The 70,677-nt window shown below is 45.4% G+C and overlaps 3 protein-coding genes across 3 annotated transcripts; all 3 read left to right on the forward strand.

The window, feature by feature from the left end:
• The first annotated feature begins 11,714 nt into the window (after positions 1 to 11,714).
• Positions 11,715 to 15,919, forward strand: LOC131721216 (zona pellucida sperm-binding protein 3-like). The gene is made up of 10 exons (XM_059014641.1): positions 11,715 to 11,804; positions 12,320 to 12,495; positions 12,849 to 12,955; positions 13,310 to 13,401; positions 13,629 to 13,809; positions 14,047 to 14,155; positions 14,365 to 14,456; positions 14,861 to 14,946; positions 15,232 to 15,345; positions 15,659 to 15,919. The coding sequence occupies exons 1-10, from the start codon at positions 11,738 to 11,740 to the stop codon at positions 15,817 to 15,819; spliced, it is 1,185 nt and encodes a 394-aa protein (XP_058870624.1). The 5' UTR covers positions 11,715 to 11,737; the 3' UTR covers positions 15,820 to 15,919.
• Positions 15,920 to 37,329: 21,410 nt separating this feature from the next.
• LOC117407825 (zona pellucida sperm-binding protein 3-like) lies at positions 37,330 to 41,577 on the forward strand. Its single transcript, XM_059014640.1, has 10 exons — positions 37,330 to 37,412; positions 37,928 to 38,103; positions 38,459 to 38,565; positions 38,925 to 39,016; positions 39,244 to 39,424; positions 39,664 to 39,772; positions 39,975 to 40,066; positions 40,469 to 40,554; positions 40,918 to 41,031; positions 41,345 to 41,577. Exons 1-10 carry the CDS (start codon positions 37,346 to 37,348, stop codon positions 41,503 to 41,505), a joined length of 1,185 nt encoding a protein of 394 aa, XP_058870623.1. The 5' UTR covers positions 37,330 to 37,345; the 3' UTR covers positions 41,506 to 41,577.
• Positions 41,578 to 55,518: 13,941 nt separating this feature from the next.
• Positions 55,519 to 59,782, forward strand: LOC131721215 (zona pellucida sperm-binding protein 3-like). Its single transcript, XM_059014639.1, has 10 exons — positions 55,519 to 55,611; positions 56,125 to 56,300; positions 56,654 to 56,760; positions 57,116 to 57,207; positions 57,435 to 57,615; positions 57,853 to 57,961; positions 58,161 to 58,252; positions 58,655 to 58,740; positions 59,091 to 59,204; positions 59,522 to 59,782. The coding sequence occupies exons 1-10, from the start codon at positions 55,545 to 55,547 to the stop codon at positions 59,680 to 59,682; spliced, it is 1,185 nt and encodes a 394-aa protein (XP_058870622.1). The 5' UTR covers positions 55,519 to 55,544; the 3' UTR covers positions 59,683 to 59,782.
• The last annotated feature ends 10,895 nt before the right edge of the window (positions 59,783 to 70,677 follow it).

The raw sequence follows: 70,677 nt of genomic DNA on the forward strand, positions 1-70,677 counted from the left end.
TTCCACATTTTGTAGTGTTACAACCTAGAATTTAAAACTTGATTTAATTGGGATTTTTACCATTTGATTTACACAATATAATTAACACTTTGAAGATTCAATTTTTTTTTTTTTTTTTTTATGGTGACACAAGTGAATTAAACAAAGGCATTTGTTACTTGAATAAGTATTCACCCCGAGTCAGTACTTGGTAGAAGCACCTTTGGCAGCAATTGCAGCTGTGAGTCTTTTTGGCTCTACCAGCTTTGCACATCTGGATCCTGCAATTTTTGCCCATTCTTCTTGGCAAAATTGCTCAAGCTCTGTCAAGATGGTTAGGGACCACTGGTGAACAGCAATTTTCAAGTCTTGCCACAGATTCACAATTGGATTTTGGTCTGGGCTTTCACTGGGCCATTCCAAGACATTCAGGTTCTTGTTTTTAAACCACTCCAGTGTAGCTTTGGCTGTGTGTTTAGGGTCATTGTCCTGATGGAAGGTGAACCTCCGTCCCAGGTCTCTTGCAGACTGAAACAGGTTTTCCTCTAGAATTTCCCTGTATTTGGCTCCATCCGTCTTGCCCTCAATCCTGACCAGTTTCCCACTCCCTGCCAGTGAAAAGCATCCCCATAACATGGTACTGCCACCACCATGCTTCACCATGGGGATGGTGTTCTCAGGGTGATGAGCAGTGTTGGCTTTGCACCATACATGGTGTTTTGCGCTAATGCGATTGTAATTGGCCCGGATAAGGGCGTCTGCTAAGAAATAAATAATAATAATAATAATGCTAAAAAGTTCAATTTTGGTTTTATCAGAACAGAGATCCTTTTTCCACATGTTTGCTGTGTCTCCCACATGCCTTTTGGCAATATCCAAACGGGATTTGATATGTTTTTTTTTCAGCAATGGCTTTCTTCTTGCCACACTTCCATAAAGCCCAGCTTTGTGGAGCGTCCGGATTATAGTTGTCCCATGAATGGTTTCTCCCATCTCAGCTGTGGATCTCTCCAGCTCATTCAGAGTTTTCCATTGGCCTCTTGGTTGCTTCTCTGACTAATGCCCTCCTTACCTGGTCACTGAGTTTTTTGGTGGACGCCCTACTCTAGGCAGAGTCGTGGTTGTGCTTTATTCTTTCTATTTTTTAATAATGGAGTTAGCGGTGCACTGGGGGATGTTCAAAGTTTGGGATATTTTTTTATAACCCAACCCTGATTGGTGCTTCTCCAGAACTTTATCCCGGACTTGTTTTGATAGCTCCTTGGTCTTCATGATGCTGTTTGTTTAGATATGCTCTCTAACAAACTCTGGGGCCTTCCAGAAACAGGTGTATTTAATCTGAGATCATGTGACACTTGAATTGCACACAGGTGGACTCCATTCAACTAATTATGTGACTTCTGAAGGCAATTGGTTGCACCAGAGCTTATTTAGGGGTGTCACAGCAAAGGGGGTGAATACTTATGCAATCAAGACTTTTCAGTTTTTTATTTGTAAATAATTTTGACATTACGGACTATTTTGCGTAGATCAGTGACAAAAAATCCTAATTAAATCCATTTTAATTCCAGGTTGTAACACTACAAAATGTGGAAAAGTCCAAGGGGGGTGAATACTATGCAAGGCACTGTAGTTCTATATTTCTCACAATTAAACTAAAGTAGTTTTGGAAGATCATTAAACCTAGGTTTATAAAACTCTGGTTTCTTGACAAGTTTTGGCTCCAGGTTTTTATTTTGGGATAATATTTAGTTTCTGGTTGCCAGAATGTAAAGGTCCTTCTAACTAAATGTTTGTTTCCTGCCCAGAAGATTTTGAACCTAAAACTTGGTATAAATCACCATGCTTAACTTGTGTTTTTGTGAAACTATAGCTTCAGAAAATAAACTTTAGTTACCTACAGATTAGGAAATTCCGTTTAGCATAACCAAGTCTAATCTTCAATTTCTTTTTAATTGCAGCTTGAGTTTGGAGTTATATTTTCATGTCTACAAATTATATATTTTCCCCATAATAAAGCATGGCTCTATTTATTTTGTAGCCTGAACTATTTTAACATAACTACTTTTGCAAACAGACAACAAATGGGGGTGCGGGGGGCGGGGGGCGGGGGGCGGGGGGGTGGGGGGGATTGTGTGAAATTTTCCCATCTTGAAAAGCATTCAATTGGATTTAGCTGTCCAGCACAGTAGAGCAGTCACACTGGCCAGCAATATCAGTGTTGATGCATTCGGCAAGTGTTGGGTGACCACGTTTGTAAGGAAATGTGATAGTCCATAGTAATACATTGTTATGTATGGTACATTCAATGGAGAGATATTGAGCACAGAGTTTAGGTGGGGTATTTTGGAATGCAGTCTGACTAGATTGAGAGCAGATATGACCATTTGTGGGCATTTGTGGAAAGGGTCTCTGTTCTGCTCTGTTTTGGTTGCTAGCATGGGGGGATGGGAGAATCTCAAAGAATCTACAGACGCAAAGGAATGTGGGAGAACGTACACAGGTTTAAGTGGGCAGGGTCTCAAATGATGCCATTATAGGGGAGGGTTCTATGTTATTAAAAAGTGATTGCAGCCATTATCTGGGGCACAGATTCCATCCGCTGTGACCCAGAGCATTTGTCTATGCTCTCTTCAAATATTTCTATTCTTGTATTACACCAATAAACATATTTTTGGCTTCACTGATATTGTTTTTCAGGTTTCATCAATTTTTCCCTACATGTTGGTAATGTGTTAGCAGCCCCTGTTCACATGATCTGCTGAAACAATGGATTGTGCAGGTAAGAACTGGGATTGTATGGATTGTATTCCATTGGTTATTGCATCACCATCATTCCATATGATGTCATAGCCTGTTTGTTCAAACTGCAAATATACGGTAAGTTTCAGCCTCTTAAGTTGACAGATTGTAGCTTACAGTCATTTTCCATAGTGTTGGTTCAAATCGGACCGGAGTGGACATGGATTCTTTAAACAACTCCAGTCTTCTGTCTACACCTCTGCTGGGTTCAAACAGCTGGAGTGTCAGCAGAGTGTTTGCTGTAGAGGAGCTGGGATTCAAACCCCATTTCAGCACTATTACCTCAGGAAGCACCTTGAATCTCTTTCTTCAGTGCTAGCAGCAGGGCTCATTTGTGCCGGATTCAACCGCATCACAGATCCCATACCTTTCTGTCTGACAGGCGAGAATTATACAGTTTGCAAATGATGAGCTGTATCAATTAATCTTTTTACAAGAAAAAAACTCTATATACTTAACAAAAAATAAATAAAACTTTTTCTGTTTCATGACAAGAATACTTTACTCACATTTTTACAACCCAGATGGTGAAACCCTTAACAAACAAACGCAGTGGACACAGATTTTTTTTAACAATCTTCAGTAGGTTGAGCTTTATCAAATGTAATCAATATTAGAACATTATCTTGTTTAAATAATCCTAGGGAAATGGCACAACTGGGCTTACAGGGGATTTGATACACATTGAAAAAAAAGACTCCACTTCCATAATAATAATAATAATAATAATAATAAACATTTATATAGTGCAATTCATGTACAATACAATTCAAAGCGCTTTACATACAGAAAAAAATACAATAATACAAATGTATTGTATTAAACAGATGTACACTATAAAGACTCTGTTTCAATGCAGTACATACACAACGAGACCAGTTACTATACCTTCCACCAAGAGGCACCCAGTAAAACACCAGTACAACACCGCTCCAGAAAGAAGCCATGACGCAAACAGGATGATACTCGCCGAGCCCCGTCCAGAGGCTTTTATTATCAATTCACTGGCTGCCTACGAGGGCTTGAGAGGAGGCACAATTGGGAGTGAGATATTGAGAGTGAGACAAGTTGAGAGGATTTCTTAGGTTGCTTACGAGGCTTGAGAGGGGGCAAGATTTTGAGAGTTGAAGAGTGAGACCAGTTTGAGAGGGATGGCGAGATTGAGGGATGGAGTTTGGGAATGGTGCTTAGTAACATTGAGGTTAGATATTGATAGCAGGACGAGAAGGGTAGACGAAGAGTTTTCCCTTCTCGTCGGGTCAGGCAGCATCCTCTGGCTGCTGGGTGACGTAGCGAGGGAGACACGAGAAGAGCAAAGGATTAGATATAAACACTTTCCGCCGGGTCAGGCAGCATCCTCCGACTGCTGGGTGACGTAAAAGTGAGAGAAAAGGTGCAAAGTTTAGACACATAACATACAACAAATCTGACTCTCACTCCCGACGGGTCAGGCAGCATCCTCCGACTGCTGGGTGACGTAAAAGTGAGAGAGAAAGAGCAAAGTTTAGACACATAACATACAACAAATCTGACTCTCACTCCCGACGGGTCAGGCAGCATCCTCCGACTGCTGTGTGACGTAAAAGTGAGAGAGAAAGAGCAAAGTTTAGACACATAACATACAACAAATCTGACTCTCACTCCCGACGGGTCAGACAGCATCCTCTGGCTGCTGGGCGTTTAGTGGAGCAAGAGACAGGAAGGGGACGAACAGGACAAAAGGACAGATCCTTCACAACTCAGTGCAGCATGCTCAGGCAGCTAAGCTGGCATCTGGGTGGCGTGGAGAGCTTTGGAAAAGTGGGACAGCAAGGTTGAGGCCTGGAAGGATTAGCGCATAAGCAGCAGAAGAATAGGATGTGGCCGTGGGGTCCCCTCAGGCCGGCGAGGAAAAGCCGGTTCGGCAGTGGTTGAGACGAGAGGCCGACCTGGACAGCCGGGGGAGTGAGACTCACTTCCCCCACAAAAGAGGACCCCCGGTTCCCCGCAAGAACCGCACCGTGGGATAGAAAAGAGATCGCAGAGCCACACACTTAGACAAAAGCTAGAAGAAAAGACAAGAGATGTTAGTAAACAACCTATGCCTATAAGCCAAGAGGAACCCCCCCCCCTCTGGTGGGCCTGGCGGAGAGGTTGCGGAACTTCTGGATCTGCAGGCGAGAGAGAGCATCGGCAGCGTTATTAAGAGACCCTGGGAAATGGCGCGCTTGAATGATGACATTATTGGATACTGATGTCCAAACTAGACGAAGGTGGAGCTGCATAATGATAGGAGAAGATGAACGGCCTTTGTTAATAATGTGAACTGTAGCGGAATTGTCGCTGTGGAAAAGAACGGATTTTCTTGGCCAGTCGTGGCTCCAGAGCAGGGCAGCTATCACAATGGGGTACAGTTCCAGCAAAGAGGAGGATTTTAGTTGCAGAGGAAGAGAACCGATTTCATTGGGCCAAGTGCTACAGAACCACTGGGACCCAAATATACTGCCAAAGGCTAGATGGGAGGCATTGGTGAATAGGTGTAAATCGGGGGCGGAGATGAGGTCATCATAGAAGAGGGAAAGGCCGTTCCAGTTGTTTAAGAGTAAACTTCACATCTCGATATCCTTACTAGCTTCATCTGGGATGAAGTTTGAGGCGTCCAGGGAGTTAGAGGTAGTAGACAAGGCAAGAAGACGAGAGATGAAGGTGCGCCATTGAGAGATGATGAGAACGGTGAAATTGAAATGGCCGAGGAGCGAAAGAAGGTTGCGCTTTGATATTGATTTTGAGACTTGGAATGAGGAGATCAGTTGGCGGATGCGATCGAGCTTTGAGAGAGGAAGGCGTGCTTCGAACTTGATGGTATCGAGAGTAATGTCTAAGAAATCGAGGCAGGTGGTGGGGCCAATGGTCTTTTCTGAAGAGAGAGGGACCCCGAGGGTGGTGAAAAGAGATCTGAGGCAGTTGATGCTCTGGGCAGGAGGATGAGACGGAGGAGATACGAGCAGGAAGTCGTCGAGGAGATAGAGAAGAAATGGAACTTGATATGAGTTTAGCAATATCCAGCAGACGGCCTCAGATAGAGAACCAAAGATTTATGGACTGCTACGTCATCCGAAAGTTAAAAGGGTTCCGAAAAAATAGGAACCTTGCCAGTAAATGCCGAACAGCTGTGTGGCAATGTGCCCCGCCCCGTGTGCATTTCTATGTTGTATGTTGCTTGTGGTGTGTTAATGTTGGTGTATAGATATGGCTGCATGGGATATAAATGGGTGTGTGCAGCACAAGTTATTTAAAATGTATAATTGTATTTAGTCACGGGATTGCACATCACTTCACGTGCATTTAAAGTATATAATATGTGAGCACGAGGTTGCACATAATTAATTCACGAGCTGGGATTCAAGTGAATAATTAATTAGTAATTTAATCCTGGCACAACAGTATATATAGGTGCACGTTTCACTCACTCGGGGTTGTGTGTTCAGTGAGTGGAGAACGAGTGTGGAGAGAAGGTAAAATAGATGAGAATAAAAAGAATAATAATAATAATAACTGTTTAGACTCACTGTGTTTGTTTGTCTATTTACTTTGGCCAACGCGCCGTTTTGTTTGTTCAGTCTGTGTTTTCTGTTTTGTACAGCCTTTTTATTTACAATAAACCGTCGCAGGCAAGCGCCTTCATCATTTCACCGTCCTGTGTGCGTTTCCTTTCCTGGGTCTGATGTAATCACTCAGCCAGCCATGTGACAAGCTGATGGAGTGATGGGTGGATTGGGATGACTTTGAATGCATCGGTAATTTCGGCTTTTGAAAGCCAAGCTCCTTTGCCTGCCGATTTGATACATTTAATGGCATCGCAGAGTGTAACGTAATGAAGCGAGAATAGGTCCACTGGGATGACTTTGTTGATGGTGCTAGTGGGGATGCCTCGAGGAGCTGAAAGATCAATTATAGGAAGTTTTTTCCCTGAAATCTTTTGATTAGCGATGCCAATCGGGTTAATCCTGAAGACTGGAAAAGGAGGAGCTGCGAAGGGGCCAGACATGAAACCTTTCTCCAGCTCCGCCTTAATTAGAGACGAAACAGCTTGAGGGTCCGAAGTAGCAGACCGAAGATTGCTGCAGGTGATAGAAGAAGTGAGACTTGATAATCCAGTAAAAAAACCGTGTTCGAGACCGTTGAGGAGATACTTGACAAATAACGGTCAGGATGAAGACTGAGGGCATGTGCCAGTGCTGGAATGTTGACAGGAGATGACACGGATAGGGTTGAATGTCATTTTTTTGGTTGAGAGGGCAGATAGACTTGCCGTGAGCATCTCCACAGAAGGAGCAGGTATGCAGAAAACGCCAATTGATGTTATTACAAAAGGATTCGTTGAAGTTATTACATATTTGTCGGTTACCAGAAAATTGAATGGACTGTCCAAGCTTGTCTGTAGAGGTGGATGGATCAGGAGGGGCTGAAGCATGAATAGGTCGAAGAGAGGAGGAAGGAGCATGATTAGCTGTTGAAGGAAACGACCGAGAAAAGCGTGCAGTGTTGGAGGAGCTAACTGCAGCCGCTTTTGGGCATAGATGGGTGTAGTGGCTTGTGGAAGCTACCTGATCGGGAGTAGTGGGATTGTAGCTTGATTGAAAGGTAGATCAATGGCGAGCAGCTGAGGAGGGATTGAAGCAGGAAAAACAGGAGTTGGAGATTGTGTTGTAGTATATTTTAAATAATTCTTCTCTATTTGCTCCAGTGGGTAGTGGAATCCCATTTTCAAAGAGGGTTTTAAGGAGCTTCAGTTGCGTCCAGCTGCTGTAGGAGAGCGTCTTAGGGGGTAGCGGAGTTGAACACTTAGGTCTTACTGATGAAAAGCTTGGTTCTGGCGACGGTGGGGGTTGGTGTCTGTGCTGAGAAGAGCGAGCCGAGCGCTGGGGCTGACTCGGTGAAAGCTCGTCACTGTCACCCGAGAAGAAGCCGAAAGCAGTTTCCATTTTGCTGGATCCTTCTGGCAGTGTGCCAGTTATTAAGCTCGAAACAAACAACAAAAGATTTTTTTTTACATACAAACTATAACGAAAAAACGAAAAGAAAATAAAGATCCTTTTTTACATACAAACTATAACGAGAAAACGAGAAAAGAAAATAAAGATCCGTTTTTTTTTGCTTTGGAATGGTAAGAGGGTTACCAGGTAAGCACGCAGTCTGGGAGTCTCCAAAAAAAAACTGGGTTAAAGTAGAAAAGAGAGAGATATAGACAGGATGGGCAGCCAACAACATACGTGGAGCAGCGCTGGCCATGCCCTAATAATTGACGAGGCGAGCGCTGCATTGTGTGGTTGGCTGGAAATGCTAAATAAGGCTGAACCGGGATTAGCTTCCACCCAGAAGAGATAGGCGGACGCTTCCCGGACAGGACGCCACGGAGGGAAGGTAAGACTAAAGAAAATGTTCAGAAAAAAGCAGCGCAAAGCGGGAGAGAGTCCTCTACTGCATCCCCCGATTTACGCCTAAAGGCTAACATATAAAATGAATAAACGGGATTCCACCACATTTTTTGTGTATCAGCTGCCACACAAAGCCGAGCAGTGTGGTATACTGTACTAATGATGCTCCGGTCAGTCTGCTTGGACTGCACCTGAAACATCTTAAAAATACAAAGCCTCTAGAAGGTCACTGGTAAAAGTTAGTAAAAAATTGTGCTATATAATACAACTAAGCTAAATCTGGGAGCACCAACTCTATATAGGTGAATAACAATTGCAACAGCTCCTTGAGAATGTATGAGATGTCAAAGTGAGTAACAGAAAGTCATTTTATTATGGTTTCCCCACATGCTGGTCATACTACAGCTTCCACTGGAACAATAACAAAGCCAGATTGCAGCTGCACCAGTCACTGCTGCCAAGAGGGAGCAGCAAAGTGAAGGGTTCAAGACCCACAAGCAGAGAAGACAGCTCCACAGTTCTCACTTGGTGTAGGTGCACACAATAGCCTGCGTGAATGGAGTCTGGTAGAAGCCACTCTGGGTGGGCTGGCACAACAGTACATCCATGTAACTGGTGATGTTGGAAGTAACCTAGGCACAGCAGTGGATAAATGCAAAAACCCATTTGTTCTCCCCATTAAAGCCAACGTTGTGTTTCCTATGGAGTGGGAGCTGCAAGCCAGAGAAGTACAAACAGTTATGCAAAAGTGGACTCTCCCAGGAGCATTATGGGTAAAGCTGCAGTGGTCCATATATTTGTAGAATTATCCTTCATATAAAGAAATGCAATTTCTGGGTGACCATTTACAATATCCTGACAGTGCGCCCTTTACAATGAGATGCTTGCTTTAGATACCACTTATCATGCACTTAAACCTGCAGTCAAGCAGCCCAGATTGGAACTGCACAGTGTTATAGCTGCAGCCCGGATTGGAAATGCACAGTGTTATAGCTAAAGCCTGGATTGGAACTGCACAGTGTTATAGCTGAAGCCTGGATTGGAACTGCACAGTGTTATAGCTGCAGCCCAAATTGGAACTGCACAGTGTTATAGCTGCAGCCCGGATTGGAACTGCACAGTGTTATAGCTGCAGCCCGGATTGGAACTGCACAGTGTTATAGCTGCAGCCCGGATTGGAACTGCACAGTGTTATAGCTGCAGCTCGGATTGGAACTGCACAGTGTTATAGCTGCAGCTTGGATTGGAACTGCTCAGTGTTATAGCTGCAGCCCAAATTGGAACTGCACAGTGTTATAGCTGCAGCCCAAATTGGAACTGCACAGTGTTATAGCTGCAGCCCGGATTGGAACTGCACAATGTTATAGCTGCAGTCCAGATTGGAACTGTACAGTGTTATAGCTGCAACCCGGATTGGAACTGCACAATGTTATAGCTGCAGCCCGGAATGGAACTGCACAGTGTTATAGCTGCAGCCCAGATTGGAACTGCACAGTGTTATAGCTGCAGCCCGGATTGGAACTGCACAGTGTTATAGCTGCAGCCCGGAATGGAACTGCACAGTGTTGTAGCTGCAGCCCAGATTGGAACTGCACAGTGTTATAGCTGCAGCCCGGATTGGACCTGCACAGTGTTATAGCTGCTGGTGGACGGAGAGCAGCTTCCCAATAGAAAGCCTTTGGGGTCCAGGGGAAGAGCCTGCCCAATGTTCAGCAACACTCTCACACTGACAGAGTCCACACCACAGACTACAGTCCCAGCTACAGGTGAGAGAGTGAAACATTTCACACCCCTTCACAAGGAACACAATTCAGTCAGTGTGAGGCTGGCTCTAGTGGAAATTAACAGGACTATTCATATATAGAGAGATCTTAATGTCAGACCTCAAATTAACATTGATATACCCTCCTTCTGCACATGGATTCAGGATGTTCAGATATCATCTTATACTGCGCTGGTACCTGTGCAGCACATCACATGGTGCAACTGCAGCTAGATGATTGGAGAGAGTCTGAACTGCAGCACGGCCAGATATTGAAAGATCATTGGAGAGAGTCTGAACTGCAGCACAGGCAACAGTTGCAAACGAGGTAGCAGCAACAACTTCAGCTATTGCACTATTTAAATACTTTAAATGTATTTAGGGGGTTTTACAGACTGACCCCCCCCCCCCCCAACCATTAAATTGTAGTTCTCACTTTCATTTCAAAGCAGAAGCGACTCCTTTATTAATGTAATTACAGTCATGCAGAAAGATTGTCATAAAGTGCCCAGCATTAAATACTTCGTTTCATTATACAGTAGCTTTAAGATTAGTAGTCTGTTAACACGTCGCAATCTCGTTTGTACCTTCTGCTTGTAAATCAAAAATTAAGACTTGGCCAAGTTAGTTGTTCAACAGAGAAGAAAAAAAACTAATTAAGTCCGTTTTACTATTAACACGTTGTGATTGAGATAGAATGATGTTTTAATAAATGCAGGAGTCAGCATTGCCAAGAAGAGATGAAGACATTGATCAGCATCTATATATCTAGAACACAGACAGCGTCCAACTAACCGCACAACTGAAGCCACAGAGGGACTACAGCACAGAACCAGCAACACACTGCGAGTCACCATTATAAATCATACTATACAAATACGATATGCAATACAGGAACATAGACGGAGCACTCTATTGTATTAAACAGATGTACACTATAAAGACTGTGTTTGAATGCAGTACATATGCAACCCATTAATATACCTTCCTCTGGTACCGCAAGAGGCACCCAACAAAACGCCACTACAACACCGCTCTAGAAAGAAGCCATGACGCAAACAGGATGATACGCGCTGAGCCCCGTCCAGAGGCTTTTATTAGCATTTTCAAACTACTGAACTGACCAGGCGAGGTTACCGCTAACACCAGCGAGAGCGCTGCACTGCCACACTCCCAGCGAGAGCGCCGCACTGCCGCACTCCACACGCGCATTCCTGAGTACATTGTAAAAACGAACGCGCTCTGTGTTTACAATGTATTTCTAAAAATAAGTCAAGTTTTCAACCGTGTACGTGTCCATCACAATAAAGCTCTCAATACTGTCGTTGTATATTTATAAATACTAAAAGAAACGAAGTCAATTCAATGACACACATGTCCTATATTGAGAACTGCTAGTTCGTTTCAGTATTTCTAAATGTGTACGTGATCGTCTAACAGTTCTGGCAACAAATATCTGGATCCGCTGAACATGTAATGTAGTGACAGCCACAGATACTCGTAGGAGCATTTACATTCATCATTGTTTATTAATGCGATTACTGTAACAATACATTATGAATAATTTAAGATTAAAAAAAAAACCTGCGCATTTAAAAACACAACAATTGATGCACATTATTGAGCGCGCTGAGCTCTGCAGTACACGTGGAATTTAGAAGCGTCAACGCGCAGGACAGTCACAGGTGTTAGTGGTCATTTCTTGTTAATGAATTAGTGTGAATATCTCTATAAAAGCTCTCGGGCGGCGGTGGAATAGTATCGTCCTGTTTTCACGATGGAGTTATTTCTGAGCAGTGTTTTGCTGGCCCTTTGCTGTATTCCCTTTGCAGCAACACAGGACGGTATAGTATCAAGAACCTATTGTGGGGTTAGGGGGGGACCCGGTCTCTGTGTACTAGATAAACACATGCTGGCCAGTTCATTTGTTAAGTGTTCATTATGGCTTCTGCGTTTATGTAATTGTTTTTTTAGAAGTGGTATTTTTGCTGCATAGTTTGTCTTTTCCACTCCCAGTACAATGTTGCCGGTCAGTTCATTGCGCAGTGTATAAACTGCTGGTGACGGTGGAGTTTTCTATTTATATAAAAACACTCTAAACCACGAGGCGTTTAGTCACGAGTTGTATTAAACTGCACAAGTAAACCTACTATGAGTAAGTATGTATCCATACACAAGATCTAATGCATTGCTTATTTACAAGTAGTTCTAAAGTTTGTACACCTTGTATCTAGTTTTGCACTAAAAGGACAAGTTTAGTTTCTACCTGTGTTTGTAACACTCATTTACAATAAAATTATTAGTTCTGTGTTGGATGTTCTTGTGTTCCGTGTGAAATGTTTCAATCTCTCCCCTGTAGCTGGGACTGTAGTCTGTGGTGTGGACTCTGTCAGTGTGAGAGTGTTGCTGAACATTGGGCAGGCTCTTCCCCTGGACCCCAAAGGCTTTCTATTGGGAAGCTGCTCTCCGTCCACCGGCAGCTACAACACTGTGCAGTTCCAATCCGGGCTGCTTGACTGCAGGTTTATGCGCATGGTAAGTGGCCGCTCATTCTTTCTAGTATTTCCAGTTCAGGCTCCCATTCATTTCTTTTCCACATGAAGATGATTTCTCCTTTCATCCCTCTGGCTTCCCAGCTTTATGTTCTGTAATGGGCTAAGTCGGGATATTGGAACTGTTAACCCAGAAACTACGTTTATTTACACTTAGGGTAATACTACAAATATATGGACCACTGCAGCTGTACCCATAATGCTCCTGGCAATGACCACGTTGCCTGCCTGTATGCAGCTTCCAGACCATAGGAAACACTGTTGGCTTTTAATGGGGAGAACAAATGGGATTTTGCTTTCAAACTGCTGTGGTCTTTCATCCATTTCTTTGCCCAGGTTACTTCCAGCATCATCAGTTACATGAATGTGCTGACGTACCAGCCCACCCAGAGTGGCTTCTACCAGACTCCATTCACTCAGGCTATTGTGTGCACCTACACCAAGTGAGTACTGTGGAGCTGTCTTCTCTACTTGTAGGTCTTGAACCCTTCCCTTTGCTGCCTCCTCTTGGTAGCAGTGATTGGTGCAGCTGCAAGCTGACTTTTTTTTGCATTGGGAACTGTAGCATGACCAGCATGTGGAGAAACCTGATTTAAAATGACCTCCCTAATGAGTGGCTTTTACTTCCTTTGACCTCTCATGCATTCAAGGAACTGTTGCAATTGCTATTCGCCTCTATAGAGTTGGTGCTCCCCATAGGTTAAGTTCAGTTTCATAAAGGCATTCCTCTGCGGATTTACAAACTGTTTTGACGTGTTGCTGCTCTAACCAAAGCTCTCTACCTGTGGCTTCTGCAGACTTGCTGGCTGGACTCCTCCAGTGTATAACCCTGCACTTGGGGATACTTCTGGGTTTGGGAAGCTGGAGTTTACAATGGGGTTTATGAATGGTGAGTTTGCTGTCCTGCAATGTACCCTTGGTCTATTAGTTTAGAAAAGGCATCCAGTGCAACACTAACCTGGCAGGGACAGCAGCCTGTGCTGCTCATTGGGTCATTTCCTCCAGTCCAGTAGAACATGCTCAGCTAATTCCTCTGGTGCTGGTCAATGCTGCTCTGTCCTGGCTAGTGAGGAGTTGGGTGGATTACTGTTCTCATGCTCCCCTCCTTTGTCTCAGAGGAATTCTCAGCCCCCCGCACCTCCAGTCTGTTCTTCCTGGGGTCCCCCATCAACATCGCAGCCGCAGTGAAGCAGCAATTTCACATGCCGCTGATGGTCTACGTGGAAGAGTGTGTCGCTGCCAGCACTCCACAGCTGAGCCCTTCAAGCCAGACCTACCCGCTCATCGCCAACCACGGGTAGATATTCACTGGAAGCTGTATAGGAAATGTACAGTTTAAATCTGAATGTTTAGCACTTGGGAGCACAGCAGTCCTGCTTTGCAAACTGTGCCACCTTTTTACAAGGGGCGCTCAGAAAAAGGGGTGCAGTATGCTTGTGCACCTGTCCTTGTAATACTACTTTGGCCTCAGACCCTAGTGGTCCCCAGTCCTGGTAAGTGCCTGCTCCTGCTCGGTGCTCATTTCTCCCTGCAGATGCTTTGTAGATAGCCAGGCTGCTAGCTCCAGGTTTCTGCCCAGAGTCCAGACCTCCGAGATCCGTCTGGTTGTCCAGGCCTTCAAGTTTACACAACTGAATACAGATGTGAGTATCTGCTGGGTTAATATGGATTGTATTTGAGGGCACAGGGCAGCTAGTTACCGTGATTTTTATGCCTGGGGTGTTTTTCTTGGTGAGTATTTGATGCTGTGCTTGTAGTGTGTGTAATGCTTTTGTAAGTACACTTCCAAGGTCCTAGAGCAATGTTCATGATCTGAGTTGTTGTTTTTTTTATTTTAAAATAAATTTCCTAGGTCTATATCCATTGTCAGTTGTTGGCCTGGGACCCTGCCCAGTTCAGTAACCCCACCAAGAAAGCCTGTTCATTCAACCAGAGATCCAGGAGGTAAGGACTGGACACTGCTGAGTCTGCTCTCTGTTCCAGGGGAGTTCAGGGCTGTGAGGTCCAGTTAACGAACACTGCAGGGATCCAGGACTAGTGTCTTTTGATCTGAATAACATCAATTCTGTGCCTCTTTAGTGATGTGAAGAATTTAATTGAAATGCACTTTCTCTGTCACCAGGAACTGGGATAACGAGGCGTGTGTGCAAGTCCCTGGGGAGCCACTTGTGCTAAAGAGTCCTAAACAATTCTAAATCTATATTGTGGCACTTTCTGTGCATGTATAGTTCACCCCTGCATTTCTACATGTTCATATAGTGGGTGTCTGTCATTGGACATTCATTCTGCTGCTCTATCCAGTAGAAGTCTATTGCACTGTTCTTGATTTAAATGTCCTGTTATTGCAGCTGGGAGCTCCTGGATAACCCTGGTCAGAGCTCTGTGTGCAGCTGCTGTACCTCCAACTGCAATAAGAGGAAGAGGAGGGACACTGGTAAATGCTGCTATTTGTATATGCTGTAAATACACAGGTAGCTGCAGGGTTTAATTGGGATATAATGCAAAGGTGACTGACTCTAATTGTATGGCAGCCAACAAATGATGCTCAAATAGGGGTGCAGCGCCTCGGGTATCTGCTCAATGGCGTGTTGGCCACAAAGCTTGGGTTGTTTCATCTAGCCTCAGTCTGCCCCCTGCTGTAGTGACTGGTACGGCATGAGGCATTGCTGTACAGCAGCAGGTCCTGTTTCTAACCAGGCTCTCCTTTTCTCCTGAGCAGCTGAAGAGGGACTGAGACACACTGCAGTGCTGGGACCCCTGAAGATCCTTCCTGAAGAGCTGTCTGCTGGAAGCCAGGAGTTCTACCAGAGGAGCCCTGCTCTATCACTGGAGGGTAAGTTGAGCCTGCAGTCTACAATCCTGTGTACATGTGGCTTGCATGTATAAACATGGCCCTGACTTAATCTTTACAGTACACTTTCTGCTGAAGGATTGAAGATGTGTTACCAGTTCTGCCAAAACCTTCAAATGTTTCTAGTATTGGAACACAGGGTCTTTGCCCACCCCTACCAACAGGGTCCCAAGTGTGCCTCCCTGCAGGTCCTGAAGCAACAGACTCCTATTGACGCTGCTCCTGGGCACTGTAAAGACCACGCCTGCACTGGAAACCCTTCCTGTTCCTAATCCCTTCTGCTCTCCTCTTCCAGAACCCCAGCAGGCTCTGGCCTGGCTGCCTGTCCTGGCTGCTCCCTTGCTCCTGATGGTTGTCCTGGGAGCCCTGTCTCTGGGCTACTACATGTGCGTGTGGCATCATCCCAGACTCTGCTCCATGTCCAGCAGTGAGCTTCTCATTCCTGCACCCCACTGATGAAATGCACACAGCAGTTGGCACAGTTTCCATCAGCTCGCCAGCACAGCAATACTGATTTCATCTTTTGTATGCTGAAATAAAATGTCTGCATGAGAAATCTCCTCTGGTCTGTCTGATTACTGCCATGGAGTAACTTTCTTAAATGTGTGTGGATGTTTTAAGGGAATTTAACCTCTTTCTGCTGGACAAATGATCATACTGCAGAACTGAGTAACAGGATTGGTACATGGCTCCTGTAGCAACCCTTTCAAAAACAAGTAGAGTACAGTGCCTTGCATAAGTAGTCACCCCCCTTGGACTTTTCCACATTTTGTAGTTTTACAACCTGGAATTTAAAATTTGATTTAATTGGTATTTTTACCATTTGATTTACACAACACTTAACTTTGACGGTGTAAAATATTTTTATTGACACAAGTTACAAGACATTTGTTGGTTGCATAAGTATTCACCACCCCAAGTAAATACTTGGTAGCAATTAAAGCTGTGAGTCATTTTGGGTAAGTCTTAACAGCTTTCCACATTCTTCTTGGCAAAATTGCTCAAATTCTGTCATGTTGGTGAACAGCAATTTTCAAGTTTTGCTGCAGATTGTCAATTGGATTGAGGTCTGGGCTTTGACTGGGACATTCTGAGACAGTCAAGTTCTTGTTTTTTAAACCATTCCAGTGTAGCTTTAGGCTGTGTGTTTAGGGTCATTGTCCTGCTGGAAGGTGAACCTCTGCCCCAGGTCTCTTGCAGACTGAAACAGGGTTTTCTCTAGAATTTCTCTGTATTTGGCTCTATCCATCTTGCTCTCAATCCTGACCAGTTTCCCAGTCCCTGCCAATGAAAAGCATCCCCATAACATGATGCTGCCACCACCATGCTTCACCGTGGGGATGGTTTTCTCAGGGTGATGACCAGTGTTGGCTTTGCGTCACACATAGCATTTTGCGCTAAGGTTAAAAAGTTCAATTTTTGTCTCCTCAGATTAGAACCATTTTCCACATGTTTGCTGTGTCTCTGTGATAGAGAGAAAGCATCAATGCTGTAAATCTCCCTCCCAACTAGAAAGGGTGCTGTGTAAAGGTGAGGGTATGCTGCCTCCTAGATTTGCCACCTCGGTGGTAGGTGGAAAACGGAAGGTGACCATATTAGGAGGGGCGCGTAGCTGCAACTACTCCGGACGATTCCATTGCAGTCAGCTGCGTGGCAGCCCTCTATTGGAGAAACCATGGCGACGTGATGACTGCAGGGAGGAGTTTGCTGGGTACAAATGGGAAGCAGCTACGTCAGTACCTGGGCTTTTGCGCTGAGAGAAATGAGCCACCAGCCGGAGCTGTTCTCGTTTTGTTTTGTGTTACGTGCTGTCTGTGTTTGTCTTTACAGCGGAGGAGTAGAAGCGAGGGGCTGCAGCCACTGAGCCAGCACAATCCCCGGAGCACTTCCCTCACAGCACGGCACCAACCACTCACCACAATCCCCGGAATAACAGAGCACAGTTTTCGTGCACAGAGGATTGTGGATTAGGAGTGTTTTTCTTTTGTTATTTTTGTTATTTTGTTTCTTATACTTTATTAATAAATCACAGACATTTTGGGAGAATCTGGTTTGCACATTGTATTTATCGCACCTCGTCACTCGCATCCTGTCACAGTCTCAAAAATGTTTGCTGTGTCTCTGTCACAAAGACGGCCAGAGTGGGTGGCGTCAGACCAGAAGCAGGAAGGAATACAGAGAGACTTGGGGTTTTGGTATAGCTGAGCGGGTGATCGCGCTCAGCATTTAATAAACAGAACAGAAAATAAAAAGGTTGTAACAAAAACACAGGACACGGCACTTGTAGCCAAAATAAACAGACAGACAAAACGGACTAACACTAAACAAACGGTGCACGGAGAGACAAACAAACACGGTGAGAACAATCACTTTACGTTTACGATTTTACTTTGCTTTTCTTTCTCCTTCTCCTTCTCCTTCTCCTTCTCTCTCTCCCGTTCTCCTCTTCCGAACACCCAACCCTGAGTGACTGAAAATGTGTCTATATATACTGTTTGTGCTGGGATTCAATTACTAATTAATTATTTACTTGAATCCCAGCACGTGAATTAATTCTGTGCAACCCCGTGCTCACATATTGCATTTAACCAGCACGTGAAGTGATTTGTGCCCTCCTCGTGCCTAAATACAAATCTACACTTTTTAAATACACGTGAAACACAGACCCGTTTATATCCCGTGTACCAATGACTATACACCAACATTAACACACGCAACATACAACACATAACACACAAAATACACACTGGGGCGGGCACTTTGCCACATATACCCCCCCCCCTGTGCAAAGCACACATGGCCTCAACGGCCACCTCCCCCCTTAAATACCCAGCAGTCCAGGCCAAAGTCTCGGGCTGGGAAGGGAGGCTTCAGTGGGCCCATGGCTGGCAATGCTGTCAGCACCCCTGCCGGTAGTGGCACGGCTGACAGCATGCTGGTCCCGTCCTGCAGCGAAAAAGCTGCGGGGGCAGGTGGTCCCCCGACCTCCCCCTTCTTCGTAGCCGGCAGCTCCCTCCTGTGGGGCTCCGGCCACAAGAACTCCTGCAGCGAAACTGCTGCTGGGGAAAGTGGTCTCCAGACCTCGTCCCCCTTCTTCGTGGCCGGCAGCTCCCCTTTCTGGGGCTCCGGCCACCGTACTCCCTGTGGAGGTACGGGCAGCAGAGGCAGCTCCTGCTCCTCTGCTCCGGGCGGTGGCGGAAGCAGAGGCAGCTCCAGCTCCTCTGCTCCTGGTGGTGGTGGAGGCAGAGGCAGCTCCAGCTCCTCTGCTCCTGGCGGTGGTGGAGGCAGAGGCAGCTCCAGCTCCTCTGCTCCCGGCGGTGGTGGTGGCGGAGGCAGAGGCAGCTCCTGCTCCTCTGCTCCTGGCGGTGGTGGTGGCGGAGGCCGAGGCAGCTCCTGCTCCTCTGCTCCTGGCGGTGGTGGAGGCAGAGGCAGCTCCTGCTCCTCTGCTCCTAGTGGAGGAAGCGGTGGTGGTGGCGGAGGCAGAGGCAGCTCCTGCTCCTCTGCTCCTAGTGGAGGAAGCGGTGGTGGTGGCGGAGGCAGAGGCAGCTCCTGCTCCTCTGCTCCTAGTGGAGGAAGCGGTGGTGGTGGCGGAGGCAGATGCAGCTCCTGCTCCTCTGCTCCTGGCGGTGGTGGAGGCAGAGGCAGCTCCTGCTCCTCTGCTCCTAGTGGAGGAAGCGGTGGTGGTGGCGGAGGCAGAGGCAGCTCCTGCTCCTCTGCTCCTAGTGGAGGAAGCGGTGGTGGTGGCGGAGGCAGAGGCAGCTCCTGCTGCTCTGCTCCTTGCGGTGGTGGTGGCGGAGGCCATGGGGCTGATGCTGGCCACTCAGAGGGAGGCTGTGGCAGTGCTGGCTCCCTCTGCTGTGGCGGCTGGGCTGGTGTGCGCCGTGCTGCCCTCATCAGCATGAATAGAGGCTGCTGGGGGACACCAGCCTCCTGCCCCTCTCCCCCCCAAAGATTTTCAGGGGGTTGAGCCTGTAACTCCTCCCCTCCCGGCTCTTGGGGCTGAACCAGCAGGCATTCTCCCTCTGCTGGTGGCTTGGGTCCCAGGGCTGTGGAAGCCCCGACTTGCCTCCCTTCGGGCTGTGGACGCACTGACTCCTCCCTTTTGGGCTGTGGACGCACCGACTCCTCCCTTTTGGGCTGTGGACGCACCGACTCCTCCCTTTTGGGCTGTGGACGCACCGACTCCTCCCTTTTGGGCTGTGGACGCACCGACTCCCCCCTCTTGGGCTGTGGACGCACCGACTCCTCCCTTTTGGGCTGTAGACGCACCGACTCCTCCCTTTTGGGCTGTAGACGCACCGACTCCTCCCTCTTGGGCTGTGGATGTTCGGGCTCCCCCCACTCAGGCGTAGGACGTTCGGGCTCCTCCCACTCAGGCGTAGGACGTTCGGGCTCCTCCCACTCAGGCGTAGGACGTTCGGGCTCCTCCCACTCAGGCGTAGGACGTTCGGGCTCCTCCCGCTCGGGCTGTGGACGCAAACCCAGCAGGCATTCACCCTCTGCTGGTGGAGATGGGGACAGCAGGTACTCACCCTCTGCTGGTGGTCCTGCTACCTGGGCTGCTGTTCCGTTTATAACTGCCTCCAGGTAGCTGAGGACCAACCCCACACCTTCCTCCCAGGTGCTTAGGGTGTGTTCCCTGGCATACGCCTCCCATCGCTCCTCATCCACAAACTGCAGGAACTGGACGACTATTGGGATAGACTGGGCCTCCAGCCCAGCATTTTCCAGCATCCAGTCCCGCACTTTGATGGCGTCTTCTGCCATTTTTTTTTATTTATTTCCTTTTTTTTTCCAATCCAAAACTGCGGTTCCTGCTCTGGCCTGAGTCCTGGAGGCGCTGTCGATCCCACGCAGGACACCACGCGTCACAAAGACGGCCAGAGTGGGTGGCGTCAGACCAGAAGCAGGAAGGAATACAGAGAGACTTGGGGTTTTGGTATAGCTGAGCGGGTGATCGCGCTCAGCATTTAATAAACAGAACAGAAAATAAAAAGGTTGTAACAAAAACACAGGACACGGCACTTGTAGCCAAAATAAACAGACAGACAAAACGGACTAACACTAAACAAACGGTGCACGGAGAGACAAACAAACACGGTGAGAACAATCACTTTACATTTACGATTTTACTTTGCTTTTCTTTCTCCTTCTCCTTCTCCTTCTCCTTCTCTCTCTCCCGTTCTCCTCTTCCGAACACCCAACCCCGAGTGACTGAAAATGTGTCTATATATACTGTTTGTGCTGGGATTCAATTACTAATTAATTATTTACTTGAATCCCAGCACGTGAATTAATTCTGTGCAACCCCGTGCTCACATATTGCATTTAACCAGCACGTGAAGTGATTTGTGCCCTCCTCGTGCCTAAATACAAATCTACACTTTTTAAATACACGTGAAACACAGACCCGTTTATATCCCGTGTACCAATGACTATACACCAACATTAACACACGCAACATACAACACATAACACACAAAATACACACAGGGGCGGGCACTTTGCCACAGTCTCCCACATGCCTTTTGGCAAGATCCAAACGGGATTTTATACAGGTTTTTTCCAGCAATGGCTTTCTTCTCGCCACACTTCCATAAAGCCCAGCTTTGTGGAGCGTCCGGGTTATAGTTGTCCCATGGACGGTTTCTCCCATCTCAGCTGTGGATCTCTCCAGCTCCTTCAGAGTTACCATTGGCCTCTTGGTTGTTTCTCTAACTAATGCCCTCCTTACCTGGTCACTGAGTTGTGGTGGACGGCTTTCTTTAGGCAGAGTCGTGGTTGTGCCATATTCTTTCCATTTTTTAATAATGCATTTAACGGTGCTCCGGGGGATGTTTAAAGTTTGGGATATTTTTTATAACCCAACCCTGATTGGTTATTCTCCAGAACTTTATCCCGGACTTGTTTTGATAGCTCCTTGGTCTTCATGATGCTGTTTGTTTAGATATGCTCTCTAACAAATTCTGGGGCCTTCCAGAAACAGGTGTATTTAATCTGAGATCACGTGACACTTGAATTGTACACAGGTGGACTCCATTCAACTAATTATGTGACTTCTGAAGGCAATTGGTTGCACCAGAGTTTATTTAGGGGTGTCACAGCAAAGGGGGTGAATACTTATGCAATCAAGACTTTTCAGTTTTTTATTTGTAAATAATTTTGATATTACGGACTATTTTGTGTAGATCAGTGACATAAAATCCTAATTAAATCAATTTTAATTCCAGGTTGTAACACTACAAAATGTGGAAAAGTCCAAGGGGGGTGAATACTATGCAAGGCACTGTAGTTCTATATTTCTCACAATTAAACTAAAGTAGTTTTTGAAGATCATTAAACCTAGCTTTATAAAACTGTGGTTTCTTGACAAGTTTTGTCTCCAGGTTTTTATTTTATTATTATTATTATTCATTTCTTAGCAGACGCCCTTATCCAGGGCAACTTACAATCATAAGCAAATACATTTCAAGTGTTACAATACAAGTAATACAATAAGAGCAAGAAATACAATAACTTTTGTTCAAGCAAAGTACAAGTGTGAAATTTTCCCATCTTGAAAAGCATTCAATTAGATTTAGCTGTCCAGCACAGTAGAGCAGTCACACTGGCCAGCAATATCAGTGTTGATGCATTGGGCAAGTGTTGGGTGACCACGTTTGTAAGGAAATGTGATAGTCCATAGTAATACATTGTTATGTATGGTACATTCAATGGAGAGATATTGAGCACAGAGTTTAGGTGGGGTATTTTGGAATGCAGTCTGACTAGATTGAGAGCAGATATGACCATTTATGGGCATTTGTGGAAAGGGTCTCTGTTCTGCTCTGTTTTGGTTGCTAGCATGGGGGGATGGGAGAATCTCAAAGAATCTACAGACGCAAAGGAATGTGGGAGAACGTACACAGGTTTAAGTGGGCAGGGTCTCAAATGATGCCATTATAGGGGAGGGTTCTATGTTATTAAAAAGTGATTGCAGCCATTATCTGGGGCACAGATTCCATCCGCTGTGACCCAGAGCATGTGTCTCTGCTTTCTTCAAATAGTTCTATTCTTGTATTACACCAATAAACATATTTTTGGCTTCACTGATATTGTTTTTCAGGTTTCATCAGTTTTTCCCTACATGTTGGTAATGTGTTAGCAGCCCCTGTTCACATGATCTGCTGAAACAATGGATTGCGCAGGTAAGAACTGGGATTGTATTCCATGGATTATTGCATCACCATCATTCCATATGATGTCATAGCCTGTTTGTTCAAACTGCAAATATACGGTAAGTTTCAGCCTCTTAAGTTGACAGATTGTAGCTTACAGTCATTTTCCATAGTGTTGGTTCAAATCGGACCGGAGTGGACATGGATTCTTTAAACAACTCCAGTCTTCTGTCTACACCTCTGCTGGGTTCAAACAGCTGGAGTGTCAGCAGAGTGTTTGCTGTAGAGGAGCTGGGATTCAAACCCCATTTCAGCACTATTACCTCAAGAAGCACCTCGATTCTCTTTCTTCAGTGCTAGCAGCAGGGCTCATTTGTGCCGGATTCAACCGCATCACAGATCCCATACCTTTCTGTCTGACAGGCGAGAATTATACAGTTTGCAAATGATGAGCTGTATCAATTAATCTTTTTACAAGAAAAAAAAAACTCTATATACTTAACAAAAAATAAATTAAACTTTTTCTGTTTCATGACAAGAATACTTTACTCACATTTTTACAACCCAGATGGTGAAACCCTTAAAAAACAAGCACAGTGGACACAGATTTTTTTAACAATCTTCAGTAGGTTGAGCTTTATCAAATGTAATCAATATTAGAACATTATCTTGTTTAAATAATCCTAGGGAAATGGCACAACTGGGCTTACAGGGGATTTGATACACATTGAAAAAAAGACTCCACTTCCATAATAATAATAATAATAATAATAATAATAATAATAATAATAATAATAAGCATTTATATAGTGCAATTCATGTACAATACAATTCAAAGCGCTTTACATACAGAAAAAAATACAATAATACAAATGTATTGTATTAAACAGATGTACAATATAAAGACTCTGTTTCAATGCAGTACATACACAACGAGACCAGTTACTATACCTTCCACCAAGAGGCACCCAGTAAAACACCAGTACAACACCGCTCCAGAAAGAAGCCATGACGCAAACAGGATGATACTCGTCGAGCCGCGTCCAGAGGCTTTTATTAGCAATTCACTGGTTGCCTACGAGGGCTTGAGAGGAGGTGCAATTGGGAGTGAGATACTGAGAGTGAGACAAGTTGAGAAGATTTCTCCGGTTGCTTACGAGGCTTGAGAGGGGGCAAGATTTTGAGAGTTTAAGAGTGAGACGAGTTTGAGGGGGATGGTGAGATTGATGGATGGAGTTTGGGAATGGTGCTTAGTAACATTGAGGTTAGATACTGATAGCAGGAGGCGATAGGGTAGACGAAGAGTTGTCCCTTCTCGTCGGGTCAGACAGCATCCTCCAACTGCTGGGTGACGTAAAATTGAGAGAAAAGGAGCAAAGTTTAGACACATAACATACAACAAATCTGACTCTCACTCTCGACGGGTCAGGCAGCATCCTCTGGCTGCTGGGCGTTTAGTGGAGCAAGAGACAGGAAGGGGACGAACAGGACAAAAGGACAGATCCTTCGCAACTCAGTGCAGCATCCTCAGGCATCTAAGCTGGCATCTGGGTGGTGTGCAGAGCTTTAGAAAAGTGTCTCGGGTCCGTTTAGGAGAGACGAAAACAGACTACCCCGCCCCCCCTCGGTCGGGGCGCGCTCGGCAGGTGGAGAGTCGGCCCACTGCATGAGGGGGCTGAAATGGTCCTGGACCTGAAATGGAAGAGAGGAGATGGGACAGCAAGGTTGAGGCCTGGAAGGATTAGCACATAAGCAGCAGAAGAATAGGATGTGGCTGGGGGTCCCCTCAGGCCGGTGTGGAACAGCTGGGCAGCAGTGGTTGAGACGAGAGGCCGACCAGGACAGCCATGGGAGTGAGACTCACTTCCCCCCAAAAAGAGGACCCCCAGTTCCCCACATGAACCGCACCGTGGGATAGAAAAGAGATCTCCAAGCCGCACACATAGACAAAAGCCATAAGAAAAGACAAGAGATGTTAGTAAACAACCTATGCCTATAAGCCGTCCGCACTGTGGAGTGGAAACCCCCCCCCCCCGTGCTGGGAGGAAACCTCTGGTGGGCCTGGAGGAAAGGGCGCCCCCCGGGCAAGCTAATGAGTGCTTGGTGAGCTGTGGCGATGTCTGCAGAGGATGATGTAATATAGAGTTCAATAGCTGAAGAGGTCCAGCGCCCCATAGACTTAATCAAGTGTTAATTGATTCTTGCCCTGGCCGCGGAAGTAGCTGCTCCAATCCGGAATTAATGGGGAGAGAAATAGTTTGAAGAAACACCGATCCATGACAAGAGGGTGGATAGAAGGGATGAGAACCAGTGTCTCGTAACTATACATCTGGAGCTGTCGATGAAGAGGGGATCTGGCGGAAGACATGGAATCCTGCAGGCAAGGTATCTGGACAGAGCAGAACTAGGACACAGAAGAGAGTTAATTTTAGAAGATTGAACAAACTGACCTTGGCTTAATTGGTCCATTTTTGAAGATCTGATGTGGAGGATAAAGTGGTTTCCGGGGATTTGAGAGAGATCAGAGTGCTTGAGGCCTAGAGCTGGAAAGCTGGAAGTTGATGGAGTTGAGAATTCTGAACAGCGGAGAAATCCAAAGAAGGCCGTCAGGCACAGGGTTTCCATGATGATGTCGTTGAATGGGTTGAAGCATCCTTGCTGGAGAGCGGTGATGAGACGAAGGAGAAGGTTTGTAGAGATTGGTTGTCTTGATGGAGAGGAGGGGGGCCAGGCTTTTCTGTATGTAAAAAGAATGTGATATCTTGTAACAATTGTAAGTCGCCCTGGAAAGCGGCGTCTCCTAAGAAATAAATTATTATTATTATTATTATTATTATTATTATTATTATTATTATGCCTCTGAGCGTTAGGCAGATCTCTGGAACGGACGAGAGAGGAGGAGAGGAGATAGATTGAAGGCGATATTGATACCAAATGTCCGCTAGGTAGCATCTAATAGAGGAGAGGGGTAGACGTAGAGACAGCCGGAGATGAGTGATGAAGGCAAGGAGGTGCTGTAGGTTGTAAGAGGTATGAGAGATCGATTTTCCTCACAAAAGTGAGTAAATGAAGACCAGGCAGTTGAGTAGGAGGAACGGGTAGATGGGACGAGCGCGTACTCCATGAATCCACGTGCTGATTGAAGGAGGCTGGAAAGAGAGTTATTCAGTTGAATATGGTTTTGCTGAAGGGTGGTTTGAGTCGAGGGTTGGGGTCTGCTCCCGGGACCAGGTTGCGGAACTTCTGGATCTGCAGGCGAGAGAGAGCATCGGCAGCGTTATTAAGAGACCCTGGGAAATGGCGCGCTTGAATGATGACATTATTGGATACTGATGTCCAAACTAGACGAAGGTGGAGCTGCATAATGATAGGAGAAGATGAACGGCCTTTGTTAATAATGTGAACTGTAGCGGAATTGTCTCTGAGGAAAAGAACGGATTTTCTTGGCCAGTCGTGGCTCCAGAGCAGGGTGGCTATCACAATGGGGTAGAGTTCCAGCAGAGAGGAGGATTTTAGATGTGGAGGAAGAGAGCCGATTTCATTGGGCCAGGTGCTACAGAACCACTGGGACCCAAATATACTGCCAAAGGCTAGATGGGAAGCATTGGTGAATAGGTGTAAGTCGGGGGCGGAGATGAGGTCATCATAGAAGAGGGAAAGGCCATTCCAGTTGTTTAAGAGTAAACTTCACATCTCGATATCCTTACTAGCTTCATCTCGGATGAAGTTTGAGGTGTCCAGGGAGTTAGAGGTAGTAGACAAGGCAAGAAGAAGAGAGATGAAGGTGCGCCATTGAGGGATGATGCGAATGGCAAAATTGAAGTGGCAGAGGAGCGAAAGAAGATTGCACTTTGATATTGATTTTGAGACTTGGAATGAGGAGATCAGTTGGCGGATGCGATTGAGCTTTGAGAGAGGAAGGCGTGCTTCGAACTTGATGGTATCGAAAGTAATGCCTAAGAAATCGAGGCAGGTGGTGGGGCCAATGGTCTTTTCTGAAGAGAGAGGGACCCCAAGGGTGGTGAAGAGAAATCTGAGGTAGTTGATGCTCTGGGCAGAAGGATGAGACGGAGGAGATACGAGCAGGAAGTCGTCGAGGAGATAGAGAAGAAATGGAACTTGATATGAGTTTAGCAATATCCAGCAGACGGTTTATAGATAGAGAACCAAAGATTTATGGACTGCTACGACAGCCGAAAGTTAAAAGGGTTCCGAAAAAATAGGAACCTTGCCAGTAAATGCCGAACAGCTGTGTGGCAATGTGCCCCGCCCCTGTGTGCATTTCTATGTTGTATGTTGCTTGTGGTGTGTTAATGTTGGTGTATAGATATGGCTGCATGGGATATAAATGGGTGTGTGCAGCACAAGTTATTTAAAATGTATAATTGTATTTAGTCACGGGATTGCACATCACTTCACGTGCATTTAAAGTATATAATATGTGAGCACGAGGTTGCACATAATTAATTCACGTGCTGGGATTCAAGTGAATAATTAATTAGTAATTTAATCCTGGCACAACTGTATATATAGGTGCACGTTTCACTCACTCGGGGTTGTGTGTTCAGTGAGTGGAGAACGAGTGTGGAGAGGAGGTAAAATAGATGAGAATAAAAAGAATAATAATAATAATAATAATAATAACTGTTTAGACTCACTGTGTTTGTTTGTCTGTCCCCCCTCTGTTTGTTTGTCTATTTACTTTGGCCAACGCGCCGTTTTGTTTGTTCAGTCTGTGTTTTCTGTTTTGTACAGACTTTTTATTTACAATAAACCGTCACAAGCAAGTGTCTTCATCATTTCACCGTCCTGTGTGCGTTTCCTTTCCTGGGTCTGACGTAATCACTCAGCCAGCCATGTGACAAGCTGATGGAGTGATGGGTGGATTGGGATGACTTTGAATGCATCGGTAATTTCGGCTTTTGAAAGCCAAGCTCCTTGGCCTGCCGATTTGATACATTTAATGGCATCGCAGAGTGTAACGTAATGAAGCGAGAATAGGTCCGCTGGGATGACTTTGTTGATGCTGCTAGTGGGGATGCCTCGAGGAGCTGAAAGATCAATTATAGGAAGTTTTTTCCCTGAAATCTTTTGATTAGCGATGCCAATCGGGTTAATCCTGAAGACTGGAAAAGGAGGAGCTGCGAAGGGGCCAGACATGAAACCTTTCTCCAGCTCCGCCTTAATTAGAGATGAAACGGCTTGAGGGTCCGAAGTAGCAGACCGAAGATTGCTGCAGGTGATAGAAGAAGTGAGACTTGATAATCCAGTAAAAAAACCGTGTTCGAGACCGTTGAGGAGATACTTGACAAATAACGGTCAGGATGAAGACTGAGGGCATGTGCCAGTGCTGGAATGTTGACAGGAGATGACACGGATAGGGTTGAATGTCATTTTTTTGGTTGAGAGGGCAGATAGACTTGCCGTGAGCATCTCCACAGAAGGAGCAGGTATGCAGAAAACGCCAATTGATGTTATTACAAAAGGATTCGTTGAAGATATTACATATTTGTCGGTTACCGTCCAAGCTTGTCTGTAGAGGTGGATGGATCAGAAGGGGCTGAAGCATGAATAGGTCGAAGAGAGGAAGAAGGAGCATGATTAGCTGTTGAAGGAAACGACCGAGAAAAGCGTGCAGTGTTGGAGGAGCTAACTGCAGCCGCTTTTGGGCATAGATGGGTGTAGTGGCTTGTGGAAGCTACCTGATCGGGAGTAGTGGGATTGTAGCTTGATTGAAAGGTAGATCAATGGCGAGCAGCTGAGGAGGGATTGAAGCAGGAAAAACAGGAGTTGGAGATTGTGTTGTAGTATATTTTAAATAATTCTTCTCTATTTGCTCCAGTGGGTAGTGGAATCCCATTTTCAAAGAGGGTTTTAAGGAGCTTCAGCTGCGTCCAGCTGCTGTAGGACAGCGTCTTAGGGGGTAGCGGAGTTGAACACTTAGGTCTTACTGATGAAAAGCTTGGTTTTGGCGACGGTGGGGGTTGGTGTCTGTGCTGAGAAAAGCGAGCCGAGCGCTGGGGCTGACTCGGTGAAAGCTCGTCACTGTCACCCGAGAAGAAGCCGAAAGCAGTTTCCATTTTGCTGGATCCTTCTGGCAGTGTGCCAGTTATTAAGCTCGAAACAAACAACAAAAGATTTTTTTTTACATACAAACTATAACGAAAAAACGAAAAGAAAATAAAGATCCTTTTTTACATACAAACTATAACGAAAAAACGAGAAAAGAAAATAAAGATCCGTTTTTTTTTGCTTTGGAACGGTAAGCGGGTTACCAGGTAAGCACGCAGTCTGGGAGTCGCCAAAAAAAAAACTGGGTTAAAGTAGAAAAGAGAGAGAGATAGACAGGATGGGCAGCCAACAACATACGTGGAGCAGTGCTGGCCATGCCCTAATAATTGACGAGGCGAGCGCTGCATTGTGTGGTTGGCTGGAAATGCTAAATAAGGCTGAACCGGGATTAGCTTCCACCCAGAAGAGATAGGCGGACGCTTGCCGGACAGGACGCCACGGAGGGAAGGTAAGACTAAAGAAAATGATCAGAAAAAAGCAGCGCAAAGTGGGAGAGAGTCCTCTACTGCATCCCCCGATTTACGCCTAAAGGCTAACATATAAAATGAATAAACGGGATTCCACCACATTTTTTGTGTATCAGCTGCCACACAAAGCCGAGCACAGTGTGGTATACTGTACTAATGATGCTCCGGTCAGTCTGCTTGGACTGCACCTGAAACATCTTAAAAATACAAAGCCTCTAGAAGGTCACTGGTAAAAGTTAGTAAAAAATTGTGCTATATAATACAACTAAGTTAAATCTGGGAGCACCAACTCTATATAGGTGAATAACAATTGCAACAGCTCCTTGAGAATGTATGAGATGTCAAAGTGAGTAACAGAAAGTCATTTTATTATGGTTTCCCCACATGCTGGTCATACTACAGCTTCCACTGGAACAATAACAAAGCCAGATTGCAGCTGCACCAGTCACTGCTGCCAAGAGGGAGCAGCAAAGTGAAGGGTTCAAGACCCACAAGCAGAGAAGACAGCTCCACAGTTCTCACTTGGTGTAGGTGCACACAATAGCCTGCGTGAATGGAGTCTGGTAGAAGCCACTCTGGGTGGGCTGGCACAACAGTACATCCATGTAACTGGTGATGTTGGAAGTAACCTAGGCACAGCAGTGGATAAATGCAAAAACCCATTTGTTCTCCCCATTAAAGCCAACGTTGTGTTTCCTATGGAGTGGGAGCTGCAAGCCAGAGAAGTACAAACAGTTATGCAAAAGTGGACTCTCCCAGGAGCATTATGGGTAAAGCTGCAGTGGTCCATATATTTGTAGAATTATCCTTCATATAAAGAAATGCAATTTCTGGGTGACCATTTACAATATCCTGACAGTGCGCCCTTTACAATGAGATGCTTGCTTTAGATACCACTTATCATGCACTTAAACCTGCAGTCAAGCAGCCCAGATTGGAACTGCACAGTGTTATAGCTGCAGCCCGGATTGGAAATGCACAGTGTTATAGCTGCAGCCCGGATTGGAACTGCACAGTGTTATAGCTGAAGCCTGGATTGGAACTGCACAGTGTTATAGCTGCAGCCCGGATTGGAACTGCACAGTGTTATAGCTGCAGCTCGGATTGGAACTGCACAGTGTTATAGCTGCAGCTTGGATTGGAACTGCTCAGTGTTATAGCTGCAGCCCAAATTGGAACTGCACAGTGTTATAGCTGCAGCCCAAATTGGAACTGCACAGTGTTATAGCTGCAGCCCGGATTGGAACTGCACAATGTTATAGCTGCAGTCCAGATTGGAACTGTACAGTGTTATAGCTGCAGCCCGGATTGGAACTGCACAGTGTTATAGCTGCAGCCCGGAATGGAACTGCACAGTGTTATAGCTGCAGCCCGGATTGGACCTGCACAGTGTTATAGCTGCTGGTGGACGGAGAGCAGCTTCCCAATAGAAAGCCTTTGGGGTCCAGGGGAAGAGCCTGCCCAATGTTCAGCAACACTCTCACACTGACAGAGTCCACACCACAGACTACAGTCCCAGGTACAGGGAGAGAGTGAAACATTTCACACCCCTTCACAAGGAACACAATTCAGTCAGTGTGAGGCTGGCTCTAGTGGAAATTAACAGGACTATTCATATATAGAGAGATCTTAATGTCAGACCTCAAATTAACATTGATCTACCCTCCTTCTGCACATGGATTCAGGATGTTCAGATATCATCTTATACTGCGCTGGTACCTGTGCAGCACATCACATGGTGCAGCTGCAGCTAGATGATTGGAGAGAGTCTGAACTGCAGCACGGCCAGATACGGAACAGCGAGGATGGAGAGTTCGGGTTTACCCAGTGGAAGTTGGTTGTCGAGGATTCGTGGCACACTCTACAACCCGGTTTCTCAGAGACGTCGGGTTCAGTGGCAAAGAGTTGCGTCGCACAGTGAAGAACTTATCTGAAGCAGCAGAGAGGAGCAGCAATTGGCTGTGGTTGAGACGGAAAGATTCTGGCTGGGGACAGGTAAGTAAGCTGGGCTGAGTTGAGTGGGGGACGGAGGGGGGTGATGCTGGGACGCCAGAATCACCGTCGAGCCCTCTTGAGGTGTCGTGGGCTAGTCGACGAAACACTGAGGATGGAAGGTGCCCACTTGAAAACCCCAGAGATGTACCCTACTTAGCTCAATCCAGACGGTTGTCATGCTGATGCGCTGGGGAGGCCGCACTTTGGTTGATCCCCGGAGCCAGCATCGCAGCCGTTGTGTGTGCTGATGCGCCAGGGAGGCAAAATAAGCTGATCCCTGGAGCCAGCATTACACTTCAGCCATTAACACCAGACAGAAGGATATCTACATCATCATATGGAAGGAAACGTAAATGGATGGAGACACATATGGATCACATTAGTTTACTGTAAAGCTACGTCTTAGTTGGTGCTTATCTTGGCGAGAGCCGAGTTCAAATCAGCATGAAGTTTTAACATCTACTCTCGTGTAATGGAAATCATGAAGATCTGGATACGTCCAGTGACTGCTGTGAATAGTGCAGCTGGCAACAAGGGAAAGACCTTGTGACAGCCTGGAGAGACAGCTGACAGGAGGAAAGAGACCCCATTGGGGCTGGTAAGGGTTAGCTACCCTTGTCGGCAGTATCCAGCTCTGTGTTTACAGGATGCTGGAGACACCCGCCCAAGGCTTCTAAGAAATTAAAGAGAAAAATACCCCTAGAGTCTGCGAGAGCGGGGGCGGAAGATGACTCAACGTTGGACAACACGGTTAACGACTTAGGAACGGAAACGGATATGAGTATGGAGAGTACTTCACAAAAGACTAGTTCAAGATCTGCAGTTAACAAAGACATGGAACTCCAGGTTTGTGTCTGCGGCTGGAGCAAGGCGACAACGGTCAGGGGTTTGAAGATTCATCAAGGGAGAATGAAATGCTTGAGGGAGAAGGGACAAGGGCCTCGCATTGATCAGTACTTCTTACGAAGTCAGTCAAGTCAGTCGAATGAAATCCAGCGACAGGAAGCAAACCACAGTTCGCAGGATATCAGCACCCCTGTCATAGATGTGAGGAGGACTTGCATGGACACAGTTAGTGATGAACCTAATGATCCTTGTGAACCCGGTCAGACAAACCAGCATAAGAGAGAGAAGAACCTCAACGGGCACAAGCCTGGAGTTAAATGGCCAAGAGCTTGTGAGAAAACTGCATGGGACACAGTAAACACAGATCTCTGCGTTGCATTGGAAAGATTAAGTGGAACAGTTGAAAAGAAGCTGGATAAATTTGGGGACATCATCTACGCATATGGAAGTGAGAGGTTTGGAGTTGAAAAAAGGAAGGAAAAAGTACAAACTATTCCTGGAAAGTCTAGACGGCAGCAGGAGATTGAACGCTTAGTTAGAGAAAGGAGACAGCTGAGGAACCAATGGAGAAGAGCAGAACAAAGTCAGAAGGAGGGGCTCAATCTCTTACAAAGGGTCATAAAAGATAAGCTTGCAACATTGCGCAGAGCTGAGCGCCTACGGAAACGCTACAAAAAGAAGGAGCGTGCGAGAGCTAACTTTTATAAAGACCCATTCAAATTTGTAAAGAAGTTATTCACCAGTGAGAAGAATGGCACACTAAAAGCATCTAAGGCTGAGCTGGAGAGATATTTGGAGGAAACACATACAGATTCAAAAAGGCAGGAGCCTATGTCAATTCCGTCAGACATCCCACCTATCAATCCACCAGAATACCAAATGGAGGACTGTGCACCTAAGTGGAAAGAAATAGAGCAAGCTGTGAAAAAAGCAAGGGCTTCATCATCTCCAGGGCTTAATGGAGTTCCGTACAGAGTGTACAAGAGTGCTTCAGGAGTTCTACGAATTCTGTGGAAATTGATGAAAGTGGCATGGGAAAAACAGGTTGTACCAAGAGCATGGCGCCGAGCAGGTGGAGTCTTTATACCTAAAGAAAAAGATTCTACAAGTATCAGTCAGTTTCGTCCCATTTCCCTATTAAACGTAGAAGGCAAGATTTTCTTCAGCATTATTGCTCAGAGATTGTCAGCTTACCTATTAAAGAACTGCTTCATTGACACTTCAATACAAAAAGCAGGCATTCCAGGTTTCCCAGGTTGCTTAGAACACATCAATGTGATCTGGCAACAAATTCAATCAGCTAAAAAGGAGAGGAAGGAGCTCCATGTGACATTCCTGGATTTGGCTAATGCATATGGTTCAGTGCCACATGAACTACTTTGGGCAGCATTTGATTTTTTCAGTGTACCGATGACAATAACAAATTTAGTGAAAGCCTATTTTGGAGATTTGCAATTCAGTTTTTCAACTTCAGAATTCAACACTACATGGCAATGCCTAGAGGTTGGAATAATGGCAGGATGCACCATTTCTCCACTGGCTTTTACCATGGCAATGGAAGTAATCATTAGGGCATCAAAATGGGTAGTAGGAGGAGAGCGCTTGGCTTCTGGAATGCGACTACCACCAATTCGCGCATACATGGATGACATGACAACTATGACTACAACGGTGGCTTGCACTAATCGATTATTAGGCAAATTAACCAATAACATTGAATGGGCACGAATGCAATTCAAGCCCACTAAATCAAGGAGCATCTCTATAATTAAAGGCAAAGTAGTAGATAAAACATTCTTCATTAATGGTGAGGCAATACCAACAGTGTCTGAGAAGCCAGTGAAGAGTCTTGGGAGATGGTACGACGGGGATCTAAAGGACACAGTTCGTGTGGGAGAAGTTAGACAACAAGTAGTGGAAGGGTTGAAGAGCATAGACAGCTGCGCTCTACCAGGTAAATTAAAACTCTGGTGCTTTCAGTTTGGTCTACTGCCGAGGTTGCTATGGCCACTGACTGTGTACGAGGTTTCTTTGACAACAGTAGAGAAGCTGGAAGCTTTAATCAGTTCATACATCAGGAAATGGTTGGGAGTTCCACGCTGCCTCAGCAGAGTGGGACTTTATGGTAAAGGAATACTGCAGCTACCAGTCTCTGCTCTAACCGAGGAGTTTAAGTGCGCCAAGGTCAGACTGGAAATGACATTAGTAGAGTCACGCAATAAATGCGTAAGGGAGGCAGCACCTGTGTTGAAAACTGGAAGAAAGTGGGCGGCAAAGAAAGCTGTGGAAGATGCAAAGGCTGCCCTTCGAATTGGTGATGTCATGGGGCAAGTTCAGCATGGAAGAGGGGGTCTTGGTTTCAGTTCAACTCCTCCTACATGGCACAAGGCAGCCCCAGCTCAAAGGAGGAAGCTGGTAGTCAACGAGGTGCAAAAGCAGGAGGAGAGGATGATGTGTATAAAGGCCATTTCCCAGGCCAAGCAGGGAGAATGGATGAGATGGGAGAGTGTGGAACAACGCAAGATTGGCTGGCAAGACCTATGGTCAATGGAACGGAGCAGGATCAGTTTCCTCATCAGGTCAACATATGATGTTCTCCCATCACCACAGAACCTAAACCTCTGGGTAGGAGAGGATCCCTCATGTCCTTTGTGTTCATCACCTGCAACATTAAGGCACATTTTGACAGGATGTAAGGTGGCTCTTAGCCAAGGACGGTTTACTTGGCGCCATGACCAGGTGCTGCGATGTTTGGCCTTAGCATTGGAAGACAAACGTAACATGACCAATAAGTTGCCACCTGTTCCATCAAAACATTACACACAAAAGACAACATTCCTCCGCCCAGGAGAGCAACCACCAAGAAAAGGTGTTAAAACCAATCCTCGCCCAGGACAACTGGAAGCTGCTAGAGACTGGAAAATGCTGGCAGATGTTGGTCAACGGCTTATTTTTCCACCTGAGATTGCCACCACTAACCTTCGACCAGATATTGTCTTGTGGTCTGGATCGGCACGCCTTGTTCACCTGGTAGAGTTAACAGTGCCATGGGAGGATGCTGTAGATGAGGCGTATGAGAGGAAGAAACTGCGGTATGCTCAACTAGCCACTGAAGCGGAACAGCGAGGATGGAGAGTTCGGGTTTACCCAGTGGAAGTGGGTTGTCGAGGATTTGTGGCACACTCTACAACCCGGTTTCTCAGAGACGTCGGGTTCAGTGGCAAAGAGTTGCGTCGCACAGTGAAGAACTTATCTGAAGCAGCAGAGAGGAGCAGCAATTGGCTGTGGTTGAGACGGAAAGATTCTGGCTGGGGACAGGTAAGTAAGCTGGGCTGAGTTGAGTGGGGGACGGAGGGGGGTGATGCTGGGACGCCAGAATCACCGTCGAGCCCTCTTGAGGTGTCGTGGGCTAGTCGACGAAACACTGAGGATGGAAGGTGCCCACTTGAAAACCCCAGAGATGTACCCTACTTAGCTCAATCCAGACGGTTGTCATGCTGATGCGCTGGGGAGGCCGCACTTTGGTTGATCCCCGGAGCCAGCATCGCAGCCGTTGTGTGTGCTGATGCGCCAGGGAGGCAAAATAAGCTGATCCCTGGAGCCAGCATTACACTTCAGCCATTAACACCAGACAGAAGGATATCTACATCATCATATGGAAGGAAACGTAAATGGATGGAGACACATTTGGATCACATTAGTTTACTGTAAAGCTACGTCTTAGTTGGTGCTTATCTTGGCGAGAGCCGAGTTCAAATCAGCATGAAGTTTTAACATCTACTCTCATGTAATGGAAATCTTGAAAGATCATTGGAGAGAGTCTGAACTACAGCACGGCCAGATATTGAAAGATCATTGGAGAGAGTCTGAACTGCAGCACAGGCAACAGTTGCAAACGAGGTAGCAGCAACAACTTCAGCTATTGCACTATTTAAATACTTACACATCCCAAATGAAAGAAAGAAATCAAATTGAATGATTTAAACCCACCAATGTTGAGATCAAATAAACCCCATAGTTTTTTTTACAGGTATTGAGGCCAGAAATGTATTTAGGGGGTTTTACAGACTGACCCCCCCCCCCCCCCCCCAACCATTAAATTGTAGTTCTCACTTTCATTTCAAAGCAGAAGCGACTCCTTTATTAATGTAATTACAGTCATGCAGAAAGATTGTCATAAAGTGCCCAGCATTAAATACTTTGTTTCATTATACAGTAGCTTTAAGATTAGTGGCTTCTTAACACGTCGCAATCTCGTTTGTACCTTCTGCTTGTAAATCAAAAATTAAGACTTGGCCAAGTTAGTTGTTCAACAGAGAAGAAAAAAAAAACTAATTAAGTCCGTTTTACTATTAACACGTTGTGATTGAGATAGAATGATGTTTTAATAAATGCAGGAGTCAGCATTGCCAAGAAGAGATGAAGACATTGATCAGCATCTATATATCTAAAACACAGACAGCGTCCAACTAACCGCACAACTGAAGCTACAGAGGGACTACAACACAGAACCAGCAACACACTGCGAGCCACCATTATAAATCATACTATACAAATACGATATGCAATACAGGAACATAGACGGAGCACTCTATTGTATTAAACAGATGTACACTATAAAGACTGTGTTTCAATGCAGAACATATGCAACCCATTAATATACCTTCCTCTGGTACCGCAAGAGCCACCCAACAAAACGACACTACAACACCGCTCCAGAAAGAGGCCCTGACGTAAACAGGATGATACGCGCCGAGCCCCGTCCAGAGGCTTTTATTAGCAATTCAAACTACTGAACTGACCAGGCGAGGTGACCGCTAACTCCAGCGAGAGCGCCGCACTGCCTCACTCCCAGCGAGAGCGCTGCACTGCCGCACTCCACACGCGCGTTCCTGAGAAACGAACGCGCTCTATGTTTCCAATGTATTCCGAAAAATAAGTCAAGTTTTCAACTGTGTACGTGTCCATCACAATAAAGCTCTCAATACTGTCGTTGTATATTTATAAATACTAAAAGAAACGAAGTCAATTCAATGACACACATGTCCTATATTGAGAACTGCTAGTTCGTTTCAGTATTTCTAAATGTGTACGTGATCGTCTAACAGTTCTGGCAACAAATATCTGGATCCGCTGAACATGTAATGTAGTGACAGCCACAGATACTCGTAGGAGCATTTACATTCATCATTGTTTATTAATGCGATTACTGTAACAATACATTATGAATAATTCAAGATTAAAAAAAAAACCTGCGCATTTAAAAACACAACAATTGATGCACATTATTGAGCGCGCTGAGCTCTGCAGTACACGTGGAATTTAGAAGCGTCAACGCGCAGGACAGTCACAGGTGTTAGTGGTCATTTCTTGTTAATGAATTAATGTGAATATCTCTATAAAAGCTCTCGGGCGGCGGTGGAATAGTATCGTCCTGTTTTTACGATGGAGTTATTTCTGAGCAGTGTTTTGTTGGCCCTTTGCTGTATTCCCTTTGCAGCAACACAGGACGGTATAGTATCTAAAACCTATTGTGGGGTTAGGGGGGGACCCGGTCTCTGTGTACTAGATAAACACATGCTGGCCAGTTCATTTGTTAAGTGATCATTATGGCTTCTGCGTTTATGTAATTGTTTTTTTAGAAGTGGTATTTTTGCTGCATAGTTTGTCTTTTCCACTCCCAGTACAATGTTGCTGGTCAGTTCATTGCGCAGTATATAAACTGCTGGTGACGGGGGAGTTTTTTACTTATACAAAAACACTCTAAACCACGAGGCGTTTAGTCACGAGTTGTATTAAACTGCACAAGTAGACCTACTATGAGTAAGTATGTATCCATACACAAGATCTAATGCATTGCTTATTTACAAGTAGCTCTAAAGTTTGTACACCTTGTATCTAGTTTTGCACTAAAAGGACAAGTTTAGTTTCTACCTGTGTTTGTAACACTCATTTACAATAAAATTATTAGTTCTGTGTTGGATGTTCTTGTGTTCCGTGTGAAATGTTTCAATCTCTCCCCTGTAGCTGGGACTGTAGTCTGTGGTGTGGACTCTGTCAGTGTGAGAGTGTTGCTGAACATTGGGCAGGCTCTTCCCCTGGACCCCAAAGGCTTTCTATTGGGAAGCTGCTCTCCGTCCACCGGCAGCTACAACACTGTGCAGTTCCAATCCGGGCTGCTTGACTGCAGGTTTATGCGCATGGTAAGTGGCCGCTCATTCTTTCTCTAGTATTTCCAGTTCAGGCTCCCATTCATTTCTTTTCCACATGAAGATGGTTTCTCCTTTCATCCCTCTGGTTTCCCAGCTTTATGTTCTGTAACGGGCTAAGTCGGGATATTGGAACTGTTAACCCAGAAACTACGTTTATTTACACTTGGGGTAATACTACAAATATATGGACCACTGCAGCTGTACCCATAATGCTCCTGGCAATGACCACGTTGCCTGCCTATATGCAGCTTCCACGCCATAGGAAACACTGTTGGCTTTTAATGGGGAGAACAAATGGGATTTTGCTTTTAAACTGCTGTGGTCTTTCATCCATTTCTTTGCCCAGGTTACTTCCAGCATCATCAGTTACATGAATGTGCTGACGTACCAGCCCACCCAGAGTGGCTTCTACCAGACTCCATTCACTCAGGCTATTGTGTGCACCTACACCAAGTGAGTACTGTGGAGCTGATTTCTCTACTTGTAGGTCTTGAACCCTTCCCTTTGCTGCCTCCTCTTGGTAGCAGTGATTGGTGCAGCTGCAAGCTGACCTTTTTTTTTTTCCATTGGGGAACTGTAGCATGACCAGCATGTGGAGAAACCTGATTTAAAATGACCTCCCTAATGAGTGGCTTTTACTCCCTTTGACCTCTCATGCATTCAAGGAACTGTTGCAATTGCTATTCGCCTCTATAGAGTTGGTGCTCCCCATAGGTTTAGTTCAGTTTCATAAAGGCATTCCTCTGCGGATTTACAAACTGTTTTGATGTGTTGCTGCTCTAACCAAAGCTCTCTACCTGTGTCTTCTGCAGACTTGCTGGCTGGACTCCTCCAGTGTATAACCCTGCACTTGGGGATGCTTCTGGGTTTGGGAAGCTGGAGTTTACAATGGGGTTTATGAATGGTGAGTTTGCTGTCCTGCAATGTACCCTTGGTCTATTAGTTTAGAAAAGGCATCCAGTGCAACACTAACCTGGCAGGGGCAGCAGCCTGTGCTGCTCATTGGGTCATTTCCTCCAGTCCAGTAGAACATGCTCAGCTAATTCCTCTGGTGCTGGTCAATGCTGCTCTGTCCTGGCTAGTGAGGAGTTGGGTGGATTACTGTTCTCATGCTCCCCTCCTTTGTCTCAGAGGAATTCTCAGCCCCCCGCACCTCCAGTCTGTTCTTCCTGGGGTCCCCCATCAACATCGCAGCCGCAGTGAAGCAGCAATTTCACATGCCGCTGATGGTCTACGTGGAAGAGTGTGTCGCTGCCAGCACTCCACAGCTGAGCCCTTCAAGCCAGACCTACCCGCTCATCGCCAACCACGGGTAGATATTCACTGGAAGCTGTATAGGAAATGTACAGTTTAAATCTGAATGTTTAGCACTTGGGAGCACAGCAGTCCTGCTTTGCAAACTGTGCCACCTTTTTACAAGGGGCGCTCAGAAAAAGGGGTGCAGTATGCTTGTGCACTTGTCCTTGTAATACTACTTTGGCCTCACACCCTAGTGGTCCCCAGTCCTGGCAAGTGCCTGCTCCTGCTCAGTGCTCTCATTTCTCCCTGCAGATGCTTTGTAGACAGCCAGGCTGCTAGCTCCAGGTTTCTGCCCAGAGTCCAGACTTCCGAGATCCGTCTTGTTGTCCAGGCCTTCAAGTTTACACAACTGAATACAGATGTGAGTATCTGATGGGTTAATATGGATTGTATTACAGGGCAGCTAGTTACCATGATTTTATGCCTGGGGTGTTTTTCTTGGTGAGTATTTGATGCTCTGCTTGTAGTGTGTGTAATGCTTTTGTAAGTACACTTCCAAGGTCCTAGAGCAATGTTCATGATCTGAGTTGTTGTTGTTTTTTATTTTAAAATAAATTTCCTAGGTCTATATCCATTGTCAGTTGCTGGCCTGGGACCCTGCCCAGTTCAGTAACCCCACCAAGAAAGCCTGTTCATTCAACCAGAGATCCAGGAGGTAAGGACTGGACACTGCTGAGTCTGCTCTCTGTTCCAGGGGAGTTCAGGGCTGTGAGGTCCAGTTAACCAACACTGCAGGGATCCAGGACTAGTGTCTTTTGATCTGAATAACATCAATTCTGTGCCTCCTTAGTTATGTGAAGAATTTAATTGAAATGCACTTTCACTGTCACCAGGAACTGGGATAACGAGGCGTGTGTGCAAGTCCCTGGGGAGCCACTTGTGCTAAAGAGTCCTAAACTATTCTAAATGTATATTGTGGCACTTTCTGTGCATGTAGAAATGCAGGGGTGAACTATACATGTTCATATAGTGTGTCTGTCATTGGACATTCATTCTGCTGCTCTATCCAGTAGAAGTCTATTGCACTGTTCTTGATTTAAATGTCCTGTTATTGCAGCTGGGAGCTCCTGGATAACCCTGGTCAGAGCTCTGTGTGCAGCTGCTGTACCTCCAACTGCAATAAGAGGAAGAGGAGGGACACTGGTAAATGCTGCTATTTGTATATGCTGTAAATACACAGGTAGCTGCAGGGTTTAATTGGGTTATAATGCAATGGTGACTGACTAATTGTATGGCAGCCAACAAATGATGCTCAAATAGGGGTGCAGCGCCTCGGGTATCCGTTACTAAAGACCTGACTCCTTTCCCCCCCCCCCCCCCCCACTTCCAGCCAGAGAGGCTGCTTGTTCGTGCTGGTACTCTGCTCAATGGCGTGTTGGCCACAAAGCTTGGGTTGTTTCATCTAGCCTCAGTCTGCCCCCTGCTGTAGTGACTGGTACTGCATGAGGCATTGCTGTACAGCAGCAGGTCCTGTTTCTAACCAGGCTCCCCTTTTCTCCTGAGCAGCTGAAGAGGGACTGAGACACACTGCAGTGCTGGGACCCCTGAGGATCCTTCCTGAAGAGCTGTCTGCTGGAAGCCAGGAGTTCTACCAGAGGAGCCCTGCTCTATCACTGGAGGGTAAGTTGAGCCTGCAGTCTACAATCCTGTGTACACGTAGCTTGCATGTATAAACATGGCCCTGACTTCATCTTTACTGTACACTTTCTGCTGACGGATTGAAGATGTGTTACCAGTTCTGCCAAGACCTTCAAATGTTTCTATTATTGGAACACAGGGACTTTGCCCACCCTTACCAACAGGGTCCCAAGTGTGCCTCCCTGCAGGTCCTGAAGCAACAGACTCCTATTGACGCTGCTCCTGGGCACTGTAAAGACCACGCCTGCACTGGAAACCCTTCCTGTTCCCAATCCCTTCTGCTCTCCTCTTCCAGAACCCCAGCAGGCTCTGGCCTTGCTGCCTGTCCTGGCTGCTCCCTTGCTCCTGATGGTTGTCCTGGGAGCCCTGTCTCTGGGCTACTACATGTGCGTGTGGCATCATCCCAGACTCTGCTCCAAGTCCAGCAGTGAGCTTCTCATTCCTGCACCCCACTGATGAAATGCACACAACAGTCGGCACAATTTCCATCAGCTCGCCAGCACAGCAATACTGATTTCATCTTTTGTATGCTGAAATAAAATGTCTGCATGAGAAATCTCCTCTGGTCTGTCTGATTTCTGCCATGGAGTAACTTTCTTAAATGTGTGTGGATGTTTTAAGGGAATTTAACCTCTTTCTGCTGGACAAATGATCATACTGCAGAACTGAGTAACAGGATTGGTACATGGCTCCTGTAGCAACCCTTTCAAAAACAAGTAGAGTACAGTGCCTTGCATAAGTAGTCACCCCCCCTTGGACTTTTCCACATTTTGTAGTTTTACAACCTGGAATTTAAAATTTGATTTAATTGGTATTTTTACCATTTGATTTACACAACACTTAACTTTGACGGTGTAAAATATTTTTATTGACACAAGTTACAAGACATTTGTTGGTTGCATAAGTATTCACCCCCTGAGTGAATTACTTGGTAGCAATTACAGCTGTGAGTCATTTTGGTAAGTCTTAACAGCTTTCCACATTCTTCTTGGCAAAATTGCTCAAGTTCTGTCATGTTGGTGAACAGCAATTTTCAAGTTTTGCTGCAGATTGTCAATTGATTGAGGTCTGGGCTTTGACTGGGACATTCTGAGACAGTCAAGTTCTTGTTTTTAAACCATTCCAGTGTAGCTTTGGCTGTGTGTTTAGGGTCATTGTCCTGCTGGAAGGTGAACCTCTGCCCCAGGTCTCTTGCAGACTGAAACAGGGTTTTCTCTAGAATTTCTCTATTTGGCTCTATCCATCTTGCTCTCAATCCTGACCAGTTTCCCAGTCCCTGCCAATGAAAAGCATCCCCATAACATAATGCTGCCACCACCATGCTTCACCGTGGGGATGGTTTTCTCAGGGTGATGACCAGTGTTGGCTTTGCGCCACACATAGCATTTTGCGCTAAGGTTAAAAAGTTCAATTTTGGTCTCCTCAGACTAGAGAACCATTTTCCACATGTTTGCTGTGTCTCTGTGATAGAGAGAAAGCATCAATGCTGTAAATCTCCCTCCCAACTAGAAAGGGTGCTGTGTAAAGGTGAGGGTATGCTGCCTCCTAGATTTGCCACCTCGGTGGTAGGTGGAAAACGGAAGGTGACCATATTAGGAGGGGCGCGTAGCTGCAACTACTCTGGACGATTCCATTGCAGTCAGCTGCGTGGCAGCCCTCTATTGGAGAAACCATGGCGACGTGATGACTGCAGGGAGGAGTTTGCTGGGTACAAATGGGAAGCAGCTACGTCAGTACCTGGGCTTTTGCGCTGAGAGAAATGAGCCACCAGCTGGAGCTGTTCTCGTTTTGTTTTGTGTTACGTGCTGTCTGTGTTTGTCTTTACAGCGGAGGAGTAGAAGCAAGGGGCTGCAGCCACTGAGCCAGCACAATCCCCGGAGCACTTCCCTCACAGCACGGCACCAACCACTCACCACAATCCCCGGAATAACAGAGCACAGTTTTCGTGCACAGAGGATTGTGGATTAGGAGTGTTTTTCTTTTGTTATTTTTGTTATTTTGTTTCTTATACTTTATTAATAAATCACAGACATTTTGGGAGAATCTGGTTTGCACATTGTATTTATCGCACCTCGTCACTCGCATCCTGTCACAGTCTCCAAAATGTTTGCTGTGTCTCCCACATGCCTTTTGGCAAGATCCAAACGGGATTTGATACAGGTTTTTTCCAGCAATGGCTTTCTTCTCGCCACACTTCCATAAAGCCCAGCTTTGTGGAGCGTCCGGGTTATAGTTGTCCCATGGACGGTTTCTCCCATCTCAGCTGTGGATCTCTCCAGCTCCTTCAGAGTTACCATTGGCCTCTTGGTTGTTTCTCTAACTAATGCCCTCCTTACCTGGTCACTGAGTTGTGGTGGACGGCTTTCTTTAGGCAGAGTCGTGGTTGTGCCATATTCTTTCCATTTTTTAATAATGCATTTAACGGTGCTCCGGGGGATGTTTAAAGTTTGGGATATTTTTTTATAACCCAACCCTGATTGGTGATTCTCCAGAACTTTATCCCAGACTTGTTTTGATAGCTCCTTGGTCTTCATGATGCTGTTTGTTTAGATATGCTCTCTAACAAATTCTGGGGCCTTCCAGAAACAGGTGTATTTAATCTGAGATCACGTGACACTTGAATTGTACACAGGTGGACTCCATTCAACTAATTATGTGACTTCTGAAGGCAATTGGTTGCACCAGAGCTTATTTAGGGGTGTCACAGCAAAGGGGGTGAATACTTATGCAATCAAGACTTTTCAGTTTTTTATTTGTAAATAATTTTGATATTACGGACTGTTTTGTGTAGATCAGTGACAAAAAATCCTAATTAAATCAATTTTAATTCCAGGTTGTAACACTACAAAATGTGGAAAAGTCCAAGGGGGGTGAATACTATGCAAGGCACTGTAGTTCTATATTTCTCACAATTAAACTAAAGTAGTTTTTGAAGATCATTAAACCTAGCTTTATAAAACTGTGGTTTCTTGACAAGTTTTGTCTCCAGGTTTTTATTTTATTATTATTATTATTCATTTCTTAGCAGACGCCCTTATCCAGGGCAACTTACAATCATAAGCAAATACATTTCAAGTGTTACAATACAAGTAATACAATAAGAGCAAGAAATACAATAACTTTTGTTCAAGCAAAGTACAAGTGTGAAATTTTCCCATCTTGAAAAGCATTCAATTAGATTTAGCTGTCCAGCACAGTAGAGCAGTCACACTGGCCAGCAATATCAGTGTTGATGCATTGGGCAAGTGTTGGGTGACCACGTTTGTAAGGAAATGTGATAGTCCATAGTAATACATTGTTATGTATGGTACATTCAATGGAGAGATATTGAGCACAGAGTTTAGGTGGGGTATTTTGGAATGCAGTCTGACTAGATTGAGAGCAGATATGACCATTTGTGGGCATTTGTGGAAAGGGTCTCTGTTCTGCTCTGTTTTGGTTGCTAGCATGGGGGGATGGGAGAATCTCAAAGAATCTACAGATGCAAAGGAATGTGGGAGAACGTACACAGGTTTAAGTGGGCAGGGTCTCAAATGATGCCATTATAGGGGAGGGTTCTATGTTATTAAAAAGTGATTGCAGCCATTATCTGGGGCACAGATTCCATCCGCTGTGACCCAGAGCATGTGTCTCTGCTTTCTTCAAATAGTTCTATTCTTGTATTACACCAATAAACATATTTTTGGCTTCACTGATATTGTTTTTCAGGTTTCATCAATTTTTCCCTACATGTTGGTAATGTGTTAGCAGCCCCTGTTCACATGATCTGCTGAAACAATGGATTGCGCAGATAAGAACTGGGATTGTATTCCATGGATTATTGCATCACCATCATTCCATATGATGTCATAGCCTGTTTGTTCAAACTGCAAATATACGGTAAGTTTCAGCCTCTTAAGTTGACAGATTGTAGCTTACAGTCATTTTCCATAGTGTTGGTTCAAATCGGACCGGAGTGGACATGGATTCTTTAAACAACTCCAGTCTTCTGTCTACACCTCTGCTGGGTTCAAACAGCTGGAGTGTCAGCAGAGTGTTTGCTGTAGAGGAGCTGGGATTCAAACCCCATTTCAGCACTATTACCTCAGGAAGCACCTTGATTCTCTTTCTTCAGTGCTAGCAGCAGGGCTCATTTGTGCCGGATTCAACCGCATCACAGATCCCATACCTTTCTGTCTGACAGGCGAGAATTATACAGTTTGCAAATGATGAGCTGTATCAATTAATCTTTTTACAAGAAAAAAAAACTCTATATACTTAACAAAAAATAAATAAAACTTTTTCTGTTTCATGACAAGAATACTTTACTCACATTTTTACAACCCAGATGGTGAAACCCTTAAAAAACAAGCACAGTGGACACAGATTTTTTTTTAACAATCTTCGGTAGGTTGAGCTTTATCAAATGTAATCAATATTAGAACATTATCTTGTTTAAATAATCCTAGGGAAATGGCACAACTGGGCTTACAGGGGATTTGATACACATTGAAAAAAAGACTCCACTTCCATAATAATAATAATAATAATAATAATAATAATAATAATAATAATAATAATAAACCTTTAGATAGTGCAATTCATGTACAATACAATTCAAAGCGCTTTACATACAGAAAAAATACAATAATACAAATGTATTGTATTAAACAGATGTACACTATAAAGACTCTGTTTCAATGCAGTACATACACAACGAGACCAGTTACTATACCTTCCACCAAGAAGCACCCAGTAAAACACCAGTACAACACCGCTCCAGAAAGAAGCCATGACACAAACAGGATGATACTCGTCGAGCCCCGTCCAGAGGCTTTTATTAGCAATTCACTGGTTGCCTACGAGGGCTTGAGAGGAGGCGCAATTGGGAGTGAGATACTGAGAGTGAGACAAGTTGAGAGGATTTCTCCGGTTGCTTATGAGGTTTGAGAGGGGGCAAGATTTGAGAGTTTAAGAGTGAGACCAGTTTGAGAGGGATGGCGAGATTGAGGGATGGAGTTTGGGAATGGTGCTTAGTAACATTGAGGTTAGATACTGATAGCAGGAGGAGATAGGGTAGACGAAGAGTTTTCCCGTCTCGTCGGGTCAGGCAGCATCCTCTGGCTGCTGGGCGATGTAGAGAGGGAGACACGAGAAGAGCAAAGGATTAGATATAAACACTTTCCACCGGGTCAGGCGGCATCCTCGACTGCTGGGTGACGTAAAAGTGAGAGAAAAGGAGCAAAGTTTAGACACATAACATACAAAAAATCTGACTCTCACTCCCGACAGGTCAGGCAGCATCCTCTGGCTGCTGGGCGTTTAGTGGAGCAAGAGACAGGAAGGGGACGAACAGGACAAAAGGACAGATCCTTCGCAACTCAGTGCAGCATCCTCAGGCAGCTAAGCTGGCATCTGGGTGGCGTGGAGAGCTTTGGAAAAGTGTCTCGGGTCCGTTTAGGAGAGACGACAACAGAGAACCCCGCCCCCCCTCGGTCGGGGCGCGCTCGGCAGGTGGAGATTCGGCCTACTGCATGAGGGGGCTGAAATGGTCCTGGACCTTAAATAGAAGAGAGGAGATGGGACAGCAAGGTTGAGGCCTGGAAGGATTAGCTCATAAGCAGCATAAGAATAGGATGTGGCCGTGGGTCCCCTCAGGCCGGCGAGGAACAGCTGGGCGGCAGTGGTTGAGACGAGAGGCCTACCTGGACAGCCGGGGGAGTGAGACTTACTCCCCCCCAAAAAGAGGACCCCCGGTTCCCCGCAAGAACCGCACCATGGGATAGAAAAAAGATCGCATAGCCGCACACATAGACCAAAGCTAGAAGAAAAGACAAGAGATGTTAGTAAACAACCTATGCCAATAAGCCGTCCGCACTGTGGAGAGGAACCCACCCCCCCCATGCTGGGAGGAAACCTCTGGTGGGCCTGGAGGAAAGGGTGCCCCCACCAGGCAAGCTAAAGAGTGCTTGGTGAGCTGTGGTGATGTCTGCAGAGGATAATCTAATATTAAGTTCAACAGCTGAAGAGCTCCAGCACCCCATAGACTTAATCAAGTGTTGATTGATTCTTGCCCTGGCCGCGGAGGTAGCTGGTTCAATCCAGAATTAATGGGGAGAGAAATAGTTTTAAGAAACACCGATCCATGAGAAGAGGGTGGATAGATGGGATAAGAACCAGTGTCTCATAACTATACATCTGGAGCTGTCGATGAAGAGGGGATCTGGCGGAAGACATGGAATCCTGCAGGCAAGGTATCTGGACAGAGCAGAACTAGGACACAGAAGAGAGTTAATTTTAGAAAATTGAACAAACTGACCTTGGCTTAATTGGTCCATTTTTGAAGATCTGATGTGGAGGATAAAGTGGTTTCCGGGGATTTGAGAGAGATCGGAGCGCTTGAGGCCTAGAGCTGGGAAGCTGGAAGTTGATGGAGTTGAGAATTCTGAACAGCGGAGAAATCCAAAGAAGGCCGTCAGGCACAGGGTTTCCATGACGATGTCTTTGAATGGGTTGAAGCATCCTTGCTGGAGAGCGGTGATGAGACGAAGGAGAAGGTCTGTTGAGATTGGTTGTCTTGATGGAGAGGAGGGGACCAGGCTTTTCTGTATGTAAAAAGAATGTAATATCTTGTAACATTTGTAAGTCTCCCTGGATAATGGCGTCTGCTAAGAAATAAATAATAATAATAATAATAATAATAATAATAATAATAATTATTATTATTATTATTATTATTATTATTATTATTATTATTATTATTATTATTATGCCTCTGAGCGTTAGGCAGATCTCTGGAACGGTCGAGAGAGGAGGAGAGGAGATAGATTGAAGGCGATATTGATACCAAATGTCCGCTAGGTAGCATCTAATAGAGGAGAGGGGTAGACGTAGAGACAGCCTGAGATGAGTGATGAAGGTGAAGAGGTGCTGTAGGTTGTAAGAGGTATGAGAGATCGATTTTGCTCACAAAAGTGAGTAAATGACGTCCAGGCAGTCGAGTAGGAGGAACGGGTAGATAGGGCGAGAGCATTCTTCATGAATCCACGTGCTGATTGAAGGAGGCCAGAGAGAGTTATTCAGTTGATTATTGTCTTGCTGAAGGGTGGTACGAGTCGAGGGTTGGGGTCTGACCCTGGGACCAGGTTGCAGAACTTCTGGATCTGCAGGCGAGAGAGAGCATCGGCAGCGTTATTAAGAGACCCTGGAAATGGCGCCCTTGAATGATGACATTATTGGATACTGATTGTGTTGAGTTCATTATACAAGTGGGAAAGGTCGTTCCAGTTGTTTAAGAGTAAAGTTCACATCTCGATATTCTTAATAGCTTCATCTGGTAATGAAGTTTGAGGTGTCCAGGGAGTTAGAGGTAGTAGACAAGGCAAGAAGAAGAGAGATGAAAGTGCGCCCTAAAGAGATGATGCAAATGGCGAAATTGAAATGGCCAAGGAGCGAAAGAAGGTTGCGCTTTGATATTGATTTTGAAACTTGGAATGAGGAGATCAGTTGGCGGATGCAATCGAGCTTTGAGGGAGGAAGGCGTGCTTCGAACTTGATGGTATCGAGTGTAATGCCTAAGAAATTGAGGCAGCTGGTGGGGCCAATGGTCTTTTCTGAAGAGAGAGGGACCCCAAGGGTGGTGAAGAGAAATCTGAGGTAGTTGATGCTCTGGGCAGAAGGATGAGACAGAGGAGATACGAGCAGGAAGTCGTCGAGGAGATAGAGAAGAAATGGAACTTGATATGAGTTTAGCAATATCCAGCAGTAAAAATATCATTGCCAGTAAATGCTGAACAGCTGATGGAGTGATGGGTTGATTGGGATGTCTTTGAATGCGTCGGTAATGTCGGCTTTTGAAAGCCAAGCTCCTTGGCCTGCCGATTTGATACATTTAATGGCATCACAGAGTGTAATGTAATGAAGCGAGAATAGGTCCGCTGGGATGAGTTTGTTGATGCTGCTAGTGGGGATGCCTCGAGGAGCTGAAAGATCAATTATAGGAAGTTTTTCCCTGAAATCTTTTGATTAGCGATGCCAATCGGGTTAATCCTGAAGACTGGAAAAGGAGGAGCTGCGAAGGGGCCAGACATGAAACCTTTCTCCAGCTCCGCCTTAATTAGAGATGAAACAGCTTGAGGGTCCGAAGTAGCAGACCGAAGATTGCTGCAGGTGATAGAAGAAGTGAGACTTGATAATCCAGTAGAAAAACCGTGTTCGAGACCGTTGAGGAGATACTTGACAAATAACAGTCGGCATGAAGACTGAGGGCATCTGCCAGCGCTGGAATGTTGACAGGAGATGACACGGATAGAGCTGAATGTCATTTTTCTGGTTGAGAGGGCAGATAGACTTGCCGTGAGCATCTCCACAGAAGGAGCAGGTATGCAGAAAACGCCAATTGATGTTATTACAAAAGGATTCATTGAAGTTATTACATATTTGTCGGTTACCAGAAAATTGAATGGACCACCCAAGCTTGTCTGTAGAGGTGGATGGATCGGAAGGGGCTGAAGCATGAATAGGTTGAAGAGAAGAGGAAGGAGCGAGATTAGCTGTAGAAGGAAACGGCCGAGAAAAGCGTGCAGTGTTGGAGGCGCTAACTGCAGCCGCTGGGTGGAGTGGCTTGTGGAAGCGCATACAATGCAAGCATACACTCTAAGGCCCCTAAATATCCTGTGGAACAGGTCGATGTCAGGTTTTGCCTAGTTAACGGCTTTGTTGGTGGTTCCCATTATTACTGCTGCTTTTGTGGAAAAGCTTTTATGGTAATTGTAGAACATGGTACCCCCATAGCGGACAGACAGTTCAATGATATAGGCCATGTAGTGGTCTAATTCTTCTCTTCGATGTGGGAAAAACATTGCATAAAACATCCCGGTAAGCAAAAAAGGCCAGTGCTGATATGTGAGGCTGCCTGATCGGGAGGAGTGGGATTGTAGCCTGATTGAAAGGTAGATCAATGGCGAGCAGCTGAGGGGGGATAGGCACTTCAGTAGCTGAATGTTGTCGAGGGAGTGAGACACATTTCTTTTTTGAAGCAGGAAAGACAGGAGTTGGAGATTGTGTTGTAGTATATTTTAAATAATTCTTCTCTATCCGCTCCAGTGCGTAGTAGAATCCCATTTTCAAAAAGGGTTTTAAGAAGCTTCAGCTGCATCCGGCTGCTGTAGGACAGCGGCTTAGGGGGTAGAGGAGTTGAAAGCTTAGGTCTTGCTAATGAAAAGCTTGGTTCTGGTGCCTGTGCTGAGAAGAGCGAGCCTAGCGCTGGGGCTGACCCGGTGAAAGCTCGTCACTGTCACCCGAGAAGAAGCCGAAAGCAGTTTCCATCTGGCTGGATCCTTCTGGCAGTGTGCCAGTTATTAAGCTCGAAACAAACAACAAAAGATTTTTTTTTTACATACAAACTATAACAAAAAAACGAAAAGAAAATAAAGATCCCTTTTTTACATACAAACTATAACGAAAAACGAGAAGAGAAAATAAAGATCAGTTTTTTTTGCTTTGGAACGGTAAGCGGGTTACCAGGTAAGCACGCAGTTTGGGAGTCTCCAAAAAAACTGGGTTAAAGTAGAAAACAGAGAGAGATAGACAGGATGGGCAGCCAACAACATACGTGGAGCAGCGCTGGCCATGCCCTAATAATTGACGAGGCAAGTGCTGCATTGTGTGGTTGGCTGGAAATGCTAAATAAGGCTGAACCGGGATCAGCTTCCACCCGGAAGAGATCGGAGGACGCTTCCCGGGCAGGACACCATGGAGGGAAGGTAAGACTAAAGAAAATGATCAGAAAAAAGCAGCGCAAAGCGAGAGAGAGTCCTCTACTGCATCCCCCGATTTACGCCTAAAGGCTAACATATAAAATGAATAAACGGGATTCCACCACATTTTTTGTGTATCAGCTGCCACACAAAGCCGAGCACAGTGTGGTATACTGTACTAATGATGCTCCGGTCAGTCTGCTTGGACTGCACCTGAAACATCTTAAAAATACAAAGCCTCTAGAAGGTCACTGGTAAAAGTTAGTAAAAAATTGCGCTATATAATACAACTAAGCTAAATCTGGGAGCACCAACTCTATATAGGTGAATAACAATTGCAACAGCTCCTTGAGAATGTATGAGATGTCAAAGGGAGTAACAGGAAGTCATTTTATTCAGGTTTCCCCACATGCTGGTCATACTACAGCTTCCACTGGAACAATAACAAAGCCAGCTTGCAGCTGCACCAGTCACTGCTGCCAAGAGGGAGCAGCAAAGTGAAGGGTTCAAGACCCACAAGCAGAGAAGACAGCTCCACAGTTCTCACTTGGTGTAGGTGCACACAATAGCCTGCGTGAATGGAGTCTGGTAGAAGCCAGTCTGGGTGGGCTGGCACAACAGTACATCCATGTAACTGGTGATGTTGGAAGTAACCTAGGCACAGCAGTGGATAAATGCAAAAACCCATTTGTTCTCCCCATTAAAGCCAACGTTGTGTTTCCTATGGAGTGGGAGCTGCAAGCCAGAGAAGTACAAACAGTTATGCAAAAGTGGACTCTCCCAGGAGCATTATGGGTACAGCTGCAGTGGTGCATATATTTGTAGAATTATCCTTCGTATAAAGAAATGCAATTTCTGGGTGACCATTTACAATATCCTGACAGTGCGCACTTTACAATGAGAGGCTTGCTTTAGATGCCACTTATCATGCGCATAAACCTGCAGTCAAGCAGCCCAGATTGGAACTGCACAGTGTTATAGCTGCAGCCCGGATTGGAACTGCACAGTGTTATAGCTGCAGCTCGGATTGGAACTGCACAGTGTTATAGCTGCAGCTCGGATTGGAACTGCACAGTGTTATAGCTGCAGCCCAAATTGGAACTGCACAGTGTTATAGCTGCAGCCCGGATTGGAACTGCACAGTGTTATAGCTGCAGCACGGATTGGAACTGCACAGTGTTATAGCTGCAGCTCGGATTGGAACTGCACAGTGTTATAGCTGCAGCCCGGATTGGAACTGCACAGTGTTATAGCTGCAGTCCGGATTGGAACTGCACAGTGTTATAGCTGAAGCCTGGATTGGAACTGCACAGTGTTATAGCTGCCGGTGGACGGAGAGCAGCTTCCCAATAGAAAGCCTTTGGGGTCCAGGGGAAGAGCCTGCCCAATGTTCAGCAACACTCTCACACTGACAGAGTCCACACCACAGACTACAGTCCCAGGTACAGGGAGAGAGTGAAACATTTCACACCCCTTCACAAGGAACACAATTCAGTCAGTGTGAGGCTGGCTCTAGTGGAAATTAACAGGACTATTCATATATAGAGAGATCTTAATGTCAGACCTCAAATTAACATTGATATACCCTCCTTCTGCACATGGATTCATGATGTTCAGATATCATCTTATACTGCGCTGGTACCTGTGCAGCACATCACATGGTGCAACTGCAGCTAGATGATTGGAGAGAGTTTGAACTGCAGCACGGCCTGATATTGAAAGATCATTGGAGAAAGTCTGAACTGCAGCACAGGCAACAGTTGCAAACAAGGTAGCAGCAACAACTTCAGCTATTGCACTATTTAAATACTTACACATCCCAAATGAAAGAAATAAATCAAATTGAATGATTTAAACCCACCAATGTTGAGATCAAATAAACCCCATAGTTTTTTTTTACAGGTATTGAGACTAGAAATGTATTTAGGGGGTTTTACAGACAGACCCCCCCCCCCCCCCCAACCATTAAATTGTACCTCCTACATGGCACAAGGCAGCCCCAGCTCAAAGAAGGAAGCTGGTAGTCAACGAGGTGCAAAAGCAGGAGGAGAGGATGAGGTGTATAAAGGCCATTTCCCAGGCCAAACAGGGAGAATGGATGAGATGGGAGAGTGTGGAACAACGCAAGATTGGCTGGCAAGACCTATGGTCAATGGAACAGAGCAGGATCAGTTTCCTCATCAGGTCAACATATGATGTTCTCCCATCACCACAGAACCTAAACCTCTGGGTAGGAGAGGATCCCTCATGTCCTTTGTGTTCATCACCTGCAACATTGAGGCACATTTTGACAGGATGTAAGGTGGCTCTTAGCCAAGGACGGTTTACTTGGCGCCATGACCAGGTGCTGCGATGTTTGGCCTTAGCATTGGAAGACAAGCGTAACATGACCAATAAGTTGCCACCTGTTCCATCAAAACATTACACACAAAAGACAACATTCCTCCGCCCAGGAGAGCAACCACCAAGAAAAGATGTTAAAACCAATCCTCGCCCAGGACAACTGGAAGCTGCTAGAGACTGGAATATGCTGGCAGATGTTGGTCAACGGCTTATTTTTCCACCTGAGATTGCCACCACTAACCTTCGACCAGATATTGTCTTGTGGTCTGGATCAGCACGCCTTGTTCACCTGGTAGAGTTAACAGTGCCATGGGAGGATGCTGTAGATGAGGCGTATGAGAGGAAGAAACTGCGGTATGCTCAACTAGCCACTGAAGCGGAACAGCGAGGATGGAGAGTCCGGGTTTACCCAGTGGAAGTGGGTTGTCGAGGATTTGTGGCACACTCTACAACCCGGTTTCTCAGAGACGTCGGATTCAGTGGCCAAGAGTTGCGTCGCACAGTGAAGAACTTATCTGAAGCAGCAGAGAGGAGCAGCAACTGGCTGTGGTTGAGACGGAAAGATTCTGGCTGGGGACAGGTAAGTAAGCTGGGCTGAGTTGAGTGGGGGACGGAGGGGGGTGATGCTGGGACGCCAGAATCACCGTCGAGCCCTCTTGAGGTGTTGTGGGCTAGTCGACGAAACACTGAGGATGGAAGGTGCCCACTTGAAAACCCCAGAGATGTACCCTACTTAGCTCAATCCAGACGGTTGTCATGCTGATGCGCTGGGGAGGCCGCACTTTGGTTGATCCCCGGAGCCAGCATCGCAGCCGTTGTGTGTGCTGATGCGCCAGGGAGGCAAAATAAGCTGATCCCTGGAGCCAGCATTACACTTCAGCCATTAACACCAGACAGAAGGATATCTACATCATCACATGGAAGGAAACGTAAATGGATGGAGACGCATATGGATCACATTAGTTTACTGTAAAGCTACGTCTTAGTTGGTGCTTATCTTGGCGAGAGCCGAGTTCAAATCAGCATGAAGTTTTAACATCTACTCTCGTGTAATGGAAATCATGTAGTTCTCACTTTCATTTCAAAGCAGAAGCGACTCCTTTATTAATGTAATTACAGTCATGCAGAAAGATTGTCATAAAGTGCCCAGCATTAAATACTTCGTTTCATTATACAGTAGCTTTAAGATTAGTAGTTTGTTAACACGTCGCAATCTCGTTTGTACCTTCTGCTTGTAAATCAAAAATTAAGACTTGGCCAAGTTAGTTGTTCAACAGAGAAGAAAAAAACTAATTAAGTCCGTTATACTATTAACACGTTGTGATTGAGATGCAATGATGTTTTAAAAAATGCAGGAGTCAGCATTGCCAAGAAGTGATGAAGACATTGACCAGCATCTATATATCTAGAACACAGACAGCGTCCAACTAACCGCACAACTGAAGCCACAGAGGGACTACAACACAGAACCAGCAACACACTGCGAGTCACCATTATAAATCATACTATACAAATACGATATGCAATACAGGAACATAGACGGAGCACTCTATTGAATTAAACAGATGTACACTATAAAGACTGTGTTTGAATGCAGAACATATGCAACCCATTAATATACCTTCCTCTGGTACCGCAAGAGGCACCCAGCAAAACACCAGTACAACACCGCTCTAGAAAGAAGCCATGACGCAAACAGGATGATACGCGCTGAGCCCCGTCCAGAGGGTTTTATTAGCATTTTCAAACTACTGAACTGACCAGGCGAGGTTACCGCTAACACCAGCGAGAGCGCTGCACTGCCACACTCCCAGCGAGAGCGCCGCACTGCCGCACTCCACTCGCGCATTCCTGAGTACATTGTAAAAACGAACGCGCTCTGTGTTTACAATGTATTTCTAAAAATAAGTCAAGTTTTCAACCGTGTACGTGTCCATCACAATAAAGCTCTCAATACTGTCGTTGTATATTTATAAATACTAAAAGAAACGAAGTCAATTCAATGACACACATGTCCTATATTGAGAACTGCTAGTTCGTTTCAGTATTTCTAAATGTGTACGTGATCGTCTAACAGTTCTGGCAACAAATATCTGGATCCGCTGAACATCTAATGTAGTGACAGCCACAGATACTCGTAGGAGCATTTACATTCATCATTGTTTATTAATGCGATTACTGTAACAATACATTATGAATAATTCAAGATTTAAAAAAAAAACCTGCGCATTTAAAAACACAACAATTGATGCACATTATTGAGCGCGCTGAGCTCTGCAGTACACGTGGAATTTAGAAGCGTCAACGCGCAGGACAGTCACAGGTGTTAGTGGTCATTTCTTGTTAATGAATTAGTGTGAATATCTCTATAAAAGCTCTCGGGCGGCGGTGGAATAGTATCGTCCTGTTTTCACGATGGAGTTATTTCTGAGCAGTGTTTTGCTGGCCCTTTGCTGTATTCCCTTTGCAGCACCACAGGACGGTATAGTATCAAGAACCTATTGTGGGGTTAGGGGGGGGGACCCGGTCTCTGTGTACTAGATAAACACATGCTGGCCAATTCATTTGTTAAGTGATCATTATGGCTTCTGCGTTTATGTAATTGTTTTTTTAGAAGTGGTATTTTTGCTGCATAGTTTCTTTTCCACTCCCAGTACAATGTTGCTGGTCAGTTCATTGCGCAGTGTATAAACTGCTGGTGACGGGGGAGTTTTCTACTTATACAAAAACACTCTAAACCACTAAGCGTTTAGTCACGAGTTGTATTAAACTGCACAAGTAGACCTACTATGAGTAAGTATGTATCCATACACAAGATCTAATGCATTGCTTAATTACAAGTAGCTCTAAAGTTTGTACACCTTGTATCTAGTTTTGCACTAAAAGGACAAGTTTAGTTTCTACCTGTGTTTGTAACACTCATTTACAATAGTTATTAGTTCTGTGTTGGATGTTCTTGTGTTCCGTGTGAAATGTTTCAATCTCTCCCCTGTAGCTGGGACTGTAGTCTGTGGTGTGGACTCTGTCAGTGTGAGAGTGTTGCTGAACATTGGGCAGGCTCTTCCCCTGGACCCCAAAGGCTTTCTATTGGGAAGCTGCTCTCCGTCCACCGGCAGCTACAACACTGTGCAGTTCCAATCCGGGCTGCTTGACTGCAGGTTTATGCGCATGGTAAGTGGCCGCTCATTCTTTCTCTAGTATTTCCAGTTCAGGCTCCCATTCATTTCTTTTCCACATGAAGATGGTTTCTCCTTTTCATCCCTCTGGCTTCCCAGCTTTATGTTCTGTAACGGGCTCACTGATATTGGAACTGTTAACCCAGAAACTACGTTTATTTACACTTAGGGTAATACTACAAATATATGGACCACTGCAGCTGTACTCATAATGCTCCTGGCAATGACTACTTTGCCTGCCTGTATGCAGTGTCCACTCCATAGGAAACATTGTTGGCTTTTAATGGGGAGAACAAATGGGATTTTGCTTTTAAACTGCTGTGGTCTTTCATCCATTTCTTTGCCCAGGTTACTTCCAGCATCATCAGTTACATGAATGTGCTGACGTACCAGCCCACCCAGAGTGGCTTCTACCAGACTCCATTCACTCAGGCTATTGTGTGCACCTACACCAAGTGAGTACTGTGGAGCTGATTTCTCTACTTGTAGGTCTTGAACCCTTCCCTTTGCTGCCTCCTCTTGGTAGCAGTGATTGGTGCAGCTGCAAGCTGACTTTTTTTTCCATTGGGGAACTGTAGCATGACCAGCATGTGGAGAAACCTGATTTAAAATGACCTCCCTAATGAGTGGCTTTTACTCCCTTTGACCTCTCATGCATTCAAGGAACTGTTGCAATTGCTATTCACCTCTATAGAGTTGGTGCTCCCCATAGGTTTAGTTCAGTTTCATAAAGGCATTCCTCTGCGGATTTACAAACTGTTTTGATGTGTTGCTGCTCTAACCAAAGCTCTCTACCTGTGTCTTCTGCAGACTTGCTGGCTGGACTCCTCCAGTGTATAACCCTGCACTTGGGGATGCTTCTGGGTTTGGGAAGCTGGAGTTTACAATGGGGTTTATGAATGGTGAGTTTGCTGTCCTGCAATGTACCCTTGGTCTATTAGTTTAGAAAAGGCATCCAGTGCAACACTAACCTGGCAGGGGCAGCAGCCTGTGCTGCTCATTGGGTCATTTCCTCCAGTCCAGTAGAACATGCTCAGCTAATTCCTCTGGTGCTGGTCAATGCTGCTCTGTCCTGGCTAGTGAGGAGTTGGGTGGATTACTGTTCTCATGCTCCCCTCCTTTGTCTCAGAGGAATTCTCAGCCCCCCGCACCTCCAGTCTGTTCTTCCTGGGGTCCCCCATCAACATCGCAGCCGCAGTGAAGCAGCAATTTCACATGCCGCTGATGGTCTACGTGGAAGAGTGTGTCGCTGCCAGCACTCCACAGCTGAGCCCTTCAAGCCAGACCTACCCGCTCATCGCCAACCACGGGTAGGTATTCACTGGAAGCTGTATAGGAAATGTACAGTTTAAATCTGAATGTTTAGCACTTGGAAGCACAGCAGTCCTGCTTTGCAAACTGTGCCACCTTTTTACAAGGGGCGCTCAGAAAAAGGGGTGCAGTATGCTTGTGCACTTGTCCTTGTAATACTACTTTGGCCTCAGACCCTAGTGGTCCCCAGTCCTGGCAAGTGCCTGCTCCTGCTCAGTGCTCATTTCTCCCTGCAGATGCTTTGTAGACAGCCAGGCTGCTAGCTCCAGGTTTCTGCCCAGAGTCCAGACTTCCGAGATCCGTCTTGTTGTCCAGGCCTTCAAGTTTACACAACTGAATACAGATGTGAGTATCTGATGGGTTAATATGGATTGTATTGGAGGGCACAGGGCAGCTAGTTACCGTGATTTTATGCCTGGGGTGTTTTTCTTGGTGAGTATTTGATGCTGTGCTTGTAGTGTGTGTAATGCTTTTGTAAGTACACTTCCAAGGTCTTAGAGCAATGTTCATGATCTGAGTTGTTTTTTATTTTAAAATTTCCTAGGTCTATATCCATTGTCAGTTGCTGGCCTGGGACCCTGCCCAGTTCAGTAACCCCACCAAGAAAGCCTGTTCATTCAACCAGAGATCCAGGAGGTAAGGACTGGACACTGCTGAGTCTGCTCTCTGTTCCAGGGGAGTTCAGGGCTGTGAGGTCCAGTTAACCAACACTGCAGAGATCCAGGACTAGTATCTTTTGATCTGAATAACATCAATTCTGTGCCTCCTTAGTTATGTGAAGAATTTAATTGAAATGCACTTTCACTGTCACCAGGAACTGGGATAACGAGGCGTGTGTGCAAGTCCCTGGGGAGCCACTTGTGCTAAAGTGTCCTAAACTATTCTAAATGTATATTGTGGCACTTTCTGTGCATGTAGAAATGCAGGGGTGAACTATACATGTTCATATAGTGTGTCTGTCATTGGACATCCATTCTGCTGCTCTATCCAGTAGAAGTCTATTGCACTGTTCTTGATTTAAATGTCCTGTTATTGCAGCTGGGAGCTCCTGGATAACCCTGGTCAGAGCTCTGTGTGCCGCTGCTGTACCTCCAACTGCAATAAGAGGAAGAGGAGGGACACTGGTAAATGCTGCTATTTGTATATGCTGTAAATACACAGGTAGCTGCAGGGTTTAATTGGGTTATAATGCAATGGTGACTGACTTTAATTGTATGGCAGCCAACAAATGATGCTCAAATAGGGGTGCAGCGCCTCGGGTATCCGTTACTAAAGACCTGACTCCTTCCCCCTTCCAGCCAGAGAGGCTGCTTGTTCGTGCTGGTACTCGGCTCAATGGTGTGTTGGCCACAAAGCTTGGGTTGTTTCATCTAGCCTCAGTCTGCCCCCTGCTGTAGTGACTGGTACTGCATGAGGCATTGCTGTACAGCAGCAGGTCCTGTTTCTAACCAGGCTCCCCTTTTCTCCTGAGCAGCTGAAGAGGGACTGAGACACACTGCAGTGCTGGGACCCCTGAGGATCCTTCCTGAAGAGCTGTCTGCTGGAAGCCAGGAATTCTACCAGAGGAGCCCTGCTCTATCACTGGAGGGTAAGTTGAGCCTGCAGTCTACAATCCTGTGTACACATGGCTTGCATTTATAAACATGGCCCTGACTTCATCTTTTTATAGTACACTTTCTGCTGAAGGATTGAAGATGTGTGTTACCAGTTCTGCCAAAACCTTCAAATGTTTCTATTATTGGAACACAGGGACTTTGCCCACCCTTACCAACAGGGTCCCAAGTGTGCCTTCCTGCAGGTCCTGAAGCAACAGACTCCTATTGACGCTGCTCCTGGGCACTGTAAAGACCACGCCTGCACTGGAAACCCTTCCTGTTCCTAATCCCTTCTGCTCTCCTCTTCCAGAACCCCAGCAGGCTCTGGCCTGGCTGCCTGTCCTGGCTGCTCCCTTGCTCCTGATGGTTGTCCTGGGAGCCCTGTCTCTGGGCTACTACATGTGCGTGTGGCATCATCCCAGACTCTGCTCCAAGTCCAGCAGTGAGCTTCTCATTCCTGCACCCCACTGATGAAATGCACACAACAGTCGGCACAGTTTCCATCAGCTCGCCAGCACAGCAATACTGATTTCATCTTTTGTATGCTGAAATAAAATGTCTGCATGAGAAATCTCCTCTGGTCTGTCTGATTACTGCCATGGAGTAACTTTCTTAAATGTGTGTGGATGTTTTAAGGGAATTTAACCTCTTTCTGCTGGACAAATGATCATACTGCAGAACTGAGTAACAGGATTGGTACATGGCTCCTGTAGCAACCCTTTCAAAAACAAGTAGAGTACAGTGCCTTGCATAAGTAGTCACCCCCCTTGGACTTTTCCACATTTTGTAGTTTTACAACCTGGAATTTAAAATTTGATTTAATTGGTATTTTTACCATTTGATTTACACAACACTTAACTTTGACGGTGTAAAATATTTTTTATTGACACAAGTTACAAGACATTTGTTGGTTGCATAAGTATTCACCCTCTGAGTGAATTACTTGGTAGCAATTACAGCTGTGAGTCATTTTGGGTAAGTCTTAACAGCTTTCCACATTCTTCTTGGCAAAATTGCTCAAGTTCTGTCATGTTGGTGAACAGCAATTTTCAAGTTTTGCTGCAGATTGTCAATTGAATTGAGGTCTGGGCTTTGACTGGGACATTCTGAGACAGTCAAGTTCTTGTTTTTAAACCATTCCAGTGTAGCTTTGGCTGTGTGTTTAGGGTCATTGTCCTGCTGGAAGGTGAACCTCTGCCCCAGGTCTCTTGCAGACTGAAACAGGGTTTTCTATAGAATTTCTCTGTATTTGGCTCTATCCATCTTGCTCTCAATCCTGACCAGTTTCCCAGTCCCTGCCAATGAAAAGCATCCCCATAACATGATGCTGCCACCACCATGCTTCACCGTGGGGATGGTTTTCTCAGGGTGATGACCAGTGTTGGCTTTGCGCCACACATAGCATTTTGCGCTAAGGTTAAAAAGTTCAATTTTGGTCTCCTCAGACTAGAGAACCATTTTCCACATGTTTGCTGTGTCTCTGTGATAGAGAGAAAGGATCAATGCTGTAAATCTCCCTCCCAACTAGAAAGGGTGCTGTGTAAGGGGGAAGGTAAGCTGCCTCCTAGATTTGCCACCTCGGTGGTAGGTGGAAAACGGAAGGTGACCATATTAGGATGGGCGCGTAGCTGCAACTACTCTGGACGATTCCATTGCAGTCAGCTGCGTGGCAGCCCTCTATTGGAGAAACCATGGCTATGCGATGACTGCAGGGAGGAGTTTGCTGGGTACAAATGGGAAGCAGCTACGTCAGTACCTGGGCTTTTGCGCTGAGAGAAATGAGCCACCAGCCGGAGCTGTTCTCGTTTTGTTTTGTGTTACGTGCTGTCTGTGTTTGTCTTTACAGCGGAGGAGTAGAAGCGAGGGGCTGCAGCCACTGAGCCAGCACAATCCCCGGAGCACTTCCCTCACAGCATGGCACCAACCACTCACCACAATCCCCGGAATAACAGAGCACAGTTTTCGTGCACAGAGGATTGTGGATTAGGAGTGTTTTTCTTTTGTTATTTTTGTTATTTTGTTTCTTATACTTTATTAATAAATCACAGACATTTTGGGAGAATCTGGTTTGCACATTGTATTTATCGCACCTCATCACTCGCATCCTGTCACAGTCTCCAAAATGTTTGCTGTGTCTCCCACATGCCTTTTGGCAAGATCCAAACGGGATTTGATACAGGTTTTTTCCAGCAATGGCTTTCTTCTCGCCACACTTCCATAAAGCCCAGCTTTGTGGAGCGTCCGGGTTATAGTTGTCCCATGGACGGTTTCTCCCATCTCAGCTGTGGATCTCTCCAGCTCCTTTAGAGTTACCATTGGCTTCTTGATTGTTTCCCTAACTATTGCCCTCCTTACCTGGTCACTGAGTTGTGGTGGACGGCTTTCTTTAGGCAGAGTCGTGGTTGTGCCATATTCTTTCCATTTTTTAATAATGCATTTAACGGTGCTCCGGGGGATGTTTAAAGTTTGGGATATTTTTTTATAACCCAACCCTGATTGGTGATTCTCCAGAACTTTATCCCGGACTTGTTTTGATAGCTCCTTGGTCTTCATGATGCTGTTTGTTTAGATATGCTCTCTAACAAATTCTGGGGCCTTCCAGAAACAGGTGTATTTAATCTGAGATCACGTGACACTTGAATTGTACACAGGTGGACTCCATTCAACTAATTATGTGACTTCTGAAGGCAATTGGTTGCACCAGAGCTTATTTAGGGGTGTCACAGCAAAGGGGGTGAATACTTATGCAATCAAGACTTTTCAGTTTTTTATTTGTAAATAATTTTGATATTACGGACTGTTTTGTGTAGATCAGTGACAAAAAATCCTAATTAAATCAATTTTAATTCCAGGTTGTAACACTACAAAATGTGGAAAAGTCCAAGGGGGTGAATACTATGCAAGGCACTGTAGTTCTATATTTCTCACAATTAAACTAAAGTAGTTTTTGAAGATCATTAAACCTAGCTTTATAAAACTGTGGTTTATTGACAAGTTTTGTCTCCAGGTTTTTATTTTATTATTATTATTATTCATTTCTTAGCAGACGCCCTTATCCAGGGCAACTTACAATCATAAGCAAATACATTTCAATTGTTATACTACAAGTAATACAATAAGAGCAAGAAATACAATAACTTTTGTTCAAACAAAGTACAAGTGTGAAATTTTCCCATCTTGAAAAGCATTCAATTAGATTTAGCTGTCCAGCACAGTAGAGCAGTCACACTGGCCAGCAATATCAGTGTTGATGCATTGGGCAAGTGTTGGGTGACCACGTTTGTAAGGAAATGTGATAGTCCATAGTAATACATTGTTATGTATGGTACATTCAATGGAGAGATATTGAGCACAGAGTTTAGGTGGGGTATTTTGGAATGCAGTCTGACTAGATTGAGAGCAGATATGACCATTTATGGGCATTTGTGGAAAGGGTCTCTGTTCTGCTCTGTTTTGGTTGCTAGCATGGGGGGATGGGAGAATCTCAAAGAATCTACAGACGCAAAGGAATGTGGGAGAACGTACACAGGTTTAAGTGGGCAGGGTCTCAAATGATGCCATTATAGGGGAGGGTTCTATGTTATTAAAAAGTGATTGCAGCCATTATCTGGGGCACAGATTCCATCCGCTGTGACCCAGAGCATGTGTCTCTGCTTTCTTCAAATAGTTCTATTCTTGTATTACACCAATAAACATATTTTTGGCTTCACTGATATTGTTTTTCAGGTTTCATCAGTTTTTCCTTACATGTTGGTAATGTGTTAGCAGCCCCTGTTCACATGATCTGCTGAAACAATGGATTGCGCAGGTAAGAACTGGGATTGTATTCCATGGATTATTGCATCACCATCATTCCATATGATGTCATAGCCTGTTTGTTCAAACTGCAAATATACGGTAAGTTTCAGCCTCTTAAGTTGACAGATTGTAGCTTCCAGTCATTTTCCATAGTGTTGGTTCAAATCGGACCGCAGTGGACATGGATTCTTTAAACAACTCCAGTCTTCTGTCTACACCTCTGCTGGGTTCAAACAGCTGGAGTGTCAGCAGAGTGTTTGCTGTAGAGGAGCTGGGATTCAAACCCCATTTCAGCACTATTACCTCAGGAAGCACCTTGATTCTCTTTCTTCAATGCTAGCAGCAGGGCTCATTTGTGCCGGATTCAACCGCATCACAGATCCCATACCTTTCTGTCTGACAGACGAGAATTATACAGTTTGCAAATGATGAGCTGTATCAATTAATCTTTTTACAAGAAAAAAAAACTCTATATACTTAACAAAAAATAAATAAAACTTTTTCTGTTTCATGACAAGAATACTTTACTCACATTTTTACAACCCAGATGGTGAAACCCTTAAAAAACAAGCACAGTGGACACAGATTTTTTTTTAACAATCTTCGGTAGGTTGAGCTTTATCAAATGTAATCAATATTAGAACATTATCTTGTTTAAATAATCCTAGGGAAATGGCACAACTGGGCTTACAGGGGATTTGATACACATTGAAAAGATGCCACTTCCATAATAATAATAATAATAATAATAATAATAATAAGCATTTATATAGTGCAATTCATGTACAATACAATTCAAAGCGCTTTACATACAGAAAAAAATACAATAATACAAATGTATTGTATTAAACAGATGTACAATATAAAGACTCTGTTTCAATGCAGTACATACACAACGAGACCAGTTACTATACCTTCCACCAAGAGGCACCCAGTAAAACACCAGTATAACACCGCTCCAGAAAGAAGCCATGACGCAAACAGGATGATACTCGTCGAGCCGCGTCCAGAGGCTTTTATTAGCAATTCACTGGTTGCCTACGAGGGCTTGAGAGGAGGTGCAATTGGGAGTGAGATACTGAGAGTGAGACAAGTTGAGAAGATTTCTCCGGTTGCTTACGAGGCTTGAGAGGGGGCAAGATTTTGAGAGTATAAGAGTGAGACGAGTTTGAGAGGGATGGTGAGATTGATGGATGGAGTTTGGGAATGGTGCTTAGTAACATTGAGGTTAGATACTGATAGCAGGAGGCGATAGGGTAGACGAAGAGTTGTCCCTTCTCGCCGGGTCAGACAGCATCCTCCAACTGCTAGGTGACGTAAAATTGAGAGAAAAGGAGCAAAGTTTAGACACATAACATACAACAAATCTGACTCTCACTCTCGACGGGTCAGGCAGCATCCTCTGGCTGCTGGGCGTTTAGTGGAGCAAGAGACAGGAAGGGGACGAACAGGACAAAAGGACAGATCCTTCGCAACTCAGTGCAGCATCCTCAGGCAGCTAAGCTGGCATCTGGGTGGTGTGGAGAGCTTTAGAAAAGTGTCTCGGGTCCGTTTAGGAGAGACGAAAACAGAGAACCCCGCCCCCCCTCGGTCGGGGCGCGCTCGGCAGGTGGAGATTCGGCCCACTGCATGAGGGGGCTGAAATGGTCCTGGACCTGAAATGGAAGAGAGGAGATGGGACAGCAAGGTTGAGGCCTGGAAGGATTAGCACATAAGCAGCAGAAGAATAGGATGTGGCTGGGGGTCCCCTCAGGCCGGTGTGGAACAGCTGGGCAGCAGTGGTTGAGACGAGAGGCCGACCAGGACAGCCATGGGAGTGAGACTCACTTCCCCCCAAAAAGAGGACCCCCAGTTCCCCACATGAACCGCACCGTGGGATAGAAAAGAGATCTCCAAGCCGCACACATAGACAAAAGCCATAAGAAAAGACAAGAGATGTTAGTAAACAACCTATGCCTATAAGCCGTCCGCACTGTGGAGTGGAAACCCCCCCCCCCCTGTGCTGGGAGGAAACCTCTGGTGGGCCTGGAGGAAAGGGCGCCCCCCCGGGCAAGCTAATGAGTGCTTGGTGAGCTGTGGCGATGTCTGCAGAGGATGATGTAATATAGAGTTCAATAGCTGAAGAGGTCCAGCACCCCATAGACTTAATCAAGTGTTAATTGATTCCTGCCCTGGCCGCGGAGGTAGCTGCTCCAATCCGGAATTAATGGGGAGAGAAATAGTTCGAAGAAACACCGATCCATGACAAGAGGGTGGATAGATGGGATGAGAACCAGTGTCTCGTAACTATACATCTGGAGCTGTCGATGAAGAGGGGATCCGGCGGAAGACATGGAATCCTGCAGGCAAGGTATCTGGACAGAGCAGAACTAGGACACAGAAGAGAGTTAATTTTAGAAAATTGAAAAACTGACCTTGGCTTAATTGGTCCATTTTTGAAGATCTGATGTGGAGGATAAAGTGGTTTCCGGGGATTTGAGAGAGATCGGAGTGCTTGAGGCCTAGAGCTGGGAAGCTGGAAGTTGATGGAGTTGAGAATTCTGAACAGCGGAGAAATCCAAAGAAGGCCGTCAGGCACAGGGTTTCCATGATGATGTCGTTGAATGGGTTGAAGCATCCTTGCTGGAGAGCGGTGATGAGACGAAGGAGAAGGTTTGTAGAGATGTGTTGTCTTGATGGAGAGGAGGGGGGCAGGCTTTTCTGTATGTAAAAAGAATGTGATATCTTGTAACAATTGTAAGTCGCCCTGGAAAGCGGCGTCTCCTAAGAAATAAATTATTATTATTATTATTATTATTATTATTATTATTATTATTATTATTATTATTCCTCTGAGCGTTAGGCAGATCTCTGGTACGGACGAGAGAGGAGGAGAGGAGATAGATTGAAGGCGATATTGATACCAAATGTCCGCTAGGTAGCATCTAATAGAGGAGAGGGGTAGACGTAGAGACAGCCGGAGATGAGTGATGAAGGCAAGGAGGTGCTGTAGGTTGTAAGAGGTATGAGAGATCGATTTTGCTCACAAAAGTGAGTAAATGAAGACCAGGCAGTCGAGTAGGAGGAACGGGTAGATGGGACGAGAGCGTACTCCATGAATCCACGTGCTAATTGAAGGAGGCTGGAAAGAGAGTTATTCAGTTGAATATTGTTTTGCTGAAGGGTGGTTTGAGTCGAGGGTTGGGGTCTGCTCCCGGGACCAGGTTGCGGAACTTCTGGATCTGCAGGCGAGAGAGAGCATCGGCAGCTTTATTAAGAGACCCTGGGAAATGGCGCGCTTGAATGATGACATTATTGGATACTGATGTCCAAACTAGACGAAGGTGGAGCTGCATAATGATAGGAGAAGATGAACGGCCTAAGTTAATAATGTGAACTGTAGCGGAATTGTCGCTGTGGAAAAGAACGGATTTTCTTGGCCAGTCGTGGCTCCAGAGCAGGGTGGCTATCACAATGGGGTAGAGTTCCAGCAGAGAGGAGGATTTTAGTTGCGGAGGAAGAGAGCCGATTTCATTGGGCCAGGTGCTACAGAACCACTGGGACCCAAATATACTGCCAAAGGCTAGATGGGAAGCATTGGTGAATAGGTGTAAGTCGGGGGCGGAGATGAGGTCATCATAGAAGAGGGAAAGGCCATTCCAGTTGTTTAAGAGTAAACTTCACATCTCGATATCCTTACTAGCTTCATCTGGGATGAAGTTTGAGGCGTCCAGGGAGTTAGAGGTAGTAGACAAGGCAAGAAGAAGAGAGATGAAGGTGCGCCATTGAGGGATGATGCGAATGGCAAAATTGAAGTGGCAGAGGAGCGAAAGAAGATTGCACTTTGATATTGATTTTGAGACTTGGAATGAGGAGATCAGTTGGCGGATGCGATTGAGCTTTGAGAGAGGAAGGCGTGCTTCGAACTTGATGGTATCGAGAGTAATGCCTAAGAAATCGAGGCAGGTGGTGGGGCCAATGGTCTTTTCTGAAGAGAGAGGGACCCCAAGGGTGGTGAAGAGAAATCTGAGGTAGTTGATGCTCTGGGCAGAAGGATGAGACGGAGGAGATACGAGCAGGAAGTCGTCGAGGAGATAGAGAAGAAATGGAACTTGATATGAGTTTAGCAATATCCAGCAGACGGCCTCAGATAGAGAACCAAAGATTTATGGACTGCTACGACAGCCGAAAGTTAAAAGGGTTCCGAAAAAATAGGAACCTTGCCAGTAAATGCCGAACAGCTGTGTGGCAGTGTGCCCCGCCCCTGTGTGCATTTCTATGTTGTATGTTGCTTGTGGTGTGTTAATGTTGGTGTATAGATATGGCTGCATGGGATATAAATGGGTGTGTGCAGCACAAGTTATTTAAAATGTATAATTGTATTTAGTCACGGGATTGCACATCACTTCACGTGCATTTAAAGTATATAATATGTGAGCACGAGGTTGCACATAATTAATTCACGTGCTGGGATTCAAGTGAATAATTAATTAGTAATTTAATCTTGGCACAACAGTATATATAGGTGCACGTTTCACTCACTCGGGGTTGTGTGTTCAGTGAGTGGAGAACGAGTGTGGAGAGGAGGTAAAATAGATGAGAATAAAAAGAATAATAATAATAATAATAATAATAACTGTTTAGACTCACTGTGTTTGTTTGTCTGTCCCCCCTCTGTTTGTTTGTCTATTTACTTTGGCCAACGCGCCGTTTTGTTTGTTCAGTCTGTGTTTTCTGTTTTGTACAGACTTTTTATTTACAATAAACCGTCGCAGGCAAGCGCCTTCATCATTTCACCGTCCTGTGTGCGTTTCCTTTCCTGGGTCTGATGTAATCACTCAGCCAGCCATGTGACAAGCTGATGGAGTGATGGGTGGATTGGGATGACTTTGAATGCATCGGTAATTTCGGCTTTTGAAAGCCAAACTCCTTGGCCTGCCGATTTGATACATTTAATGGCATCGCAGAGTGTAATGTAATGAAGCGAGAATAGGTCTGCTGGGATGAGTTTGTTGATGCTGCTAGTGGGGATGCCTCGAGGAGCTGAAAGATCAATTATAGGAAGTTTTTTCTCTGAAATCTTTTGATTAGCGATGCCAATCGGGTTAATCCTGAAGACTGGAAAAGGAGGAGCTGCGAAGGGGCCAGACATGAAACCTTTCTCCAGCTCCGCCTTAATTAGAGATGAAACGGCTTGAGGGTCCGAAGTAGCAGACCGAAGATTGCTGCAGGTGATAGAAGAAGTGAGACTTGATAATCCAGTAAAAAAACCGTGTTCGAGACCGTTGAGGAGATACTTGACAAATAACGGTCAGGATGAAGACTGAGGGCATGTGCCAGTGCTGGAATGTTGACAGGAGATGACACGGATAGGGTTGAATGTCATTTTTCTGGTTGAGAGGGCAGATAGACTTGCCGTGAGCATCTCCACAGAAGGAGCAGGTATGCAGAAAACGCCAATTGATGTTATTACAAAAGGATTCGTTGAAGTTATTACATATTTGTCGGTTAAAAGCTTGTCTGTAGAGGTGGATGGATCAGGAGGGGCTGAAGCATGAATAGGTCGAAGAGAGGAGGAAGGAGCATGATTAGCTGTTGAAGGAAACGACCGAGAAAAGCGTGCAGTGTTGGAGGAGCTAACTGCAGCCGCTTTTGGGCATAGATGGGTGTAGTGGCTTGTGGAAGCTACCTGATCGGGAGGAGTGGGATTGTAGACTGATTGAAAGGTAGATCAATGGCGAGCAGCTGAGGAGGGATTGAAGCAGGAAAAACAGGAGTTGGAGATTGTGTTGTAGTATATTTTAAATAATTCTTCTCTATTTGCTCCAGTGGGTAGTGGAATCCCATTTTCAAAGAGGGTTTTAAGGAGCTTCAGCTGCGTTCAGCTGCTGTAGGACAGCGTCTTAGGGGGTAGCGGAGTTGAACACTTAGGTCTTACTGATGAAAAGCTTGGTTCTGGCGACGGTGGGGGTTGGTGTCTGTGCTGAGAAGAGCGAGCCGAGCGCTGGGGCTGACTCGGTGAAAGCTCGTCACTGTCACCCGAGAAGAAGCCGAAAGCAGTTTCCATTTTGCTGGATCCTTCTGGCAGTATGCCAGTTATTAAGCTCGAAACAAACAACAAAAGATTTTTTTTTACATACAAACTATAACGAAAAAACGAAAAGAAAATAAAGATCCTTTTTTACATACAAACTATAACGAAAAAACGAGAAAAGAAAATAAAGATCAGTTTTTTTTGCTTTGGAATGGTAAGAGGGTTACCAGGTAAGCACGCAGTCTGGGAGTCTCCAAAAAAAAACTGGGTTAAAGTAGAAAAGAGAGAGAGATAGACAGGATGGGCAGCCAACAACATACGTGCAGCAGCGCTGGCCATGCCCTAATAATTGACGAGGCGAGCGCTGTATTGTGTGGTTGGCTGGAAATGCTAAATAAGGATGAACCGGGATCAGCTTCCACCCGGAAGAGATCGGCTGACGCTTCCCAGGCAGGACGCCATGGAGGGAAGGTAAGACTAAAGAAAATGATTCTCGATCAGAAAAATAGTGGGAGAGAGCCTTCTACGGCATCCCCCGAATTACGCCTAAAGGCTAACATATAAAATGAATAAACGGGATTCCACCACATTTTTTGGGGGCCCAGCAGTGTGGTATACTGTACTAATGATGCTCCGGTCAGTCTGCTTGGACTGCACCTGAAACATCTTAAAAATACAAAGCCTCTAGAAGGTCACTGGTAAAAGTTAGTAAAAAATTGTGCTATATAATACAACTAAGCTAAATCTGGGAGCACCAACTCTATATAGGTGAATAACAATTGCAACAGCTCCTTGAGAATGTATGAGATGTCAAAGTGAGTAACAGGAAGTCATTTTATTCAGGTTTCCCCACATGCTGGTCATACTACAGCTTCCACTGGAACAATAACAAAGCCAGATTGCAGCTGCACCAGTCACTGCTGCCAAGTGGGAGCAGCAAAGTGAAGGGTTCAAGACCCACAAGCAGAGAAGACAGCTCCACAGTTCTCACTTGGTGTAGGTGCACACAATAGCCTGCGTGAATGGAGTCTGGTAGAAGCCACTCTGGGTGGGCTGGCACAACAGTACATCCATGTAACTGGTGATGTTGGAAGTAACCTAGGCACAGCAGTGGATAAATGCAAAAACCCATTTGTTCTCCCCATTAAAGCCAACGTTGTGTTTCCTATGGAGTGGGAGCTGCAAGCCAGAGAAGTACAAACAGTTATGCAAAAGTGGACTCTCCCAGGAGCATTATGGGTAAAGCTGCAGTGGTCCATATATTTGTAGAATTATCCTTCATATAAAGAAATGCAATTTCTGGGTGACCATTTACAATATCCTGACAGTGCGCCCTTTACAATAAGATGCTTGCTTTAGATACCACTTATCATGCACTTAAACCAGCAGTCAAGCAGCCCAGATTGGAACTGCACAGTGTTGTAGCTGCAGCCCGGATTGGAACTGCACAGTGTTATAGCTGCAGCCCGGATTGGACCTGCATAGTGTTATAGCTGCTGGTGGACGGAGAGCAGCTTCCCAATAGAAAGCCTTTGGGGTCCAGGGGAAGAGCCTGCCCAATGTTCAGCAACACTCTCACACTGACAGATTCCATGCCACAGACTACAGTCCCAGCTACAGGGAGAGAGTGAAACATTTCACACCCCTTCACAAGG

This window comes from Acipenser ruthenus, chromosome 48, assembly GCF_902713425.1.
Source record: "Acipenser ruthenus chromosome 48, fAciRut3.2 maternal haplotype, whole genome shotgun sequence".
NCBI lineage: Eukaryota > Metazoa > Chordata > Actinopteri > Acipenseriformes > Acipenseridae > Acipenser > Acipenser ruthenus.

What these genes read in the sequence shown, in the direction of transcription:
- LOC131721216 (XM_059014641.1), top strand. Translation starts at nt 11,738, where the DNA reads ATGGAGTTATTTCTGAGCAGTGTTTTGCTGGCCCTTTGCTGTATTCCC. An exon ending in ATTGTGTGCACCTACACCAA is followed by an intron (nt 12,956 to 13,309) that starts GTGAGTACTGTG and finishes TGGCTTCTGCAG; the next exon opens with ACTTGCTGGCTGGACTCCTC. An exon ending in CCGCTCATCGCCAACCACGG is followed by an intron (nt 13,810 to 14,046) that starts GTAGATATTCAC and finishes TTCTCCCTGCAG; the next exon opens with ATGCTTTGTAGATAGCCAGG.
- LOC117407825 (XM_059014640.1), top strand. Translation starts at nt 37,346, where the DNA reads ATGGAGTTATTTCTGAGCAGTGTTTTGTTGGCCCTTTGCTGTATTCCC. An exon ending in CTTTGCAGCAACACAGGACG is followed by an intron (nt 37,413 to 37,927) that starts GTATAGTATCTA and finishes TCTCCCCTGTAG; the next exon opens with CTGGGACTGTAGTCTGTGGT. An exon ending in CCCTGCTCTATCACTGGAGG is followed by an intron (nt 41,032 to 41,344) that starts GTAAGTTGAGCC and finishes CTCCTCTTCCAG; the next exon opens with AACCCCAGCAGGCTCTGGCC.
- LOC131721215 (XM_059014639.1), top strand. Translation starts at nt 55,545, where the DNA reads ATGGAGTTATTTCTGAGCAGTGTTTTGCTGGCCCTTTGCTGTATTCCC. An exon ending in TTCAACCAGAGATCCAGGAG is followed by an intron (nt 58,253 to 58,654) that starts GTAAGGACTGGA and finishes CTGTTATTGCAG; the next exon opens with CTGGGAGCTCCTGGATAACC. An exon ending in CCCTGCTCTATCACTGGAGG is followed by an intron (nt 59,205 to 59,521) that starts GTAAGTTGAGCC and finishes CTCCTCTTCCAG; the next exon opens with AACCCCAGCAGGCTCTGGCC.